The 72,089-nt window shown below is 43.3% G+C and overlaps 1 long non-coding RNA gene and 2 pseudogenes across 1 annotated transcript; all 3 read right to left on the bottom strand.

Annotated features, from left to right (window-relative positions):
- Positions 1-4,957: 4,957 nt before the first annotated feature.
- Positions 4,958-5,684, bottom strand: LOC101610381 (annotated as a pseudogene).
- A 16,153-nt stretch (positions 5,685-21,837) lies between these two features.
- Positions 21,838-46,596, bottom strand: LOC123456647. The gene is made up of 5 exons (XR_006634608.1): positions 46,581-46,596; positions 41,928-42,025; positions 39,004-39,140; positions 25,434-25,625; positions 21,838-22,755 (listed from the first exon to the last, which is right to left on the bottom strand). It is a non-coding gene; the product is annotated as an uncharacterized LOC123456647 (long non-coding RNA).
- Positions 46,597-60,696: 14,100 nt separating this feature from the next.
- On the bottom strand, positions 60,697-60,920 carry LOC101610089 (annotated as a pseudogene).
- Between the last annotated feature and the right edge of the window lie 11,169 nt (positions 60,921-72,089).

Here is a 72,089-nt window from a genome sequence, read left to right as displayed (position 1 = left end):
TAAAGGGGCTTGCTGCCTCCAGCTGTCAGTTTCACAGGAGTGAAGTACCTTCCTTGGGCCGCCTAGCTCCCACCTTCACCCCCAACTTCCATCTCCACCACCAGGGTTGAAGCAGGCATTCGTGCTCCAGATTCTAGACCTGGTGGTGTTCTTTGCAAGGCTTGATTCAGGGAAATTCTCCTTTCACCTTTATCATCTCACTGTCAGACTCAGCATACTGGGAATACAGAAGTCCACCATGAAACTTCTGGGCTCTAGCTTTTGACGTGGGCTCTTGGGATCAAACTCAGGTATAGTGCCTTGAGTGATAAGAACTTTATCTACTGAACCCTCTCCCCAGACACTCTGTATGCCTTTCTGAGACAGAGTTTTGATAGGTAGTCCAGGAAGGCCTTGAACTTGCCTCAGCTTCTCAAGGGCTGGGAATACAGGTTTGCACCACCATGCCAACTCCTCTGGATGTTTTGACACACAGCTCTGTGTGTTCAGGCCTGACTAACCCTGACTCTAGTCCCATGGACTTTGGCGTGTATATTTATGTGGGTCTTTTGTCAATTTAACAATGGGAATAGGTCTGTGTGTTTAACAGTGTTTAAATTCATTTTATTGTGTGTGTACATATGTGCCTGTTCATGTGCATAAATATATGTTCATGTTTTATGTGTATATGTGTGCACACACGCATGTGTTTGTGACACATGCATGTGGAAGTCAGAGGACAACTTTCTGGGTCTGTTCTCACCTTCTACCTCACTTGAGGCATGATCTCTCAGTGTTTATTTTCTGTTCTGTTTGCCAGCCTGGCTGTTCCATGAGCTTCTGGAAAATTGTCCTGTCCCCAGCTCCCTCTGTCCACTGGTGTACTGGGATAACAGAAGCCTGACACAGCTTCTAGCTATTCCTTGGGGTCCGGGGATTCATTTCAGGTATACATGATTGCACAGCAAGCACTTTATCCACTAAGCCATGTCTGCTGCCCCTTGTGTGACGGTTTTCACTGAAATCTTGCTTGTTATTTTCCACTTGTATTCTGTGTCATGGTTGGTTTGAATCTGGGGATATAAAGATATGAGTACACATGTCTAAAGTTGCTTTTCTTTCCACAAAACTCATGTTTGAAATTGGGACCCCTCACATAAGCTAGGCAAGTGCCTTACCACTGAGCTAAGCCTATTGCACTGTCTAGTTATTATAATTACTCCCCACTATATGGTAATAACACTGTTGATTTATTGCAATCTAATTGTGTTTGTGAGGTATAAAGAGAAAAAGCGTATCCAACTGTAATTTAATTCACTGGGTCAAAAAATCGACATTAAAGAAGGGAAAGCATTGTTTGGGGAAAACATGGGGGCTATGGTAATAAGTGGGGAATAAGGAAAGTAGTGTATCTGAATATCATTGAAATATGTTATATAAATATATAAACTTGGAAATATTATATACAAAATTTAAAAATTAAATAATAAGTGAATGCCTAGAGCATAGTAGGCATTCAATATTTTGTGTGAGCCTGGAGTAGTGGCACATGCCTTTAATTCCAGCACTATGCAGGCAGAGGTAGGAACATCAGTATGAATTTGAGGTCACCCTGAGATTACATAGTGAATTCCAGGCCAGCCTTGGCTATAGGGAACCTGGCCAATCACACATACCCCTTGCTTGCCCACTCGCTGGCAAAGCTTTGGTGTAGATGGGTAGTATCTCTGGATGGCAGAAAAAACCTAAAGCCAAAGTGGGTGGCTGAAGAGATGGCTGAGCAGTTAAAGGTGCTGGCTTGCAATGTCTGCTGGTCTGAGTTCAATTCCCACAATCCACACACACATGTGTAAGATGGGATCTAGAAGTACCTTCATACAAAAGACCAGAGAGAATTACGAAATAGTGAAGAACTCGGAGAGCAAAGAAAAATCTCACATACAATCAAAGTGAGAAGGTACACCAAAGCATGACTCAGCTAGAAGGGAAGCTGACAAAGACCCAGGTCAAGATGAGTTCTCTCCCCTTCCCAGCCAGGCTGGACAGAAGAGAGTCAGACTTACATGCCTGCTCAAGACAGGTAAGTGAGGACTAGGCCACATGGATAACTGCCGCGGACTGACTCTCGGGGAGATCAGGACCGAGGGAGAACAAGGGCGAAGGCTCAGGGAGAACTCGGGATTCGGCGAGGAAATGACAGACAGACACACTCAAGTTGAATATGCTGCTGCAATTTACTGAAGGTTTCATGAAGATTTTATACAGATTGAACAGAGAAACTTAGCAAGCCAACAAGTGATCTCAGAAATCATTAATCTAAACAATCTTGAGTATTGTTCTATTGTAAGCATACATGTAATGTTGATCAGGCAGGAACTGTACCCATTTTTTAAGAAGGGCGCCTTGTATCATTGACCATAACATTATACAAACAGAAACTAGGTGTAAGGTGAATAACAGGTTACTTATTTCTTATACCCCAAGGACTGTATAAACACCAAGGCTTACGCTTCCTTGTTAAGCGTTCCCATAAATGGAAGAGAATGCCATAGCCTCCTTTTTTCTTCATAATTCACCCATCTATTACCGAATTCATCATATCCTCCCTCATAGGGGAGTGGAACTAAGTAGATTCCAGCTCTAGGAGTCCACCATCTGCCCTTGATCAAGTACTGAACATATCCCCCAGGAAGTTTCCTGGTGGGAATGCCTAAGTTTTGTAACTCCTTATCTGCAGAACTGTCATGTTTCTTATGAACACTACCGATCAACATTTCTACTTTCATATTCTCAGGCTCAGTATCGTTCTCAAACATCATAAGCTGTTTTTACTTTACACCATCTAAAAACTGTTCTAGAGTTAATTTTTTATTCCTAGTAGAGTTATACATTCTCTCCATTGCCCTAATCATAGGAGGGGCACATTCAATGCTTAGATTGTTTCTTGTACTCTGATTGCGTGCATGATTACTAATAAGTGTTGAATTAGCTGTTCTTAGACAAACAGCTAGAAGAAAGCAGGAAAGAAACAGCATTGGCGCCAGCAATTAGGTCGTCGTGACTTCATGGGCAGCAGGAACCTTTACAGTAACTGACTGCCAAGGGGTCACCGGGGGCATCCCTCCGAGGAGTGCTGGCCCTCTGTCCTCAGCTCTCTTCCAGTGCAGAAGCATTTCTGCTTGCTACACAGGCGAGGTCGCCGTGGACGTAGCAGATAACCTCCTTTATAAGGGTAAGACATCCATTTCTGGTGAAGCTGTGTAAAGAGATACCTGATGGACTCATTGACTAGGGAGGCTGACACAGGGAGACCTAACTGAGGAAGAAGCAGGAAGTTTATGCTGGGTGTGTCACTGTCAGCCAGCTTGGAAAGACAAGATCACAAACAATTTTTAGTTCTGCCAGGACAGACAGAATGGCATTTCCTTGTTACCCATTTAGGATGCTGTCTGTCACTACCTGGAAAAAAAAAATACTATCTTCTTCATGTTTCTCCTTCACAGTGTCTGAGACTCATGATGAAATCATGTGGGCTCCAAAAGTCATACATAGCTCTGCCCCTCAACTGGTGCTGCCTGTAGCCTCTTTTATAGGCCTGATCCACTGAGAGCCTGCAGCTTCTCTTGATAAATGTCCCATGGTCCCAGTATCTCCAAAATCCTGAGGTCTCCATTGTCACTTGGATTTCACTTTCATAGCTTCCTGCAGTGGCCTCACAGGGGCACCTTAAAGACACCTCTACTCTGTTTCCCATTGCTTCCTCTCAGTGGCTCTCTGGAACTTCATGGCCTCCTCCATCTTCCACCTGTCATTCTTTCAAAACCAGTGCCATGCAAATGATGCCACCAAGGTCTGCTGTCAGATTGGGTTGGAACCTGGCACCCATGGACCATAGCTGTTGCAGCTTTTGTATGCTGACCTTGGGGAATAGATAGAGGCCCTTTATCATTCTTCTCTCAGGCCTTTTCCTCTCAAAAGAATTCACGTTAGTGGCTACAGCCTTCAGTGGATTGTGTCTTCCTCTCAGAGCAGTAAATTTTCTATTTTAGGGTGTTAATATAATTTATCCATTATAACAAAATCAGCAGAAGTTCCTTTGAGACTTTAAGCTTGTTCATATTTCATGCTCATCTAAATTTCCATCTTTCTGCTCTATATTGTGCTGCCTTTCTTTGTAAATCTGAATTAGGACTGATAAGAGAAGCTACTCCATAGAGTCAATGCCTTGAAATTTACTCCACGAAACACTGTCCATTATTTTTTAAATTACTTTTTATTTATGAGAGAGAGAGAGAGAGGAGAAGAAAGGGCATGCCAAAGCTTCCAGCCTTTGCAATAAAATCCAGACATATGTGCCACCTTGTGCATCTGGTTTACGTGTGTCCTGAGGAATTGATCCTGGGTTCTTTGGCTTTGTAAGAAAGTACCATAACCACTAAGCCATCTCCCCAGCCTTGTCCATTACACTGACTATGGTTATATTATCTGCAACATATCATACATCCTGCCTATAGCACACTTACTGATAGTCTGTGTTCCCATGTAAAACGTCAATATTAGTAGAGTCTCATTTTTTTCAGCTTCATGCCTCTTCCAATTTTTTTAAATGTTAAGATTTGATTTACAATATGTTTTTATTGTAAAGAAGAAAAAATGTTGTTACAATCCCAGTGTAACTGGTAGCCATGGATGGTTGACTCACCAGCCACAGCTATCCATGCTAGAGCAAGAGTCTTACACAAAAACCTAACCACATTTACAATTTTGTTGGGGTGAAGTCCCCGAGCTTGGTGGTGGATTATCAAAAGGCACTAGTTGGAGGAAGGTGGAATGCCACAGGAAGTATTCTTTGTATCCTTGAGTGGGTGGATGTCCTGGGGTTTGTATCACAACTACTTTTCTTTTTAAAACCAGCTACCAAATCCATTAGCAGTCCAACCAATATCATACATTTATGTTTCTGCAGTACATTTGGGTCTTAATCATCTTCTCTTTCATTTTGTTTCTCTCTTTCTCTTTTTGCCTTTTCCGCTCTTTTCCTCTTCTTCATCCTCATCCTCATCTTCATCAACTTCTCCATCATGTCCAAATGCTTCTTCCTCACCACTGACTCCATCTTTATCACCTTCTCCTTCTACATCTTTGTCTTCATCTTCATCAAACTCTTCCTTCTCAATATTTTCCTCCTCATTATCGTCTTTTTTTTTTTTTCTCCTTCTTCATCATCTTTCTGTTCGTCCACATCATCCACCTCTGCATCTGAATCAGGGGCTTCCTGGTCCTTTCGGTCATAGCCATCTAGGTAAGTCAGCTGGGACAGGAGCTTGAAGACAGTTTCAATAGTCATTTATGTTAGTGACCACACAGATCTAGGCTTTTCAGGCAATCCAACTTTTCAAAGGTTTCATGGTGCTGGTATCTTTCAGTGTATTTCCACTTAGGATGAGATGTATGAGATTTCAAAATTCTTCTGCTGATATGTCCAGACCTCCAATGATTCTGTTGTCACTGAGCTCAACCTTTTTCAGTTTAGTTAGCTTGGGTAGATTTGAAACTGACATCAAACCTATAGCTAAATTCAGAAATTCAGATGCTAACCCCTCAATTTTCCCATCATCTGATTTGCAATTGTCCAAGACATGTTCTCGATCAGATGCCTGGGTTCTGTTTCTCAGCTTCAGGTGGATCCTCTTTTTCATGTCCATGTTCCCCTCATTCCCCCCTCTTCACACTTAACTTTCCACAGCAAGCGGTGAGGAGCATGTGCAGCCCTCGAGCCAAGTTACTCTTGGGAGCAGAGAGTTCTTCCAAATTTCTACTTAACCTGTCTTAGAGTCCCACATATGCAAGGAGTACAATTTTGAGCACCAATGCTTGAATATATACCTTGGTTCAATATTTTTTTTCGGCTTTTTGATGGTAGGCTATCACTTTACCCCCGCATAATCAGAACTCACTATGCAAGCAACAGTGAGACCCTACCTCTCAATAACAAGGAAGGAAAGTTGGGGGGCTGGAAATATGGCTTAGCATTTATGGCGATTGTGTGTGAAGCCTAAGAACCCAGGTTCAATCCCCCAATGCCCATGTAAGCCATATGCTCAAGGTGGCAAATGTGTGTGGAGGTTGTTTGCAATGGCTAGAGACCCTGTCATACCATTCTCTTTTCCTATGTGCCCCTTATCATCCTTTCTCTCAAATGAAAAAATAATTAAAATATATTTTTAAAATTTTTATTTATATATTTGAGAGAGATAGAGAAGCAAAGAAAGAGAGAGAGAGAGAAAGAAAATGGACATGCCAGGGTATCCAGCCACTGCAAACAAACCTCAGACACATGCACAACATTGAGCATCTTGCTTATGTGGGTCCTGGGGAATCAAACCCAGGTTCTTTAGCTTTGACGGTAAGCAGCTTAACTGCTAAGCCATCTCACCAGCCTCTTAAAATGTTAGGGTAAAAGAACAGTGTCTCCAGATTGAGTGCAGTTGCCCTTGTAACACTCCTCTTTCAGGAGACTGGAAGGGGTCTGGACAGTGAAGGCTACTTCAAGACCTAAGCCTCATTGAGTAATCATGACCCTCCAGCCAACTGTCCCAAACCCCTACACTCTGTTACCACAGATCCCCTCTAGGACACCCATTACTCAGTGATAAACCAAAAGGATGCCTTCTTTTGCTACCTGTTGCATCCTGACATTCAGCTCCTGTTTGCCTGTGAGGATGCCACTTGGAGGTTAGGACAGGTCATTATACTATCTTCTCATAAGTATATGGGCTGCTCCTTCTTTATTTGGCCTAGCTCTTTCTCAAGACTTGCTATACAAGACCTATCCAGAGATCATTGTCCTTCAGTATACAGATGATCTGCTATGGTGTAGGACTTCTGAAGATACTATTTCTAGAGCTCCTGTGTATCTTCTCAATTTGTTGGCTAACAAGGATGTAAAATGTCACCTGAAAAGGCTTATCTGTGCCAGATTAATATTACCTGCCTAGGTCTAATTTTACCATATGGTACTAAGGCTCTAGGACCAGAGAGAATTCAGCATATTCTCTTCTTCCCACTTGCTAAGGCCCTAAGCAGTTGAGAACCTTCCTGGAGATCCTTGTATACTGTAGGATCTGTGTACGAGGTATGGGGGTTTAAATGTAAATATATGTCCCACATAGGCTCAGGATTTAAAAAAAAAAAAGACTTGGTAGACTTTATTATATTAAGAAAAGGAAAGACAACAAAGAAGAGAGGGCTCCTGCCATGTGGATGGCAGAAGGGGGCAGAGAACCCCGTGGGAGTAGGAGTCCTCCCCTTTTCTAATCTCCGCAGGGCCAAGATGAGGGTGAGCTTACCAGAGCAGAGACCTGGAAGTTCAGGAGAAATATAAAGCTGAAAAAGAGTAGCCCAGGGATTTGTTTTTAAAGTTTATGTATTTATTTATGAAAGAAAAAGGGAGGGAGGCAGAGAGAGAGAGGGAGAGAACGGGTTTTCTGGTGCCCTCTGCACTTGCAAACAAACTGCAGGCTCAAGCAGCACCTTGGGCATCTGGCTTATGTGGATCCAGAGGAATTGAACCTGGGTCCTTTGGCTTTGCAGGCAAATGCCTTAACCAATAACCATCTCTCCAGGCCTCTCAGGGATTTTTGACTAAGTGTCCTACCTAAGACTCCACCAGCCTCCAGGTGGAGGTTATTACTGTGGGGGGGGATCTTTTAGTACCACTCTAAAGTATGAAGGCATGTAAAGAGTTAGCTTAAGCTCTGGAGACATGGTTTAATGTTTACGGTGTTTGCCTGCATATATAAAAGACCTCGATTCGATTCCTAAGAACCCATTTAAACCACATAGACAAGATAGCACATGTGTCTCGAGTCCATAAGCATTGGATAGAGGCAATGGCATGCCCAGTCTCTCGCTCTCTGTCTCTTTCTCTCTCACTCTTTCCCTCTCTCCTTACTTTCCTCTTTCTCTCTATCAAACAAATGAAAATTTAAAAGTATTAAAGGAAGAGATGGAGAGCTGGCTTAGCTCTTAAGGCACTTACCTGAAAAGCCAAAGGACTTAGATTCAATTCTCCAGGAGACAGGTAAGCCAGATGCACAAAGTGGCCTATGCATCTGGAGTTTACTTGCAGTGGCTGAAGGCCCTGGAACACCCATTCTCTCTATATATATCTGCATCTATATCTCTCTCCAATAAATATGCAAATGAAATAAATAATAATAATGAAAAAAAACATTAGTAGAAGAGATAGTTAGAACTCCAGGTATTTTTTTTTTAGGTTCATTGGCTATTTGGTAATGACTATCTGCTCTGATTTTATGGAAATCAGCCAGCTTCTTCTGCTATTGAAGGTGTTTCCCTTGGATTCTATAAGCCTGAAATAAACCCTTCCATCCCATAAGCCTCTTCTGGTCAGGTGTTTGCCCCAGAAACACATAAGTACCTGCAACACTAGGATATGCAGAACTGGCCAGACCCCTCTACCAGGCCCTTAAAGAGGGACAAGCACAAGGGCTGCCTCAGATTGAGTGTACCAGAGAGACACAACACTCCTTTCAGACACTAAAGGATGCCTTGATTTGTGACCCAGCCAGGGCTTGTCCACTTAGCCTGAATCCCACCTATATGTTACTAAACGGAAGGGGACAGGCCTCAGAGTGATTATACAATATCTAGGCCTTATAAGAGTGGAGATTGAAACACTATATGAAATCAGCAGTTTCTTTGGCTAGGCAGAGAGATGTGTGAATGGGACCTTGATAGGTGACTATATTCTAAACCAAGATGGCACAGAGTGTGACCCCACTTTCTTCTTCCTGGCCTTGGTGATTTTTCCATGAGCAGTCTGGCTTGGCAGGCTTTCTTGGACCTGTGCAGATCAATCAATACCTTTATGTTCATTTTAGCTGAAAAAACATGGACTCTGGATAGGTAAGCATCCCCCATTCAATAAAATATATTTTATTCTTTTTTTTCTTTTGATTTTGATATAGAGTGTCAGGCTAGCCTTGAACTCACATTGATACTCCTACCTCTACCTCTTGATTACTGCGATTAAAGGTGTATACCACCATGCCCAGAATAAAATTTATTCTGTTAAAGATGTTACTGCTTCTTAATTCTTTTTAAAACATATTTTATATATTTATTTGAAAGAGAGAGGGAGTAAAAGATGGATTGAGGGAAATGGGCAAGGCAGGACCATCTGGTACTGCAAAGGAACTCCATACGTATGGTTCACCTTGTGCATCTCTCTTAGTTGTGTCTGGGGGAATCAAATCTGAGTCCTTTGGACTTGCAGGCAAGTGCCTTAACCACTAAGCAATCCATCTATCTCAGATTCTTAATTCTTTAATGAGCAGAAAAATCCAGCACCCCTAGATGGTATCACGATAATTACTGCTCAAGCAGGAGGACCTAAAGTCAATTTCCAAGCATCCACATAAAACCCTATGAGGGAGTGATTTATGCCTGTAACATGAGGTATGCAGTGTGAAGATATAAAATAAAACTCAGCATTCTAGGCGTGTTGGAACATACCCTTAATCACAGCCTCTTGAGGTAGGAGGATCTCCATGAGTCTCAGCCAATCTGGAGCTAAAGAGTGAATTCCAGGACAGCCTGGGCTACAGTGAGACCGTGACTAAAAGAAAAATGATACTAATTATATTAAGTGAGGTAACCCAGGCCCAGAAAGCCAAATGTCACATGTTCTCACTCATATGTGGATCATAGCTACAGATGATTGCACTTCTGTGTGAGTAGGAAGAAAACTCAGTAGCAAAGTACAGTACAGTACAAAAGAGATATAAAGGGAAGAGAAAGGAAGGGAGGGAGGTACTTAATAGGATGATATTTTATATATGCAAGGAGAAGAATAGATTAGTGGAGGTTTAAAGGCCCAAGTGAGGTCAGGGGAAGAGATTTAGTAAAGGAAAGGTAGATGGAGGGCTAATCAAAATCTAAGAGTATAGGAATCATATGGAAACCTACTTTTTGGACAATGGAACACTCAGGAGCCGAAGATTGTTAATAGAAAATGTTCAGTGCCAGGGATGGGATAACTTCCAGTGAGTTGTTGGCCAGGGAGGTCACTGATGTCCCCAAAACATTACAGGCCATTGCTGAGACTACAGAGTGAATTCCAGGCAAGCATGGGCTAAAGAGAGGCCTGAACCCCAAAACAAGAACAGCAACAACAACAATTTAAAAAAAAAAATCCAGGTGTGGTGGCGTATGCTTTTAATCCCAGAACTCTGGGGGGGGCAGATATAGGATGATCACTTAAAGTTTGAGGCCAGCCTGAGACTACATAATGAATTCCAGGTCACCCAGGCCTAGAACGAGAACTTAACTTGAAGAGACAAAAAACAAATAATAAACAAAAAAGAATATGTTAGTTTGTTTCTGGGGCTGTAAAGATGGTTCAGCAGTTAAGATACTTGTCTGCAAAACCTAACAACTCTGGTTTGATTCTGCCATACCCATATTAAGCCAGATAGGGAAAGTGGTCCATGCATCAGTTCATTTGCAGTGACTAGAGGCTCTGGCCCACTCATTCTCTCTCATTCTCTCTCTCTCTTTCTCTCTCTCTGTCTGTCTCTGTCTCTATCTCCCACCTTGCAAATAAACAACTAAGGTAAAATATTTAACAAATGAACTATCCTATGTGCTCAGCCATTTTCATTTAGTTTTCAGGCAAAACTTCATTAACTTGCCCAGTCTAGTGTCAAACCTGTGCTTCTTCTGCCTGAGTATTTCCAAGAGCTAAGAGTTCAGGTGTGCATGGGCCACTGAGCCAGCTCAACAAATTGTTGAGTATTTTTTTTTGGGTATGTATATATGTGGATGTAGTGTGTGTGTGTATGGGCATGCATGTGCCATGGTGAATGTGTGGAAGTCGGGGGAGAGCTTTCTTGTGTCAATCCTCTTGCATCGCATCCTGAGGCAGGTCTCTGATTCACTACTCCATTCACCAGGCCAACTGCTTTCAGAGCTTCAGTCTCTGCCTCCAATCGTGCTCTCACTGGAGGCATGCTTACATTACAGAGGCCTGCCACAGCTTATCACAACAATTTAATCGGATAGTACTAGATTTTAGTTTTAGAAAAGAAAGTCATATTAAAAAAGACATCAATGGCAGTACAGTATTACTATTGATTTCAAGGTAGGGTCTCCCTGTAGCTCAGGCTGACCTGGAACTCACTCTATAGTCACAGCCTGGCCTCAACCTCACAGCAGTGTTCCTACCTCAGCCTCCCAAGTTCTAGGATTAAGGACATGCATCCCCAGACATGGCCCATGATTACTTTTTATTTAACAAGCTCAGGTGTTCTCCCTAATTTTTTTTATTGATAACCATCATAGGTACACACAATGTAGGCCATTGTCTCATATAAGAAATTGATTATTCTTTGTGTGTCTGTGTGCTTTGTATGTATATGGTGTGGTGCCTGTGGTGTGCGTTGTGTGCACATGTCTGTGCAAACACGCATATCACATATGTGTGTGTAGAGGCCATAGGAGAGGGTTGGGTGTCCTCCCGGTTCAAGTATATATTTCTTTCCATGAGACAAAGTCTCTCCATCAGCCTGGAGCTACTGTCCATAGGTGAGCTCTAATGATGGTCGGGGGTAAGAGTCACGCATAGGGTAGAAAGTGGATAGAGCACATCCTGTTATTTGTTTTGGTTTTGTTTTATTTTAAGGTAGGGTCTTACTCTAACCCAAGCTGACCTGAATGTCATTCTGTAGTGCAGGCTGGCCTTGAGTAAAGCAGATTTTAAATTTTTTTTCTTGATAGGGTTTCACTGTAACCAGGCTGGCCTGGAATTCACTAAATAGTCTCAGGGTGGCCTTGAAATCACAGCAATCCTCCTACCTCTGCCTTCCATGTGCTGGGATTAAAGAGTTGTGCCACTGAGGGGTTAATGACACTCCTTGAAAACCAGAGGAAACTAAAGATGTAAGAACTGTCCCTAAGTATAGAAGGGGTTGAGGAAACATCTTGGGCAGTGTGTCCCAGACAAGCCTGAAAACTTCCCTGATTGATGTACTGACCTTAGCTCAGAAGGTCTTGAAGGAGCAGAAGCCTTCTGACACATTCTGTCTTACACAACTTTTGCTGAAAACCCCTATTATGAACAAGGACACAAATAGCTACCAGTTTCTTATCTGCTTACCTCGGATCTGTACCTAGCCCAGTCTGTTTTTCTGAGGATCCTCCTTATGAGCTTGCACCCCAGCCTGGCTCAATGCTTCAGCCTCCGTCCCAAGGGAAGGTTTCAGCCCCCTGCTGTGCTTCAATGGACTGTCTCTGTCTGTTGAGAACAAGTCCAGTATTTTCCTTTGATTTTCTCTTTCACTTTCCTTACGTTGGGTACTGTGACTCTGATTATTGCCCTCAGGGGCTTGTGTGCGCTGACCCTCCCTTTCTCCTTCCCTCCCCTTCTCCTTCCCTCCCCTCCTCTCAACCTCCCTGCCAGTGTTTCACTCCCTGGGATCACAGAAGCTCGCCTTGCTCACTATTCAGGACTAAACAGCCACCAGTTGTGACCTGAGATCTCTGGTCTTTTGGTGTCTTTGTCTACGTGAGCAGTGCAAGTTCTGTCCAGCCTCATGGTCCAGGGAGCTGTATTAGTGTTTTTTGTAAATCCAGCTTAATACCTGGCAGCTTACTCTTGTAAACACTTTCTATTCCTTTGGTTTATTTGGGTGTTGGGAAGGAGAGCAAAGGATCACTAGGGCTTGCTGACAGACTGGAGCTCCATGTTGAGGGAGAGACCTCATCCAAGGAAATACATGGATGAGTCAGAAGAAATGGACACCAGACATTCCCCTCTGGCTTTTACAGGCATGTGCATAGGGTAAACCTATCTGCACACACATGTGCATATATCACACACAATTATCATGCTATCAATGTTATTTATGCATTGTGATAATAGATGAGAAGGAGCTGGGGATGTAAATCAGTGGTAGAGCCCATACTCATCTGCCAAGCTCTATGGTTCATCCCCAGCATAAAAGAAAGACAGGGGTCAAAGAGAGACACAAAGAAAAAGGAGATGTAGGGTCATGAGGGCCAAGACAGATTTGATATTCTCCAACTCTTACGAATATCGACATGCCTGGAGTGACCAAGGCGCTGTCATCCTTTAGATTTGAAACACACTCACCTGGCAATTTTTCAGTGGTGTGACAAAAGTCCTCTCAGGAGATTTATCTGCATGAGAGTGATAAGTCAGAATGGTTTCCTGGGTAATAACTATTTCTCAATTCCAGGCTCCTATAGCTTTAGGAGTGTTGGAGCTGAGGGTTGCTGTCCACTCAAGGAGGAGGAGCAGGTGAAGAACGACATTTATTTGTTGTGTTGACTCAGAAGTCTCCTTTTGGTGGTTTATAAAATGTGGACTCAGTCTATCCCATTACACTTTCTTACCCTCACCCCAAACCATTAGATTGATTGTTGAAAATTTGAAGTGTATGCACTGAAAGAAAAGTGACACTCTAAAAATCATTGCACAATACATGGGTGAATCTCAAGTGTCAAATGAACAAGAAAGATTGATGATTTAGCCCAGTGGTGCTAAAACCTGTCTAATGTAAACACTATTTTTTTAAAAAGCACCAACTTGAAGATAACTCCAGCCCTTTGTTCTCTGATCTGTTACAGTGATTGTGAGAGCTTCTAGATTCTGGACTGTTTAAGTGGAATCTTGTCTAACAGGCCTAAGGGAGACACTGAAGTGTTTTTAGAATACAGGGCAGAAGAGAGTGAGCACATCCATTCATGATGAGTACATGTTGCTGAAATGCAAATGATCTGTCACCACTAAAGCTGGCATTGGCATAGTGGATCTTGCTGCCTCATGCCTGTAATTTCAACACTCAGGATGCTGAGACAAGAGAACTTTAGGTCAGCTTTGGCTACATAGTGAGTTCTAGGCCAGCCTACGCTACATAGTATGAGACCCTATTCCAAGAAATGTAGAGCTGGAAAGATTGCTCAGTGGTTAAGGTGCTTGCTTGCAAAGCTTGATAAGAAGAGTTTGACTCTCTTATACCCACATAAAGCCTGCTGAACAAAGTGGCACATGCATCTGAAGTTTGTTTCCATCAGCTGGAGGCCCTGGAGGCATGCCCATTCTCTCTGTCTCTCTTGTATTTCTCTCTGCTTGTAGATGATAGATAGATAGATAGATAGATAGATAGATAGATAGATAGATAGATAAATTAAAAGTAATATAAAAGTCTGCTTTTGGGTCTGCCAACCTTTTCACCTACATTGTTTTGCTTCCCTGACTAATGGGAAAGTAAGATTTGTAAGTGTATGTGTGTGTGTGCACATGCACATGCATTTGTGTGTTTGGTGGGAAAATACTCTTAAGCACTGGGGACATGTGTTTATAGTCCCAGTCATTTAGGAGAATGAGAATAGGGTGCTCCCTTGAGCATAGGATTTCAATGCTAGCATGGGAAATGACACAGAGTATCTGTTTCTAAATAAGCATATAAACATGTTCTTGAAGGTATAGAACCTAATTTTGTTGGGAGTGGAAATTAATATGGTTTTGATAAAATAAGGAAAAATGTCTATCTATTACATCTTCTTATGCACTCTTATAAAATTGACTCTGAACTTTCAGGAGAACAAGCCATTTAATGAAAACTGTAATTATCCAGTAATTTGCTAATAGTGGTTATCGGGCATATCCTTTAAAAATATCAGGATCCCAGCACTCACACTAAACAAAAGACATATTTCAAGTGTACCAGTGTAGAATGACCTTGAGTTCACTAGGGCATCAACACTGTCCCACTAGGGCTTCACAGCTCTCCAGTTAAACACACCAACCGTAGCAGAAGCTATCTACACAGCCTTCACCAATTGCTACCTTCTTTCCTGCTCCATTCAAGGCTGTATATATTTACAATTTGTTTGGTACCCTTGAAAGTATACATTTTATTCTTCATGTTTTAGAATTGTGTATGATTTGTGTGTACTTAACTTTCTGCATCAACTCTTTCCCCCTCGGCTCTGACCTACAGGATGGAAGAGATTATTTTTGAGTGTTTTCTGGGCAGCTAGACTAAGAAGGAGTGAGTTCAATTATATCCTTCACAGCCCTTTCCTTTCCACTCACCTTGATTCTCACAGCCATTGCCTTTATCAGAAACAATGTTTTTGGATTCTATGGCCTGTTTCTTAGACTGCATGAAAAATGGGAGGTTACTTTTGAGGCCCATCAGGAAGCAAAAACACTTGATCCTCAAAATATAATATGATGAGGCCTGTGGAGATGGCTTAGTTGGTAAAGTGCTTGCCATATAATCATGAAGACCTGAGTTTGGATCCTCAGCACCACATAAAGGCTGGGTTCACCAGATCATGTCTGAGATCCCAATTTTGAGGAGGTAGAGATAGGAAGATTCCTGGGTCTTGATGGCCAACTAATCTAGATTCAGTATCAGTGAGAGACCTAATCTCAGAAAATGAGGTAGACAGTGACTGATGAAACACCTGATGCTGACTTCATTTTTTTATTAAAGATTTTCCCCAATATTTTATTTATTTGAGAGATAGAGGGACAGAGAGAGAATGGGCACACCAGACCCTCCTTCCATTGAAGGCAAATCTCAGACACATGTGCCATTTGTGCATCTGGGTTTACATGGGTATGAGGGAATCAAACCTGGACACTCAGGCTTTGTAAGCAAGTTCCTTTAAGTGCTGAGCCATCTCCAGCCTCTGACGTTGCATCTGATCACACACATGAGCACACATATAAACATGCATGCATACCACCTGAAAAACACAAAAAACAGATGACTTGAAGACGAAGGAAAGAGAAGGGTCTGGGATGGAGACATCGGCCCAAAGGGCTGCAGGAGGGAAATGTGCAGGCTGCAGGTCTGAGCCTGTGCAGAGGGTGTAAAAGAGAAGCTTGATCAGAAGCTGCCTTGGAATTTCTCCTGCATGAAAGGATCAAGGGGTGGGGCAGACACTTGCTGTAGCCTGAGAAGTCCCAGCATGGAAAGGGATTTGGTGGGGGGTTCTCATCTCAGAGACTCCCAGGCTTGTCTGTGCACAAAACTTCCTGTTACCTAGTTTAGTCATGGTGGTGTAGTTTCTTTTCATATAGACGTAGGTAGTTTTCTCCGAATAGCTCAGCTTTGCCTATTCTCTGTTTGAGAAGTGTTGGGAAATACCCTGGAAGGCCTAGAAAAGAAGGAATAGTACAGGGTAGCTGCCACTTGGCCCAACCATTTCCTCTGCTGCTGGATGTGTGTAATGCATTTGGGAATTTGAGAACACTTCTACTTGTGATGGGGAAGCCACATGAGAGGACAAGGACAACAGGCTCCTGCCTCTCCCTGGCCATGCAGTAGGTGCCTAATGTTAATGCTAACTTGTTCTGCTACCTTCCGAAATAGACTGAAAGTAACCAAATGAGTGTAGTGCCATGTGACAGATCTACCGTTTTCAGTGAAGCTGGAGGACGACAATGAGCGAGGTTTGGGTGTACTGTTGAGACCCTGATCTTTGTCCCCAGTGCCTCTGCTAGCTAACTGCAGCCCTGAGCAACCCAGTTCCCCTACAGTGGCTACTCGTCTGCCCCCTACAAGTCACCTCACCTTGCAAGTTTTCTTTCACTCTTGTTTATCTCCCAAGAGGCTACTGAACAGGAGCTATTTCTCTCCTTGGCCCTGAGAATATTGTGATCTTGAAGGGACACAGACTGATTGTCTCCAGCCATGAAAATGAAGGGCATGTAGAAGAACACAGAGAGACTGCAACACTGAGTCACCTGAAATTGGCTTCAACTCCCTTCCACTGTGGACTTATCTGTCCCAGAGAAAGGACATGGGTGGAGTCTAATGGCAATAAAATGATAGGTGTATCAGGGAGAAATAACGGTTAAGAATTACAGTGTTAATCTGGGAATGGTGGCGCATGCCTTCAATCCCAGCACTTGGGAGGCAGAGGTGGGAGGATCACCATGAGTTCAAGGCCACCCTGAGACTACATAGTGAATTCCAGGTGAGCCTGAGCTAGAGTGAGACCCTATTTCGAAAAACAAAACAAAAAAAAAAGAAAAAAAGAAAGAAAACAATTACAGTGTTTAAAAAAAAAAGAATTATAAGGTTGTTACTTCCTAGGTGAGTGTTTTAAACTGAAGAATTAAAAATCAAACATCTTGTTGGATAAGCCATGTAGAAAAGGATAGACCCCACATGTTCTCACCTATATGTGGAAGGCAAAAAAGTTAATTTTGCAGAAGGTAAAAGCCAAACAGTGGTCATTAGTGGATATGGGGATGGAGGACAATAGAAGACACTCAGACAATAGGGGACAGATTCCATTAAAGAGAAGAGTAAGTTCTAATGTTCCACAAGGGTGACCATAGTTTATAACAACTGGTTAATTTATATAGAAGGAGGGTGGACGCAGAAGGCTACAAATATTTGATGAGTACACATTGCATATGTATCTCGAATTTTCACATTGTCGTCCATAAATTTCTTGTGTCTTAAAAAACAAGTGGGGCCAGGCATCGTTGGCCACACCTTTAATCCCAGTACTTGGGAGGTAGAGGTAGGAGTATCGCCATGAGTTCGAAGACACCCTTACACTACATAGTGAATTCCAGGTCAGTCTGGGCTAGAGTGAGACCCTACCTAAAAAATAAAAGGATTAAAAAGGTGGGCTGAAAGCCGGGCGTGGTGGCGCACGCCTTTAATCCCAGCACTCGGGAGGCAGAGGTAGGAGGATCACTGTGAGTTCAAGGTCACCCTGAGACTCCATAGTGAATTCCAGGTCAGCCGGGACTAAGGTGACACCCTACCTCCAACCCCCCCCAAAAAAAAGGTGGGCTGAGGAGATGGATCAGTGGTAAATGCACTAGTTTTCAAAATTTGCCAGCCTGGGTTCAATTTTCCTGTACTCACAAAAGATAGAAGCACAAAGTGGCACATGCATATCGACTTCCCTTGCAGTGATAAGGAGCCCTGCCATGTCCAATCTCTCTGTCTCTCTTCCTCTCTCCCTCCCTCTCTGCTTGCATATAAGTAAATAAATAATTGAAAATTAAAAATATAAAGGGAAGTCAAGTGTTGTGGTGCATGCATTTAATCCTAGAACTTGGGAGGCCGAGGTAGGAGGAGCACCGTGGGTTGGAGGCCACCCTGAGACTACACAGTGAATTCCAGGTCAGCCTGGGCTACAGCGAGAGCCTACGTAGAAAAAAAAAACAAAAAACAATGGACAAAAACTAGGGGAAAAAAATTGTTAGGAAGTCAGGCTTGGTGATGTACATGTATAATCAATACACTCAGAAAGCTAAGGCAGATATGTGGTTGAGTTCAAGGACAGCCTGGACTACTTTAGTGAGACTGATTCAAAACCACTTATAAAGAAGTAAAAACAAAACAAAACAAAAAACTCTCTGTTCATGAAGCTGTAAAATAAGGGTTTAGTGTATTTTTAAAGATTCAACTTGAAAGTGGGGAGGGGGAGGGAATTACCATGGGATATTTTTTTATAATCATGGAAAATGCTAATAAAAATTTATAAAAAGATTAAACTTGATTTTTCTAAAGCAAAGATAAAAGTATGAACAAGGACTGCGGACATGGCTCAAAAATTAAAGGTGCTTACTTGCAATACCTGTCAGTCCCAGTCCTATTCCCCAGTGCCCACATAAAGCCAGATGCACAAATTGGCACATGCATCTGGAGTTTGTTTGCAGCGACAAGAGGCCCTGATGTGCCCAGTCTCTCCCTCCCTACCTCTCTTTCTCTCCATTTTCCCTTACAAATAAATAAATAATTTTTAAAAAAAAAGAATCGATGAAAATAGAATCGATGAATTTTTTACAATTAAAATATTTTAAAATATTTCTTTGTGTATGTATGTGTGGAAGCAGCAAGTGCGGCTTTAGGGGGGTGCTAGGGAATGAAATGTGGGTCAACAGATTTGCAAGCAAGCGCCTTTAATCACCAAGCCAACTACCGAGCTCCAAAAATGTTCTCTTTTTTTGAGGTAGGGTCTTACTCTAACCCAAGCTGGCTTCAAACTCACAACAGTCCTCCTGCCTCTGACTCCTGAGTGCTGGGATTAAAGGTACGTACCACCACACCTGGCCTAAAATGTTTCAACTTAATGATTTCAGTCTTTATCCTTCTGCAAGTTTTTTAACCTTGTATTTATTTCCAAATTAAAATTTTAACTTACACATGCAAAATTGACATGCATCTGTGTATACTGTAACATTTTAAGCCATGTGTGGTCATCAGTACATGTGTAAATGTTTGTTCTGCTTTAACACTGAGTTTGCTTTGTTGTCCTTTCTGGCCCCAACTCCTTGGTTAAAGGGATCCTCCTACTTCAGTATGCTGTTAAGATTATCATTTTATTTTTTCTTTATTTATTTATCTATTTGGAGAGAGAGAATGAGAATGGGCACACCAGAGTCTCTCACCATGGCAAATGAACCCCGGACACATGTGCCACCTTGTGCATGTGGCTTCACGTGGGTACTGGAGAATCCAACCTGGGTCCTTTGATTTTACTGGCAATTGTATTAACCACTAAGCAATCCCTCCACCTCCCATTTTACTTTTTGGATGTACTTTGAAAATATTTTTATCTATTTGAGAGGGTGGAAGAGGGTGGGAAGGAGGGAAAACAGGTGTGCCAAGGCCTCTAGCTTCTGAAAAGGAAATGCAGACACATGCCATCTTGTGCATCGGGCAGTTATTGAGTACTGGGCAACACAACCCCTCCCAGCAGGTTTTGCTCTCTAGCTGCTCCTGACTCCCAACGTGTAGTTTTGAGTGCGCGTGCTCCAGGATAAAGTGGGAGATGATGAATGTCACAGGTGACATGGCCTTTCTGAGGGATGAATTTTTTGTTGCCAAGGAAAGTTCTGTTAATTTGAGTGAATTGGAGGGCAATCGCTTGGTTTTTCTGGAAATTATTTGAGTGAAGCAAGAGAGTGAGAATCTCTGATACTAAAAAAACCAGACCTCACTCACTGTCAGGAATGTGGGGCATTCGAACACACACCAACTTGGGGTCCTAAAAGCTTATGCATCAGAAATATTGTGAGGAGTAGAGTCTGAGAGGTCTGTGGAGCCCGGAAGTTTGCCACTTTATCCTATGGGGGTAGTAAAATGGTCTCTCCACAGAGGCAATATATATGTAACATTGTCTCTAATTGAATAAATTTATGGGCATCTGGCTGATTTTGGGGTTTGGGGTCAAGTAGGAGTTTTGCTTCCACAAAAATTGTGGTGCCCCAATCTCATAGATCCAAGATGATTCCCATTTTGTCTGGGCTCCCGGAACTTCCAGGACAAGGCCTGAGACAGGCAGAGTTGGTGCAGATGCCCCCTCATACACTTCCACATTTAATGTTCTCACCAGGATAAGGTGGGATGCCACACATGGCACCATTTCATTGATAACTAAGTCAACTTTTGCAGATCGACATTATTTTTTTCCCTGCATTCCTTCCACAGTACCCTGATGCATAAGTGTGACCTCCCTCTTGTTCATTTTGACATTTACTGTCTGTGGAACTGTCCAAGAGCTTGTTGTGATGCCCAATATTTTCTAGAATCCCTGCCTTTCACAGATGTGTGCATTCATATCTTGCTTTTCTTCTCCCAAATCTTCATTTTATACAACACTGTCAATTGCAAGGAGACTCTTGCTGCCTCCAAGAATGTCAGTCTGAACAAAGTATGAAGACCAGAGTTTTAGTTCTGGAGACACTGTTCATTTGGTGTATTACTTTTCTTTAGAAGCTTCCAGATTTGTCATCTTTAAGTGCATATTGTGTGATTCCTCAGAGGTGACATTATGGTGATGCATGCAAAGATGTTTATGAACTCTAAAGAACTAGAGAAGTGCAACTGATACCAATTATATGTGCCCGTCATATGCGGAAGACCCCAAAGAAACCAGCACAAGAAGAAATTAATGAAAAGAAAGTGCCGTATGTACATGACTCAGGACCAGTTGAGACAGATGCACCCCCTGGGAAGAGCAAGGGCCTTGGAAATGCCCAGTGAGAATGTATCAGGTGAGTGCAAATGATGAAGGAAGCAATCCCTCTGGTTTCCTTAGCTATGGTCAAGGATATGGTCTGAATGTGTAGCTTGGGCCCTGCTCAAGTCCAGGGCCAGGCTGGGCCAAGGAGATCATTTCTCAACAGCTAAGTTGCTAAAGCAGGAGTTCAAATCACAGAATGACCTCTCCTCCATGTAAATGTCATGTGATATTAGGCATGGGACAAACATTCTAAATTGTTGGGCCTAAGATTACTGGTCCATACTATGGAGTTGCTAGTATTAGAGTAAATCTGCAAGGTCTCATATCATGAAAGCTGTTCTGGTAATTCTGTTCCACACAGTCACATATGAATTACTCCAGTCAATGTCTGACATACAATACAACCTTTACAAAAATACATGCTAAATAACATAGGGTATGAGGAAACGTTCAAGTCTGGGGAAGGTGGGTTTCTTTACCCTTTGCAATGGGAAGGTCTAGAAACTGAAAAGTGAACTGGTCCTTTGCTGTGTTGATGTGGAATTTCTGTCTCAGTTTAATTGAGCCAGAAGAAGTGAAAATAAAATCATGAAACTGGACCATGGGCACATGGGAGGCATAAGCCCTCAACTTTTCTGATAATTCTGATAATTTAATCCTTTGGGTACAGCATTAAAGCCAAATGAAATGCCTCATGCTTTCTCCATTCTCTGTTCTATATAAGGCAGACCCTTCCTAACCAGGATTCTATGGGCTCCCAATCCTCAGGTAAGCTCTCAGTGTGCGGGCTACAGCTCCCTCTGGCATGGAAGTACTGAGGCTCGGTTGAAGTGGTCAGGGTGACCTGAGCAGAGGGTCTGGTTGGAGGAGCAGAAATCCTGAAGTGGGGAAAAGGGGAGCATACAGGCTTTGCAGGGCAGTTGGAAGAGTTGGTGACTGACTGGGCAATGGTAATAAATAGTATCGGGGGGACTCATTTTTTAAGTTTAATGCAAGAACACAACCTTGACTCTTGAGGGTGATCAGGAGTTTTATAGAAACCATAGTTTATGTTATCTCTTTTAGATTGATCTGTGAAATTTTTCCATTGTACCTGCATGACAGCTTGGCAAAACATTTCTTGATTATTTTTACATCATCAAATAGGGCAATTATGGTGCTAGGACATGAAAAGGTACAATTTGGCATTAAGGGGGATCCTGCGGTGGCAGGTCCAATTGGGGACAAAGAGGGGACACATGTGTCAGGTAGCGTACACTTGACTTTTCATCTTTGGGAAGAGTTGGACGTGGATAGAGTGTGGTAGAAAGAGTAGGGGGAGTAGAAACAGGGGTGACCCTTCTTGATTATGATGATGATGAACTGTGACCATAATAGGAGAGTGAGCGCTGTCTTTTCAGTGTGAGAACAGCTAGGTAGGGGGTAAGGCTGTGACTAGTCCATTGCTAAGGAATGCAGCTGTGATGAGGGCAAGGATGAGCAGGAGGATGGGGCAGAGCATGAGCTCTCCCCGAGAAGGACAAAATGAAGGGCGAGGGTGAAGAACTCTATCTGATGGGGTTGAAAAGACATAAAAGTGCCCTGTAACCAAAGGATCTCAGTGGCCTCGAGCAGCTGGTCAAAAGTGCAGATCAGCCGTGGCATTCACCATATGTCCTCTAGCAGGTCAGTCAGGAAAAGGCGAAATTGATGAAGGCTCAGGGTCCTTTCCTGGATCTGGAAAAGGAAGTATAAGGTTAATTGTGGTCTCAGTTGTCTCTTCAGGAATTGATGGGAACTGAGAGATTTTGAGTTTGCTGGAATTTAGGAGGGTAGAAGAGTAGGATGGAGGTGCATTTTTGAGGCAAGATAAAACGAAGGAGCAAGATTTTGGAGTTTGGCGGCTGTGGGTGTGAGCAATATGACCTTATGAATTCCTTGCCATTTAGTTTGCAAGGAAAAGTGGGTCTTGGGAGAAATATAAATTTATTCCCCAATGTGGAGAGAGGGCATAGAGGGATTAGGAACAGGTATGGGGCGATTTGAATCAGCAGTCTTCCATAGCTCTACTCTAAGAAAAGACAGAAAACCTTGGGAAAGAATAGGGATCTGATTAGAATCAGTGGGATAAAGCCCAGGGTTGGGTGACAGATCAGCCATACTCTCGTTCAACTGGGCTGATGTTAGTTCATTTACAGGGGAGGCCACAGAGAGGGGCAAGAGCTAAGGTTAGGAGCTTGATCCAATCTAAGTTTAGTTCTAGAGTTAGTTTAGTCAGAATCCCTTTGAGAGAATGATTGGCCCCTTCAACTTTCCCAGAGGACTGGGTATAGTAGGGAGTATGAAAGCTCCAGGGTATATGAAGGGCTGTGGCTATATGTTGGGTGACAGCAGAAATAAAATCTGTCCCATTACCAGATTGTAGAGAGGAGGGTAAAGCCAATCGGGGAATCAGTTCAGTAAGGAGAAGTCTAGCGACTGTTTAGACCCTCTTGTGAGTCATAGGAAAGCTTTTATCCACGCTGAAAAGCTATCAATAGAGACCAAAAGTTATCAGAGACATTTGACAGAGGGCACATGAGTACAGTCTGTTTGCCAATCTATGTCAGGAGAGGCTCCCCACTCCCTCATTTGATGGGTTGGGATTGGGGTGGATGTATGTTAGAGTGAGTATTAGTCTTCTGACAAGTACAGCAAGTGGTTAGTACTTGGAGGAAATGTTTGTCATCAGCAGTGAGGTTGTATGAGCTCTGAAGAAAAGAAGGTAAAGTGTCGTCAGCTGGGTGGAACAGGGAGATTCCTTAGCGGGTGAGTTAGAAGTTCTGTGAGTTGTATTATGGGCTAAGAATACAGGTATGATTCCAGGAGAATGGAGGAGAGTGTTAGCCTGTTTCAAAGAGTGCTCTGGTTGGCATTGGGAAGGGGGAGTCATGAATATATGTGGAAGTGTTCAGAGAGAAGTTTAGAATATCTGTGTAGATATGAATGGGACTATCAAATGGCGTAGAGGAGCTTGTGGCAGGTAGGAGACTAGCAGAATTTAGAAGGGTTGATGGTTCAAAGAGTAGATTGGGATCAAGACTTTGAGCATGGAGAGTCTGGGTGAGGGAAGGGGGGAGAGAGAGAAATGCTGGATGACTCAGGAGTCCTTTAAAGAGTGAGATATGGAGAGGGCTGCATGGGGATATTTCGTTAGCTTCAGGGACAAGGAGGCCACTTCTGCAAGTTTCTGGAGACAAGAGGGCCATCCCCGTGCTACCATATCTAATTGTTTGGAGAGGCAAACTAGGGGGTGAAAAGTGTCACCTCCTTTCTGGAAGAGAATGACTACAGCTTGTTCCTAGTTGACATGTAAGAGAAGAAAAAATGGGGGCTGGGCATGGTGGTGCATGCCTGTAAACCCAGCACTCAAGAGGCTGAGGTAGGAGGATCACCATGAGTTCAAGGCCACCCAGAGACTGCATAGTTTATTCCAGGTCAGCCTGAGCTACCCTACCTTCAAAAAAAGAAAAAAAAAGAAAAAGAAAAAAAAGGATTGTTAGTGTCAGGTAGGGAGATGTTGGTGACTGTGGATAAAGATCGTTTGGGAGGTCTATGGGGGCCTGGAGAGACATGGCGGATGGGAGTGGCTCATCAAGGCACCCCTTTGTGCCCTCATATATGGGGTGGGTTGTGAGAGAGAAATTTGAAATCCAGATGCAGAAAAATTAATTCAAATCAAGCAATGCAAGCAGTTCACATTTAGTGTGGGGTAAGGAATAATTAATGAGATCTTTGATTCTGGTGGGAGGAATAGTGTTTCCTTCCTGGAAAGTGAAAGACTGAGGTAGATAACAGAGGTTTTACAGATTTGGGTCTTATTGTTGGAACCTCTATGTCCCCAAGAGGCCCAGAAATTGAGAGGTGTGGTGGCGTGTACTAAGTTGAAATCCCCAGAGGGGCTTCATAGTAGGAGATCATCTACATATTGCAGCAGAAAACTAGGTCTGAGGTGTAAAGTTGCCAGGTCCCATTGTAAGGTCTGGCCAAAAATGCGAGGGCTATCTCTAAGACTTTGGGGCAGGACTGTCCAGGTCAGTCATTGGGCCTGTAAGTAACACCTTACATCTTTCCAGGAGAAGGCGAGGAGTGGTCTTGATGTAGTGTGTAGGGGGATAGTAAACAAGGTATCTTTGATATCAAATACAGAGAAACATTATTAAAAAAAGGACGATTGGATGGAGGAAAGGAGCGTGGAGGGCTTGGCAATAGCAAGAAAGTTTGGGATGATAGAACAGTTTATTTTTCGGGGGCTCTGTACTAAATGATAGGATAAATTAAGGAGACCTCCCTGGATTAGGGAATGCAAAAACCCCAAGGATGAGGAAAGAGAATCATTGCAATAGTAATGCTTGGAATGACTGGTGGAGCATTACCTGGGAGGCTCTGCAAGCCTCTGATTGTCCACACACTGAAAAGTCAGAACTTCCCAGCGTTTCTAAGGTTGAGACAGGGTGCCTCCACCACAGACTGACAGTGAGGATGTTGTCCTGAGGGCTGTAATGTGATGAGGGTGTGGATATAGATGCTCACACAGCGGTGAGTGGCCTCCATCTGATTTCAAAAGTCTGTGGGAAGAGGCAAGGAAAAGGGAGAATACAATCAGACCTGGTGGATTACACAGAGGAATGTTAGCGATTCATCTCAGCTCAGAGAGGAATTTTGGACATCCACCAGAGTGTAGCCTTGGCTGGAAGGCCTCAGTCTTCACAAATGAGCTGCTCAGCTCACACAATCCAGAGGAAATAGGGAGAGTTAAAAGAGAAGGAGGAAGCTGCCAGGTATTAGGCTGGATGTACACACAACACTGATGCAGCTCCCTGCACCATGAGGCTGAACAGAACTTTCACTGCTCATGTAGACAAAGGCAAGAAAAGAAAAAAAACATCTCAGGTCACAAGTGATGGCTGTTTAGTACAGAATAGTGGGCAAGGTGAGCTTCTGTGATTCCCAAGGAGTGAAACACTAACACTAGTTTATTTCAGACTTACAGAATTCAAGGGAAACACAATCGATAGCAGAAGAAGCTGGCTCCTTTCCATAGATCATAGCAGAGAGACCCGACCAAACAACCAACAAACTGAAAAGAAAAAAAATTAAAAAAACAGAGTTCTAACTAACTCTTATTTTAATACTTTTTTAAATATTTATTTGAGAGAGAGAAAGAAGGAGAAATGGAGAGAGAGAGAGAGAGAGAGAGACTGAGCAGGCCAGGGCCTCCAGCCACTGCAAACAAACTCCACACACATGTGACACCTTGTGTATCCGGTTTATGTGTGTCCCTGGGGGAATTGAACCAAGGCAATTTGGCTTTCCAGGCAAACACCATAACCACTAAGCCATATCTCCAGCCCTGAATCTAACTCTTTACATGCCTTCATGCCTTAGGGTGGTACTGAAATATTCCCTTTCCCCACAGTGATACCTCTACCTTCAGGCTATTGGAATCTTAAGTAGGACAATCCTTGAGAGTGCTAGAGAGTATCTAAATGGTTAAGGCATTTGCCTGAAAAGCCAAAGGATCCAGGTTTGATTCCTCACAACCCACATAAGCAAGATACACAAGGTGGCGCATGAACCTGGACTTTATTTGCAGGGGCTAAAGGCCCTGGAACACCCATTCTCTCCCTTCTTCCCCCCTCCTTCTTTCTCTCTCTCATAAATAAATAAATAAATAAATAAATAAATAAAGTATAAAGATGAATCCCTGAGGCACTCCAGGGCAATCCTCTTACCTCTGCCTCCCATGTGCTGGGATTAAAGGTTTGAGCCACCACACGTGGCTTTTTCAACTTTTCATGTCTCCTCAACCTCCAGGTCCTTGCTCGGGTACCACCCCCCATCTTGGCCCTGCTGAGCTGATGCAGGGGGACTCCTAGTCCCATGGGGGCTCTCTACCCCCTTCTGCCTTCCACGTGGCAGGAGATCTCTATACTTTGTCTTCTTTCCTTTCCTTAATCCAATAAATCTATCTAAATATTTTTTTAAATCCCTGAGCCTACAGGGGATGTCTATTTACATTCACACCAACATATCTGGTATACAGATCCTACAGTCTACAATGACCTCCAGGAAGGTTCTCAAATGTTTCAGGGTCTTAGGAAGTGAGAAGAAGAGAATCAGGTGAATTCTCTCTGTCCCTAAAGCTTCAGTCCCATGAGGTAAAATCAGGCCTAGACAGGAAATCTTAGCCTGGCACAGACAAGCCTTCTCACATGACATTTTATATACTCTGTGTTGTAGTGAGGTTTCTGTTGCTGGCAGAAATCATCTGACCAAGAACAGCTTGTGGGAAAAATATATTTACTTTTTCTTACAGACTCAAGGGGAAGCTCCACAATTATAGGGAGAAACAATGGCATGAGCACAGTGGGGACATCACTCCCTGGCTAACGTGGGACCTGGGGAACCGAGCCTCGAACCGGGGTCCTTAGGCTTCACAGGCAAGCGCTTAACCGCTAAGCCATCTCTCCAGCCCAAGGGTCCTGTTCTTAAAAGTCTGCTTTATTCCTCCCTGGATCAATAAATTGTCACCCTACTTGGTATTGTGGAGTATAACAAATGCAGTGAACAGAAGATCATTGAGTTTGCAACACGGTCTTGTGTTTTGGGAATGGCCATGAGCAGTTTAAAGCAGGTTTGCTGGATGCCTGCATGGAGACCCCATGGGGTCATGAGGATGAAGGAGGGGCAAGTGGGGGCAAGTGGGAATGAGGTGGGAAAAGAGAAAGTAGTGGGGTTGAATATAATTAAAATACATTATATAAATATATAAACTTGGAAAAATTATAAACAAAATTAAAAAAGAAATAATAAGCAAATGCCTAGAACATAGTAGGCACTCAATATTCTGAGAGAGCCTGGAGTGGTGGCACATGCCTTTAATTCAGCACTCTGGAGGCACAGGTAGGAGCATCAGTATGAATTCGAGGTCAACCTGAGATTACATAGTGAATTCCAGGCCTGCTCACACACACCCCTTTCTTGCCCACTCACTGGCACAGCTCTGTGTAGATGGGTAATTTCTCTGGGTGGCAGACAAAACCTAAAGCCAAAGTAGATGGCAGGAGAGATGGCTGAGTACTTAAAGTGCTGGCTTGCAATGTCTGCTGGTCTGGGTTCAATTCTCACAAAACACACACACACACACACACACACACACACGTGTAAGATGGGAGCTAGAAGCCCCTTCAAGCAAAGACCAGAGAGGATCAAGAAATAGTGAAGAACTCAGAGATCAAAGAAAAACCTCATATGCAATCAACGTGAGAAGGTACCCCAAAGCATGACTCAGCTTGAAGTCATGCTGACAAAGACCTAGGTTAAGAGGACCTTTAACTTCACATATTCAGATGTTAACCCCTCAATTTTTCCATCATTTGATTTACAGTTGTCCAAGACATGTTCTTGAACAGATCCCGGGAGTTGGTTCCTCAGCTCCAGGTGGATCCTCTTTTTCATGTCCATGTTCCCCTCATCCCCCCTCTTCACACTTAACTTTCCGCAGTGAGTGGTGAGAAACACGTGGAGCCCCGGACCCAAGTAACTTTTGGGAGCAAAGAGTTTTTCCAAATTTCTACTTAACCTTTCTTAGAATCCCATGTATGCAAGGAATACAGTTTTTTGCAGCCATGATTGAATATATATCTTGGTTCAGTAGGTTTTTTTTTTTTTTGGCTTTTTGATGATAGGCTATCACCACAGCTGGCCTGATCAGAACTCAGTATACAAGCAACAATGAGAACCCACATCTCAATAACAAGTAAAGAACGTTGCGGGCTGGAGGGATGGCTAAGCATTTAAGCCTGTGAAGCTTATGGACCCAGGTTTGATTCCTCAATACCCATGTAGGGCAGATACTTAAGGTTGTGAATGTGTCTGGAGGTCATTTACAGAAGCTAGAGTCCCTGTCATGCCCATTCTCTTTTCCTATGTGCCCCATGTCTTTCTTTCTCCAGTGAAAAAAATAATTAATTTTTTAAATGTTTTATTTATATATTTGAGAGAGAGAGATTGAGAGAAAGAGAGACAGAGAATGGACATGCCAGGGCCTTCAGCCATTGCAAACAAACTGCAGACACATGTGCCACCTTGTGCATCTTGCTTTTGTGGGTCCTAGGGAATCAAACGGAGTTCCTTTTTTTGAGGTAGGGTCTCATTCTAGCTCAAGCTGACCTGGAATCTCCTGCCACGTGGATGGCAGAAGGGGGTAGAGAGCCCCCATGGGAGTAGGACTCCTCCCCCTATCTCATCTCAGCAGGGCCAAGATAGGAGTGGGCTCACCAGAGCAGGGACCTAAAAGTTCAGGAGGAAAAAAAAAAAAGCCAAAAAAGAGTGTCTCAAGGATTTATTTTAAAATTTTATTTATTTATGAGAGAAAAAGGGAGGGAGGGAGAGAGAGAGAGAGGGAAAGAATGGGTGTTCCAGAGCGTTCAGGCCCTGCAAACGAACTCCAGACACAAGCGGCACCTTGTGCATCTGGCTTATATGGGTCCAGGGGAATCAAACTTGGGTCCTTTGGTTTTGCAGGCAAACTCTTTAACCACCAAGCCATCTCTCCAGGTCTCTCAGGGATTTTTGACTATGTGTCCTACTAAAGACTCCACCAGCCTCCAGGTGGAGGTATCGCTGGGCAGGGAACATTTAGTACCACCTTAAGGCATGAAGGCATGTAAAGAGCTAGTTTCAGGGCTGAAGAGATGGCTTAGTGGTTAAGGTGTTTGTGTGCAAAGCTAAAAGACCTAAGAACCTGGGTAAACCAGATGTACAAGGTGGCACATGTGTCTAGATTCCATTGGCATTGGATAGAGGCCCTAGCAAGCACAGTCTCTCTCTCTCTCATTGTTTCTCTCTCTCTCATTCCCTCCTTTCCTCTTTCTCACTCTCAAATAAATTAAAATTAAAAACTATTAAAAGAAGAGTTAGTTAGAACTGTGGTTTGTTCGGTTCATCGGCAGCTTTTTACTGCTTCTTAAATCTTTTTTTTAAAATATTTAATTCATTTATTTGAGAGACAGAGGGTATAAAAGAGGGAGGGAGGGAAAAATGGGCACACCAGGGCTATCAGGTACTGCAAGTGAATTCCATACACACGGTTCATCTTGTGCATCTCACTTTCGATGGGTCCTGGAGAATTGAAATTGGATTCTTTGAATTTGTGAGCCAGCACCTTAACCGCTAAGCCATCTCTCCTGCTCTGCTTCTTACTTCAATTGGCATAAAAAAATGAATCCAACACCCCTAGATGGTATCACAATACTTGCTACACAAGCTGGAGGACCTATGTTCAACTCCCAAGCACCCACATAAAACCCTCTAAGGAGGTTATTTATGCTTGTAACATGAGGTATGTGGTGTGAAGATATAAAATAAAACCCAGCATGCTGGGCTTGTTGGCACACACCTTTAGTCCCATCCTCTCGAAGAAGGAGGATCTCCATGAGTTTGAGCCAGTCAGGAGCTACAGAGTGAATTCCAGGCAGCCTAGGCTCCAGTGAGACCCTGACTGAAATTTAAAAAAAAAATAAGATTCTAATTTTTTAAAAAAAGATGGCTGTGATGGTGTATGCCTTTAATCCCAGCACTGGTGAGGTTTAGAAAGGAGTATCACAGTGAGTTAGGGGCCAGGCTGGAGCTACAGAGTAAGTTTCAGGTCAACCTGAGGTAGAATGAGACCCTACCTATCACCAAAACAAAACAGCATGAACTCTCGGTTTCACTCTGTCTCGACCAAATAAGGCAGAAATCTGTAAGTGTAGAACTGCACATATACATGGAAACACAATCATCAAATGAGAAGGGTTGGAGATGGGGAGCTGCAGCACATACGTTATATATTTAGATGAATTGCTGCACAGCAGTTGGTCCAATGATGGAGTCTGACTATAAAACCCTCAGCTTGCCCCTCAACAGGTCAGCGGATCCTGGAGTACACAAATACAGGGAGCAAAGATGCAACTTTGGGTGGGACTACTCAGGGCCCGCGCCTGCTTTGTGATGTACTTTCCTTTGGAACCTACAGGGCATTATTATCTCACTGGCTCCACCCACTTTCCTGACTTGTTCACCGGCGCTGCCCGACTTCACTCACTTGGAGACGTCCTAGCGGAGTTGAACAGGATCTTCCTAGTGATATATTTCTCAGGTAGGTTCTCTCTAAATTACTTCCTGGAAAGCTTAAATTGGGGCAGCTAGAAAAGCTGGGAGCCTCTCAGGATCATCCAAGTACCTGTGTCTTCTGAGGTCCTCGATACCCTTAGGACTGAGAGTTGATAGAAAGGTTTGTGGGATGATCTCCTTAGAGCCCAGACAAAGCTACAAATATACTAAGTCTCAGAGACAGCTACACCATTATTTCTGAGGGAAACAATACTCCTCTTAGCGTACTAAAACTCCAAGTAATCCAGATGCTTGAGAGGGTCTCTAAGCTAGGGATAATGCCAAATAGTCTCTGCCTAAGGGATTACTTTTCTATTTCTTCTGGTGTAAAGGAGCATACTACTTAGCCATAGAGACCATTTATTGCCTACTCACTGAAGTATTCCTTTTAGCCTTCATATTGGGGAGCAACAATTTGGTATACATTGAAACACCCCACATTCCTTCAACATGAGTGATAGCTTGTCCTACAGTCTCGGTGACTCTAGTTCCCTTCACACAAAAAATTCCCAAGTTAGTATTTTAGCTCCTCCCAAATTCATGCAACTTAGCAGACCCCACCACTCTGCAGCCCAGCACAGTCACGTATCCTCAGTCACCCAAACCCATCAGCCATCGTTCACACAAACAGACAAACGTCAAGATCATAATCCCCTCTCACCACCCTCCCTTCTCCCTTCCCAAATCCCCCTTCCACTGAATCCCTTATGCTAAGAAGAAGCTGTTGTGGCTTTTTCCCAGGTTTTAAATTCAGTAGACATATAATATCCATGTGTGTTCGTTCATAGGATATAGTGTGAAAGGTAAAGCTGTGTATGTAATGTGTCCGCATCAAATCAGAGTAATTGGTCCTTCTCTGTCCTTGCACATCATGTTTCAGTGTTTGAAGCCTTCAACCTCCTGTCTTCAACTTTTTCTTTTCCCAGTTCTGGGGATGGAACCATTGTCTTCCAGAATACTAGGCAAATGATCTATCACAAATTTACTGCCCAAGCCATTTTATTTCCAATTTTATTTTGAAATAGGCTCTACATTTCCTTGACCTCAGTCTGTATCTCAAGTTAGCCTTGAACATGTTATCCTTCTGTGTCAGCCTCTCAATTTTCTGATTACAGGCCTGGAAAAGTAGGCCAATCATCCTTACTTCTTCTGATTTTTTTCTCCTTCTTCTCCATCAACTTCTCCTACTCCTGCTCCTTCTCCTTCTCTTCCTCCTCCCTTTCCCTCCCGTCCTTCCACTTATTTCTCCCCTTTCCCTTCTCCTCCCCTCCTTCCTCCTCACCCTCCCATTCCCCTCTTCCTCTACTTCCTTCTCCTCCTCCTCCCCTCTCCCCTTCCAGACTCCCCCCTGACACTCCTCCGCCTCTTTTTTTTTCAAGGTAGGGTCTCACTCTAGTCCAGGACCAATTAGAATATATTCTGTAGTCCCAGACTGGCCTTGACAGAACAGCAGTCCTTCCACCTCTGCCTCCCCAGTGCTGGGATTAAATATTAAATATCAGTTCATTGAGACCAAATATCAATGAATGTGCTATAAGTATTAAATTATTGTAAATGAAAATAAGGTCATTGTATGCAAGCATGTTAATTATGGGCCAAGGGAGCAGTTTCAATGATTGTCTAGTGTACAGATCAGATCAGTTCAATTCCTTCATGTCTTCACTGGTCCCTGAAGTCCAGCTCATGAGCCCTGAAACATTCCCCACTGAGCCTGCTGATACCTCCAGTGTGACTCCAAGTCTCCAAACAGGAAGCACCAGCTGGCTTTTGTTCTGGGAATCCATCAATCTCAGGGTAGAAAGGACATGGTTTCCACTGTGGACCCCTCGCATTTTGATGTCCTTTAGGGCTTTGTCTACACCTGAAACCCAGTCCCAGCCCAGAGGCATTTGGCTGTTTATTCAAGGAGTGCTTCCATGGCTGCACACTTCCACACTAGTTTAGAGAGCAAAGGAATCTGGGAGTTCCTTTCTGAATTAGTGGAGAGAATATGGGTGAGGATCAACTTCAAAGAAAGAGCATCAGAGAAGGTACTCATTTTTATTATAAGCCCAGTGCAATGGGTGTGTTGGAGAATGCCTCTCATGTCAGGCCCTCTGTAAAATCATGAGAGCTTCCTGGGGTACACTGGGAAACTTGCCTCCTAAACTAGATATACACAAAACAAGTGAACTTAGAGCATTTACAACCTCAAGCAGTACTTGCTTTTAGCTAGTTGTCGACAAATTCTCTAGTCCATGAATGGGAAAGCTGAATGAACAGCAATGTAAGATAAGTGGTAAATGACTCCCCTGATACAAGCAGACTTGTTACAGGTACCATCGTGTCCAATTCCACACTCATGTTCTCACCAGACATGTGGTGGGATGCTACATCTCATACTGCTTTCCTGATACCCAGAGCAATTTCTGGGGCTCATTATAATCTTCTTTCCCTACGTTCACCTCCCCACATCGCCCTGGTCCAGCAATGGTTTTCCTCTCTATTCACTGTGATGAATACTTTTCATATAACTATCCATGAGCTTATGTGTGATGCCAATATTTTATAGAAGCCCTGCCTTTCAGACTTTGTGCATTCCTTGATTGTTTGTCTTCCTCAAATCTTCGTCATATCACACTTCCAATTGAATATATATTTTTCTTCTTGCACACATGCTGGTGTGGACAGAAAATAAGACAAACATTCTCGTCTTAGAAACGTTTAAGGCAATTCTTTGCCCACTAAGGTACCAGATTCCTCTTCATTTAAATGCAGAAGATAAAATGATCACTCAACACTGATGAGAAAAAGTAAAAATTGTATGGGTCAATGCCTGCTAATTTGTACAACACTACAAAATGGCTCTTGAGAGCATTTACTTATGCTATTAATAGTTAAAATTTGCAGATGGAGGAAACTAGTGCAAAAAGGAACCCAAGGAGCATTCCAGATAATCAGGATGCAGAACAACGTGGACAGCATCCTGTAAGACTCATAAAATTCCATTTCCCTAAGAAGCTCAAAAAGGAGGCACCAGGTGAGAGGAAATGATGGGGAAGCAGCCCTTCAAGGCAAGGGAGGGCCAAGTGCTTGAGATTTCACACAGGAAAAATGCTCCATGCTGAGCAGTCAGAGTAGTCACACCTTTATTATGACTCTCCTATGACATGTTGTGTGTGGTGCCCCATCACACTCACCCTAGCAAAGATGGCTAGCAGCCAAGGTCAGTTACATAATGTGATCATGCCAAGGTCACCAGAAATTATAGCCAGAAATACAATCTTGGGCCTGCCCAGGCCTGACATGACAGGGCTGAGGAGCTCACCCCGCAATAGCTGAGAGGTAAGAACAGCACCTCACAAACACAACTGGACTCAGCCTATGTCTGAAAGATAGCAGGACATTTTAAATACTATGAGGTTCACATCCTTACTCCACAAATGTCATCAAGACAATCACTATTCCTAATTGTTTCTATACTCTACAAAAAATATTCATGGCCTTACCACCTGAAATTTGTTCACATAACTCTATGCCCAGGATAACCTGGAATTTATCTTATTCTTCTCAATGTCTTCCAAACCATATGCCATTCACAAATGCATGCTGAATGAAATACAAGCAGGGAAGTGTTCTAGTAGGGCAGAGGGGAAAAGCTACACTGGGACGGTGGGTGGGAGAAACCAGAAGGTAAACATTGAGCAGGCGTTCAGGCAATCGTGCTGTTGGTCTAATATTTCAGTCTCTCTTTAGCCAGAAAAGGTCAAACTAATGCATGGAGAAGATCCATGGATATGTGGGAAGAAGGGCCCTCTGATTTTCTGGACAAAACAGGGCTAATCCCACACTGCCTACCTAGTTCTCATTGGCTATCCTTTCCCACATCAGGATCCACCAAGAGCCATGATAGTGTTTGGAGCAACAGGCTTCGTGAAAGGAAGCAGCGGGTGTCATATGAAGAGATCAGCGACCCGGAAGAAGAGGAAGATTAGAGCTGTATGTAGTCCTTTGACACTTCTCCTGAACATATGACTGCCTGATAGGGTATTGAGATCTCATGTTGCCACTTGTACCTCCAAATGCATTTTTAATTTTGGGGGGACAACTTTCAACTCTGAAATACCTTCCCTACCTGAGATGCTGTGAGCTCCCAAACCCCAGGTCAGCACTGAATATTAGGGTACACCAATCTCTGGCCTGAGAGTTCAGAGGCCAGGTGATGTGATGCATGTGGCCTGAGGGATGGGTTTGCTTGGAGGACCAGAGGTCCTGAGGTCGGGCAGAAGGGGAGTGGCCAGGCTTTGCAAGGGCTCCTGGATGAGCTGGCGACTGAGTGAACAGGCATGGGAACTCATTGTACTTCTTTTTCTTCTCTCATTTTCTCAGCCCCAGACAGGAAAAATGCAGTGATGTTAAAGAGAAGAACTTGGCGGATATTAACCATGGGGGGAAAAATGCTAAAATCAAGTGTATTTTAAATAAAAAGAAAAGTTCACCACAAGCACCAGGGACCTTACTACATGCCAAGTACACTATGAAATCTTATCTTGTTATGTGTGAACCACATTGTTACCATCATTCTTACTCTGTCACTCTTGTTATTATTGTATGTCACTTTGCAAGCATTGTTCTTACAAGGTGCCTTGCACTCCAGAAGCATTGCTATTGAGTGCCATGCACTCTGGTTTTCACTAGTCTTTCTGTGTGTCAAGCACTCCACCAACATTGTTCTTAGAGTGTCCTAAGCCTTCTGTTACATACATAGTGAATTCCAGGTCAGCCTCAGCTAGAGTGAAACCCTACCTCAAAAAAAAAAAAAAAAAAAGAAAGAAAAAAAAAGACAGTTTTCCATAGTCTTTACCAGTTCAAACTCTGTTCAATAGTTCAAAGTCTCATTGAAGACTCAAGGCAGTCTCTTCAATTATGTACTTCCAACATGTAGTGGCACTGGTTTGAATTACGTGTTTCCCATAAACCCATGAGTTCAGAAGGTTAGGTTTCCAGATGATGGCAGGTTGGAAGTAGGACCCGTGCTGAAGGAGGAGTGTGGTTGGGTCCTCCTACCTCTGCCTCCCTAGTTTTTGGATTAAAGGCATGTGCCACCACACCCGGCTACATCTATATATTTGCAAGCAGAGAGAGATAGAAGAGAGAAAGGCAAAGGAAAAGGTCACACCAGCCACTGCAAAGAAATTCCACGTGTGTGTACCAGTTTGTGCATCTAGCTTTCTCTGAGTACTGGGGAATTGAACTCAGGTTATTAGGCTTTGCAGGCAAGGGCCTTAACTGGTGATGTTGTCTTATCTTTAACGGTGGGAAAATGTCTTCAACAATTACATCTGCAGAGGCTTCAGTTTTTGTGCCTGGTACTTTAAATTTATTCACATTTCTTTTGTGTCAAACTTTATATTTTTTATACCTTTTTCTTCTATATTTCCCTGCAGTGTAAATCTAAATCAGGGTAGCAAGTAGAAACCAATGCCACAAATTCAATGGTTGTCTGTCTTGAAATTTTTCTCCCCCAAACACATTAGCTTATTACATTTATTATTATGATCATCATTATTTTACTTACTTGTTTTCCAACAAAGTCAAGTAGAGAGAAAGAGAGAGAGAGAGACAGTATGATCACTAGGGCCTCTTGCCAGTATGAATGAACTGCAGTTGCATGCACTATTCTGTGGATCTGCCTTTACATGAGTATTAGGGAATTGAACCAAGGCACTCAGGATTTACAAGCATCTGGCATTAACAACTGAGTAATCCCTCCAGCCCCCAAATTAGGAGAGTTATAGTACTGTGGTGGTTTGATTCAGCTGTCCCCCATAAATTTGAGTGTTCTGAATGCTAGGTTCCCAGCTGATGGAGATTTGGGAATTAACACCTCTTGAAGGCAGTATATTGTTGGGGTGGTCTTATAGGTATTATAGGCAGTTTCCCCTTGCTAGTGTTTGGAACACCTCCTGTTGCTCTTGTCCACCCGATGTTGGCCAGGAGGTGATATCCACACACTGCTCATGCTATCGTTTTCTCCTGCCTTCATGGAGCTTCCCGAGTCTTTAAGCCAAAATAAACCTTTTTTTTTTCCCTACACACTGCTCTTGGTCAGGAGAATTCTGCGAGCAATGCAAACTTGACTGCAAAAAGTACTATACCAGGGCTGGAGAGATGGCTTAGTGGTTAAGCTCTTGCCTGTGAAGCCTTAGGACCCCGGTTCGAGGCTCGGTTCCCCAGGTCCCACGTTAGCCAGATGCACAAGGGGACGCACGCGTCTGGAGTTCGTTTGCAGAGGCTGGAAGCCCTGGCGCACCCATTCTCTCTCTCACCCTCTACCTGTCTTTCTCTCTGTGCCTGTCGCTCTCTAAATAAATAAATAAATAAATAAATAAAAAAGTACCACACCATAGGATGGGCATGGCATGTATGAGTCCCATAGTAAGAGAGTGGGTAAGGAGAGAAAGAGAGAGAGAGAGAGAGAGAAGAAGAGGAAGTGGAGGCGGAGGGGGGGGAGGGGGGAGGGGAGAGGAGAGAAGAAAAGAAAGTGAGACTGACTCTGGAAATCCAAAGACCATAGGATGCTTTTTACTTTTAGAAAGGTTCAGGGAAGGGGTTAGGTTCTATTCCAAGTGACTCAGCCTAAGTGCTGCAGTCATGGAGGCAGTGGAGAGTGGGAAAACAAAGAAAGCCTTCAAGGTCTCTAACAAGGAGAGTTACTGATCTTAGGTAGGACCCCAAAGCCACTCAGGTAACAAGGCCTGGTCTTTGTGTCTGGCTTTATGTGGGTACTGGGGAATCAAACCCAGACTAGTAGGCTTTATAAGTAAGCACCTTCAAAAACAGAGCCAGCTACACAGCCCAAGTCTGTTACTTTTAAATTCAACTTCATTCACATTCTCAGAATGCAGGTAGTGTCTTCCTTGCCTTCTTTCTATCTGTATTTTCTTCTTCCTTTGCAGCCAGTTTATTGACTTAATATTATGTGAATGGTTCCTAGCCTAGTTACTGATAAAGCCCGTTTTCTCCTTTGAAAGCTCCTGATCCACACTTCCACAGGCCACATTCTCTCAGCCCTTTGGTCTTTCAAGCTCCAGCCAGAATGGTCCACTAAGCTCTGCTTAAAGTACTGTAAGGCATCTCTAGTCCAAATTTCCAAAACCTTCCACGTCTCCATCAAACCAGTTCCAAACCCTTTATCATCACATGTTCAGGTTTATAACAGCAATGCTCTTAGGAAAGGGTTTGTTTGGCATATAGTTACAAAGGGGACTGTATGACATGCATGGGAAAGCATGCCACAAACAAGAAGGCAGTGTTCACATGATCACACTGTCACATCATCAGGGAGGAAGTAGAGATAGTGGAAAGCAAGCAGGGCCAGGCTGTAAAACCTTAAGGCCATACTTCTTGCAGCAAGGTTCTACCAGCAAAATGTTCTATAACTTTCCCAAGTAGTGCCACTGGCTGGTCACCAAGTGTTCAAACAAGCCCATGGAGGTCATTTACATTCATGATATGAGACTTTGGAGACTTACTCTAATGCTAGCAATTCCTTAGTATGGTACAGGTATATTAAGCTCAATGATTTAGAAAGGTTTGTCCAATACTCAATGTGACATGGCATTTAGATGGAGGAGAGGTCATTCTGTGATTTTGAACTCCTGTCTAGCATTATAGCTGTTGAGGCATGACCCCCTTGGCCCAGTCAGGCCCTGGACTTGAGCAGGATCCATGTAACGCTTTCAGATGGTATCCTTGACCATAGCTAAGGAAACCAGAGGGATTGCTCCGTTGATCATGTGCACTCACCTGATACATTCTCACTGGGCTTTTCCAAGGCACTTGCTCCTCCCAGGGGGTGCATCTGTCTCAACTGGTCCTGAATCATGTACATATGCCACTTTATCTTCATTATTTTCTTCCTGTGCTGGTTTCTTCAGGGGCTTCTGTATGTGACGGGCACATATAAATGGCATCAGTCACACTTCTCTAGTTCTTTAGAGTTCATAAAGTATCTTTGCATGTATCACTGTAATGTCACCTCTGAGAAATCATTATACTATGTGCACTTAAAGATGACAAATCTTGGGCTGGAGAGTTGGCTTAGCGGTTAAGCACTTGCCTGTGAAGCCTAAGGACGCTGGTTCGAGGCTCAATTCCCCAGGACCAAGTTAGCCAGATGCATAAAGGGGGTGTTTGCAGTGGCTGGAAGCCCTGGCATGCCCATTCTCTCTCTTGCTCTCAGCCCCCCTCTCTCTCTCTCTCTCTCTCTCTCATAAATAAATAAAAATAAACAACAAAAAAATAAAGGCGTGTGCCACCAGGCCTGGCCAATTTAAAAAATGAATAAATAAATAAATAAAGATGAACAATCTAGAAGCTTCCAAAGGAAAGTAATACACTAAATGAACAGTGTCTCCAGAACTAAAACTCTTACCTTCATGCTGTATCCAGACTGACATTCTTGGAAGCAACAAGAGTCTCCATGCAATTGACAGTGTTTTATAAAATAAGGATCTGAAGCCAGGCATGGTGGCACACACCTTTAATCCTGGCACTAGGGAGGCTGAGGTAGGAGGATTGCCAAGAGTTCGAGGTCACCCTCAATTACATGCTGATTACATGGTGAATTCTGGTCAGCCTGAACTGCAGTGAGACCCTACCTCAGAAAAAAAATACGAAGATTTGGGAAAGAAAAGCATTAGAAGAATGCACAGCATGTGAAAGGCAGGGCTTCTAGAAAATATTGGGCATCACGACAAGTTTGTGGACTTTTCCACGGATAGTAAATGTCAAAGTGAACAGCAGAAAAGAAGCAGAAAGACAGGGAGAAAAGAGAAAGATAAAGAAAGAAAATAGAAGAGAAGTGGGGAGATGAGTGCCAAGACAGCTTTTATAGTCTACAACTCTTATTGTCAATATTGACATTCCTGGAGTGACCAAGGCGCTGTCATCCTTTATATTTGAAGCACATAACCTGGCAATTTTTCAGTAGCGTGACAAAAGTCCTCTCCAGAGACTCATCTACATGAGAGTGATAAGTCAGAGTGGTTTCCTGGCTAATAACTATTTCTCAATTCCAGGCTCCTGTAGCGTTAAGAATGTTGGAGCTGAGGGATGGTGTCCACTCAAGGAGGAGGAGCAGGTGAAGAACGACATTTATTTGTTGTGTTGACTTATAAGTCTCCTTTTGGTGGTTTATAAAATGTGGACTAAACCTCATCAGTACCTAAGCCTATCCCATAACACTTTCTTACCCTCCCCCCCATTATTAAATTGATTGGTAGAAAATATGAACTGTGCACACTGACAGATAAGTGACACTTAAAAATCATTGCACAGGGCTGGAGAGATGGCTTAGTGGTTAAGCTCTTGCCTGTGAAGCCTAAGGACCCCGGTTCGAGGCTCGGTTCCCCAGGTCCCACGTTAGCCAGATACACAAGGGGGCGCACGCGTCTGGAGTTCGTTTGCAGTGGCTGGAAGCCCTGGCGCGCCCATTCTCTCTCTCTCCCTCTATCTGTCTTTCTCTCTGTGTCTGTCGCTCTCAAATAAATAAATAAATAAATAAATAAATAAATAAATAAATAAATAAATAAATAAAATCATTGCACAAATACAACAGGTGAATCTCAAGTGGTAAGTGTTAAGTGCCTTCATGGAGCTTCCCGAGTCTTTAAGCCAAAATAAACCTTTTTTTTCCCTACACACTGCTCTTGGTCAGGAGAATTCTGCAAGCAATGCAAACATGACTGCAAAAAGTACCACACCATAGGATGGGCATGGCATGTATGAGTCCCATAGCAAGAGAGTGGGGAAGGAGAGAAAGAGAGAGAGAGAGAGAGAGAGAAGAAGAGGAGGTGGAGGCGGAGGGGGCGAGGGGGGAGGTGGGGGAGAGGAGAGAAGAGAGTGAGACTGACTCTGGAAATCCAAAGACCATCGGACGCTTTTTAACTTTTAGAAAGGTTCAGGGAAGGGGTTAGGTTCTATTCCAAATGACTCAGCCTAAGTGCTGGAGTCATGGAGGCAGTGGAGAGTGGGGGATGATACAGAGAAACCATCTCTAAATAAACATATAATCAACTCCGTGAACATATCAAACCTATTTTTTTTGTTGGGATTGCAAATTAATCTTTTTTGATAAAAAGATGGGAAAATCTATCTATTACATTTACTTATGCACTCTTATAAAATTGAATCTGTACTTTTAGGAGAACTTGCAATTCAGTTAAAATTGTCATTATCCTGTTGTTTGTTAATTATTTTTATCAGGAAGTACATACCCATTAAAAATAGACCTCTTTCAAGGTTAGGGAGAGAGCTCAGCAGGCAGGGATCCCATCATCCACGCTAATCAAGAATCATATTTCAAGTGTATCAGTGGAGAATGACATTGAGTCCACTAGGGTCTCAACATTGCCCAACTAGTGATTCAAAGCACACCAACCATAGCAGAAGCTGTCTGCACAGCCTTCACCAGTTCTCACCTTCCTTCTTGATCAATTCAAGGGTTTAAATATCTACAATTTATTTGTAATCCATGAGAGTACTCATTCTATTCTTCATGTTTTAGAATTGTGTATGATTTGTGTGTATTTAACTTTCTGAATCAACTCTTTCCCACTCAGCTCTGACCTATAGCAGGGAAGAGACATTTGTGCATGTTCTCCGGGCATATAGACTAGAAAGCGGTTGAGTTCAATTATATCCTTCACAGCCCTTTCCTTTCCACTCACCTGATTGTCACAGCCATCGCCTTTATCAGAATCATTGTCCTTCGGCTCTATGGCCTGTTTCTTGGACTGAATGAATACTGGAAGGTTATCTTTGAGGCCTAGAAAGAAGCAAAAACACTTGTTCCTTAAAATATAACTTAAGGAGGCCTGTGAAGATGGCTTAGTTGGTAAAGTGCTTGTCATACAAGCCTTAGGACCTGAGTTCAGATCCTCAGCACCACATAAAGGCTGGTTCAGCAGAGCATGTCTATAATCCATATGTTGGGGAGGTGGAGATAGAAGGTTTCCTGGGGTTTGATGGCCAGCTAATCTAGATTTAACTTCAGTGAGAGGCCTAGACTCAGAAAATGAGGTAGAGAGTGACTGAAGAAGAAACCTGATGTTAATTTCTTTTTTCTATTAAAGATTTTCACAAAGTTTCTCAAATACTTTACTTATGTGAGAGATAGAGCGAGAGAGAGAATGGACACACCAGTGCCTTCTTCCACTGCAGACCAACTTCAGACAAACACACCTCTTTGTTCATCTGGCTTTATATGAGTACTAGGGAATGAAACCAGGACCATCATGCTTTGCAAGCAAGTGACTTTAACTGCCGAGCCATCTGCAGAGCCTGGTGTTGACTTCTGATCACACACGAGCACACATTTACACATGCATGCACACCACCTGATAAACACAAAAACAGATGACCTGAGGAGGAAGGAAGGAGAAATGGCGGGGATGGAGACATCAGTCCAAAGGGCTGCAGGAGGGAAATGTGCAGGCTGCAGGTATGAGCCTGTGCAGAAGGCGTAAAAGAGCAGCTTGCTCAGAAGCTGCCTTGGAATTTCCCCTGCATGAAAGGAACAGGGGGTGGGGTAGACACTTGCTATAAACTGAGAAGTCACAGCATGGAAAGGGATTGGGTGGGGGGTTCTCATTGCATAGATTCCCAGGCTTGTCTGCATCCAGAACTTCCTATTACCTAATTGAGTCATGATGGTATAGTTTCTTTTTATATAGACACAGTAGTTTTCTCTGAATAGCTCGCTTTGCCCATTTTCTCTGAGAAGTATTGGGAAATATCCCAGAAGGCCCAGAGAAGAAGTAACAGTACAGGGTAGCTGCCACTCAATCTGAGGACTTCCTCTGCTGCTGGATGTGTGTAATGCATTTGGGAATTTGAGAACATCTCTACTTGTGATGGGGAAGCCACATGAGAGGATAAGGACAACAGGCTCCTGCCTCTCCCTGGGTATGCAGTAGGTGCCTAATGTTGCTAACTTGTTCTGCTACTTTCTGAAATGGACTGAAAGTGACCAAATGAGTGTAGTGCCATGTCACAGATCTACAGTTTTCAGTGAAGCTAGAGGAAGACACCATGAGTGAGGCTTTGGGTGTACTGCTGAGATGCTAATCTTTGTCCCCTGTGCAAACAAAAGTGAGGTCAGGGGAGGAGATTGAGTAAAGGAAAGGTGGAGGGAGAGCTAATCAAAATCTAAGAGGATACAAATCAATCATATGGAATCCTCCGGTTTCGGACAATGGAACACTCAGGAGCCATAGATCGTTGTTAGAAAATTTTCAGTGCCAGGGATAGGATACCTCTAGTGAGTTGTTGGCCAGGGAGGTCTCTGATGCCCCCAAAACATTATAGGCCATTGCCGAGGCCCTTGGTTTCCCACCAGGAACAGATGGTAAGACCCTATTGCTGAAGACTCCACATACTTGGACTGCAAGTCCACTGAAAAATCCTGCTGGAACTGAGCTGATAACCAAAAAAAGGACAAATACTAGAAAAAAATATATATCTTGATAGGAAGTCAGGCTGGGTGATTCACTTAGATGCATCTTGGTGATGGATCTATAATCCAAACATTCAGAAAACTACAGCAGGTACGTGGTTGAGTTGAAGCACAGCCTGGGCTACTTTTGTGAGACTGTTTCAAAACACTTATAAAGAAGTAAAAAAAAATCTTTGTACATGAAGTAGTGAAGTAAGTGTATAGTGCATTTTTAAAGATTAAACTTTTCTTAAGCAAAAATTAAGTCTGAACAAGGACTGGGGACATGGCTCAACAATTAAAGGTGCTTACTTGCAATGCCTGTCAGTCCTGGTCGTATTCCCCAGTGCCCACACAAAGCCAGATGTGCAAACTGGCACATGCATCTGGAGTTGGTTTGCATTGACAAGAGGCCCTGATGTGCCCATTCTCTCCCTCCCTATCTCCCTTCCTTCCTCTCCCCCGCCCCACAAATAATTAATGCAATGTTTATAAAAAGAATCAATGAGGGTTGGGGAAATGGCTTCGTGGTTAAGGAATTTCTCTGAGAAGCCTAAGTACTCTGGTTCGATTTCCCGGGACCCACATAAGCCAGATGCACAAGGGGGGACGCATACATCTGGAGTTCGTTTGCTGTGCCTGGAATCCCTGGCATACCCATTCTCTCTATTTGCCCCCCCCCCCTCTCTCAAATAATTAAATAAAACATTTTAAAAATACATATTTAAAAAAAGAATCAATGAATCAAAGGTGTGGTGGTGCACGCCTTTAATCCCAGCACTTGGAAGGCAGAAGTAGGAGGATTGCCATGAGTTCAAGGCCACCCTGAGATGACAGAGTTAATTCCAGGTCAGCCTGGACCAGAGTGAGACCCTACCTCGAAAAACCAAAAAAAAAAAAAAAAAAAAGAATCAATGAACTTTACAATTAAAATATTTTTAAATATTTCTTTGTGTGTATGTATGTGTGGAGGTGGCGAGCGTGTGTAACCTTGCTGCTGCAAACAAATGCTTGTGGCCCTTTTTGCATGTGGCTTTACGTGGGTGTTAGGGAATGGAACATGGAACGTGGGTCAACAGCTTTGCAAGGAGGCAACATTAATCACTAAGCCAACTCCCCAGCTCCTAAAATGTTTTTTTTTTTTTAAGGTAGGGTCTCACTGTAGCACAGGCTTGCCTCGAACTCACAGCAATTCTACTACCTCTGACACCTGAGTGCTAGGATTAAAGGCATGTTCCACCACGCCTGGCCTAAAATATGTTTCAAATTAACGTTTTCAGGTTTTCTTCTTCTGCAGCTATTTTAACCTTTTATTTATTTCAAAAATAAAATTTTAACTTACACACGAAAGTTTTATATATATATATCTTTGTATAATGTGAAATTTTAATCCATGTATGGTCATCAGTACATGTGTAAATGTTTGATTTTCCTTGAAGACTGAGTCTTGCTTTGTTACCTTTCTAGCCCCATCTGCTTAGTTCAAGGGATCCTCCTACCTCAGTCTACTGTTAAGATTATCATTTTAGGGCTGGAGAGATGGCTTAGTGGTTAAGTGCTTGCCTGTGAAGCCTAAGGACACCGGTTCAAAACTCGATTCCCCAGGACCTACGTTAGCCAGATGCACAAGTGTGTGCATCTGGAGTTCATTTGCAGTGGCTGGAAGCCCTGGCAGGCCCATTCTTTCCCTCTCTCTGCCTCTTTCTCTCTCTGTCTGCCACTCTGAAATAAATAAAAATAAACCAAAAAAGATTATCATTTTATATTTCCTTATCTATTTATCTAAATGGAAAGAAAGAATGAGAAAGGACACACCAGGACCTCCCACTGCTCCAAATGAACTCCGGAAGCACGTGCCACCAATGGCATCTGGCTTTATGTGGGTACTGGTAAATCCAACCTGGGTTGTTTGATTTTGCTGGCAAGGGCATTGACTGCTAAGCCATCTCTGCAGCCCCCATTTTACTTTTTGGATGTACTTTCACAAATATTCATTTAGTAGAGAGGGGGGAAGAGGGAGGGACGGACAACACCTGTGCAGAGGCCTCTAGCTTCTGCCAAGGAAATGCAGACAATGCCACCTTCTGCATCAGGCTGTTTGTGGGTACTGGGCAATACAACTCCTAACAGCAGGTTTTGCTCCCGAGCCGCTCCTAACTCCCAATGTGTAGTTTTGAGTGCACGTGTTCCAGGGTGAAGGGGGAGGTGGTGAAGGCCACAGGGAGCATGGCGTCTCGGAAGGATCAAGTTTAGTTGCCAAGAAAAGTTCTCTTTTGTTGAAGTGGGTATCGGTTAATTCGAGTGAATTGGAGGGCAATTGCTGGGTTGATCTGGAAATTATTTGAGTGGAGGAAGAGAGCCGGAATCTGGGAGACTACAAAACCAGACCTCACTCACTGTCAGGAATATGGGGCATTCGAAGACCCATCAACTTGGGGGTCCTAAAAGCGCAGGCACTGGAAATATTTTGAGGAGTAGAGACTGAGAAGTCTGTGGAGCCCGGAAGATTGTCACGTTATCCTACAGGGGTAGTAAAGCAGTCTCTCAGCAGAGGCAATATATAAGTGACACTGTCTCTAATTGAACAAATATAGGGGCATCTGGCTGATTTGGGGGTTTGGGTCGTGGAGGAGTTTTGCTTCCACAGAAATTGTATGGTCTCTGTCTCGTAGACCCAAGACGATTCCCATTTTGTCTGGGCTTCCGGATCTTCCCAGACAAGGCTTTCGTCAACTCACCGACCGAAGGGCATTCAGGGGTCTCAGAAGGCACAGAAAAGACACACGTGTTTGGATAGGGGTGGGTGGTCTACAGAAACTCCCAGAATTTCCAGCTGTCCCCCCTTTCACTCTTCTCTGAATGTCCCTCACAGAGAAAGGAAGCCTACCTCAGACAGGACGCCATCTTGAAGGGTCTCTCCACAAAGGAACCTAGAATTTTAATTCCAACACAGAGTGATGATCAACCAATAAGGGCACTTACTAAGTGTGGACTAACCAATCAGAGGTCAGGAAACTGGGTGGGGCGTTGGAAGTACGAAAGATGGGGAATAAGACCCAGGTTAGAGGGGCATTGAGTGACAGGTGAGGGTAGGCCCTATGGAGCCAATGGAAGACAGAAGGGGCAGTGAGTGACAGATGGGGATAGGCCCTAAGGAGCCAATAGAGGATAGAAAGGGCAGTGAGTGACAGATGAGGGCGGGTCCTCAGGAGCCAATGGAATACAGAAGAGTCAGTGAGTGACAGATGGAATCAGACCAAATGGAACCCATGGAAGACAAAAGGGACAGTGAGTGACATATGAGGGCGGGCTTAAGGAGCCAATGGAAGACAGAACAGGGAGTGAGTAACCGATGGAAGCAGGCGCTAAAGAGCCAATGGAAGATAGAAGAGGCAGTGAGTGACAGATGAGGGAAGACCCTACAGAGCCAATGGAAGGCAGATCACTCAGTGAGTGACAGGTGAGGGCGGGCCCCACGAGTCCAATATAAGACTGAAGGGGCAGTGAGTGACAGATGAGGTCGGACCCTAAGGAGCCAATGGAAGACAGAAGGGGCAGTCTGGATCAAAGAACCGCGGGACTGCTGGAAAGTGGTCATGGCCAGACTGCAGGAAGGAGCTCAGATTGGATGGTGAATGACAGGCTCTGTATGTATGAGTGCCCTAAGTAAATTCGTTTTGTTAAAGATCAGCTTCTCCAGAAGTCTTAAAAATGAGGCTTCTACAAAGGAATCTCTCAGGTTGGCTCTTCCACTTCCTCCTGGCTCCCACACCTAATGGGTTGCAGAAGGCAGAAATGCTAACTTGCCCACCAGGGATATTTGTGGCACTTATGAGCCTCACACTGCTGCCACGGGACTCATTCCAAATAATGTGTCTCAGTGACGTTAGGAAAACCCCCTGGTTTTCCTCTGACTGGAATTGATGCCTCAAGTAGTGTAAGGATCTTGAGGGCAAGGATATGATGGCATTTTGTTGATCAAGGCTGTTTCTGAACCACTGTGTCATCCTGCTTCTCCGCCCCCACCAAGGGAAAAGGTCTTCCAGAGTACTGGGCATGTTCTTGGGCAAGGCAAGGGCCTACACCACCTTGAGGAGCTTTTGAATCCTGAGTGTATCCAAAGTGAGGCCTCTGGCTGAGTGATGTAGGCCTGTGGTCAGCCATGGGTGGGACATGTGAGAGGAGTAAAGGGGGTCCTTTCAACTAAGTGTTCTAGAGAAAAGAAATTGGGAGTTTATGAGACCAGGAGTTTACGGGTGCATGGTGGTGCTCCTGAGGTATGAGTGATGGGAGTCTGGGGTTACTACGGTTGACATGTGATGTTAGAATACAAAGCCAGGAACTAGGGAAAAATGAAAGGAAAGGTCAGCTCAACATTAGAAACAGACATTATTAGGGAAAGACTGCAATGGGCTCAGGCCACACAGATCAAGAGCAACTACTCTTAAAGACTATGTGATTTGGGATTGGAGTCCTCAGAAGGGTTACATCTCCAGAAAGATGCGGGATACCACCCCTAGCCCAACCCCAGCCCATGAACCACATTAGGCGCTTGTCCTAAGTATGAAAAAATTGAAATCGTGGACTCAGATAAGAGTAAGTTATGAGATTTACTTTAGGGGGAGTTAAGAGTGGAAACAAAGCAGGAAAGCACCCTACTCAAAAGAAGATTTCTGCTTCTGAGTCAGGATGGGAAAGGGGAAAGGTGACTTGGACAATCCTAAATGCTTCTGCAGCAAGAGAAGAAAGGACGAGGAGAAGCAGATAAGGGCAGCAGGGGCTTACACACATGTCTCAGGCCCATTTATATGAGCCTCATCATCAGGCTCCGGGGTGGGTAGGGAGAAAACTGATTGTTTGGTGTGCCCAAGAGGAACACTGGCTAAAGAAGGTGCCACCCATGGGGGCTAAGCTAGTGAAACAGGAATAACCAGGATGCAGTTGCTTTGCTGAGGAGGGAATAGAAGGTAGTCGCTTCCAGCCTTCTTGTATGAGACTGGATTTGACACAGTTTTTGTCCTGCCAAGGCAGACAAGGTGACAATCATGTTTCTATGGGTCAGGGCCTGGCTATCTCCCTGCCAAGAACAGAAGCTACCTTGCTCTTTCTTAATACATATAATTTCTCAGTCCTGAGTGGAAACTCTTTTAACTGCTGTTTCAGAAATGGGGTGATGACTGCACTAACATATTCAGGGTGAATAGGGTAGGAGAGCATGACAATCAGAGCTCCCCAGGAGAGAGTGTACATAAAGGCACATGATGGAAGTTATTTTTCATTTCTTGTGAGCCAGTCTAATCCACCATCTGTATTTACATCCTTTCTTTTCGATTTTTTTCGTTTGACACTCCAGTAATATTTATAAGACACATGGATAAGAATATTATGCTTATCACTAAAACTGTAAAACAAGATCCTCTCCTACTGTAGAGAGGTATGACTCAATATATTAGTATTAATATTGATCCTTGTATGTGACCAAGAGAATTGTATATCTGTATTTAGCATCAAACAGAGAAACTCATAAACCTAAAGTTTTGTTTATAAGTCTTTAAAAATATTTTTGTATTTCTTTATTTAAGAGAAAAAAAAAGGGCAGATTTGTACAGATAGAATGGGCATGCCCGGGTCTGTAGCTACTGCAGGCTAGCTCCAGGTACATGTGCAACCTTGTGCATGTGGCTTTCCTGGGTACTGGGGTATTGATCCTGGGTCCTTTGGCTTTGAAGGCAAGGACATTAACCGCTAATCAAGCACTCCAAGCCTACACTAGTCTTTGGTTCTATTTTCTTGCTGGCTGTTTAAGACCATGTAGAGCACCAACATTTAATTAGATGTGTATTTCTGAAGGTCTGTTGTGACTTTCTAGGAGTGACTCTTAAGTACCTGGGAGGAGATCGATGGCTCTCTCACCATTGTGTCAACTGTTCATATGAGTGAGGACCATGCTGACCCTGGGTTTCCCCTTGAAAGCATTCATCTGTGGTAACTCTACTCTTGCACGATTATACTGATTTAGATTTGAAACTCTGGGTCTATGTATCTTTCCTGACCAAGAGGAGAGGTGTCTTACCAGAGGTGTAGACATGCTGAAGTGCCTTCTTCTCTTCTCTTCTCTTCTGTTTTTTTTTTTTTTTTTTTTTTTTTTTTTTTTTTTTTTTATAAGGGGGCAGAAAGCAACATATCAGCTGTCCCTTTAACTCTTTTTTTTAATTTTTATTTATTTATTTATTTGAGAGTGACAGACACAGAGAGAAAGACAGATAGAGGGAGAGAGAGAGAATGGGCGCGCCAGGGCTTCCAGCCTCTGCAAACGAACTCCAGACGCGTGCGCCCCCTTGTGCATCTGGCTAACGTGGGACCTGGGGAACCGAGCCTCGAACCGGGGTCCTTAGGCTTCACAGGCATGCGCTTAACCACTAAGCCATCTCTCCAGCCCCCCTTTAACTCTTGTGGCTCTGATTGGCTTTGCCTTCTACATATAGTTAATAAGCACTCCAAAGGACAGTTACACCTTTTTTAATGAAAAGTGTGGATATAAAGCACATTAGTCTTTTTTATTTGTTTATTTGGGAGAGAAAGAGGCTGGTTGAAAGAGGGGAGGGAGGACACAGAGAGAGAATGGGCACGTTAAGGTCTTCTAGCCAATGAAAATGAACTCAGGACACATGTGCCACCTTGAGCTTCTGGCTTATGTGGGTACTAGGGAATCACATCTGGGTCCTTAGACTTCCAAGGCAAGTGTGTTAACCACTAAGCCATCCCTCCAGCTCATGTTTTTATTTTTTGAAGCAGGGTCTTGCTTTAGCCTAAGCAGACATGGAATTCACTACTTCATCTAAGGCTGTCCTCAAACCCACAGCAGTCCTTTTCCTCTGCTTTCATACTATCTGGATTAAAAGCATTTGCCACTCCAGTGGGTTTCTTTTTCTTCTTAAAAAAATATTTCATTGATATTTGAAAGACACAGAGAGAAAAAGAAGCAGATAGAAAGAGATGAGGGAGAGAGAGAGGAAGAGTGCATCACGGCTTCTATCCACTGCAAATCTTGATGCTTGCAACACCTGGTGCAACTGGCATACATGGGTACTGGGGAACCAAACTGAGATGATCAGGATTTTGCAATCAAGCACAGTGAACCACTGATTTATGTCTTCAGCCCCCTGCCACTGTAGATTTTAAATATCTAACAACTGTAAGTACAGGCAACCAATTTTAATAGCCCTGGAAACAATATTTTTTTTACTAACAAATATGTTGATTTATTTGATAAATATAAATCAAACATCTAGATAGTATCTCTGTCAGAATAAAAAAGGCATTGTAAAGACTTGGCATATGTGCTTGAAAACATAGTTTTGGTTAACCTGTATACTTTTAGGTGAGCATATCAATTACCCAGGCAAGGTTGCAAGTAGAGACAGTTTAATCCTTGAACTTCAGGAACAATAGAGGTCAACATAGTTGTTCTCAGATGAAGACCATTGTCTAAGCTTGAGGCTATGCCCTGATTCTGAAACAGGGGATATAAAAACTGAGACAATCACTTGATTTTTTTTTTTTTATTTTGTTGTTTTAGTTTTGTACTTTCAAGGTTAGGGTCTCACTCTAGCTCAGGCAGACTGGATTTCATTATGTAGTCTTAGGTTGATCTCAAACTCATGATGATCCACCTACCTCTGCCTCTCAAGTTCTTAGATTAAAGGTATATGCCACCATGCCGCCCCCCCCACATTTGTTTTAAAAGAGAAAATACAGCTAGACAAATGCTTTTATTTGCTTAATCCTAAATTTAAAATCTATAGCAATTAATATGATGTACATTACAAACTCTTTTATTAACAGAAAGCAATTTTATGTTTTCCCCATGACTAAAACTAAATGAAGTGCAGGCAAGATATCTGACAGTTTATGATTAAATGGTGCCAACATTATTTGTACATAATGGGTTTTAGGGTTACAACTGGGGTCAACTCATTTTGTTTCATGAATTGATGATGGGAGTATGTTAGCTCATTTATAAATCAAACTTGAGCTGGAGAGATGGCTTAGCAGTTAAGGTGCTTGCCTACAAAGCCAAAGGACCCAGGTTGAATTCGCCAGGACCCATGTAAGCCAGATTCACAAAGTATCTGGCCACATGCACAAGGTGGCACATGCATCTGGAGTTTGCAATGCCTGAAGGCCCTGCCAAATCCATTCTCGCTCTATTTCCCTCTCTCCATCCTCTCTCTTTTACTGTCTGAAATAAATAAAATAAATAAAATTTTAAAAGAATTAAACTTAAATGATCAACCCAGGGATGAACTTTTTGAATAATTTGCATGGACAAGACAGGAAGTTACCTGCCTCTAAAGCAATAATGTTCTCAGATGATACTTGATATAATCTTATAATAGAGAAATTATAAACGTTAATCTTGAGACTCAGTGTCCCCAGTAGTTATAACTCTTCACAGATTGATTAAAGCCACTTTTTATAAATGATATCATGAGCAACCTTACCTCAGTGAACTGAAGTTTAACAATTTATAACTTGGATGACATGGCATCCTGAAACAAACTGGAATGAACTGTTTAGCCTGTTATCATGCTGGTCTCACTCTAGTCTAGGCTGACCTGGAATTTACTATGTAGTGTCATGTGGGCCTCAAACACATGGTGATCTCCTACCTCTGACTCCTGAGGGCTGGGATTAAACATATGCATCACCACGCCTGACAATTCTTTGTACTTTAAGAGGCTTATACACTTTTTATTTTATTTTTATTCATTTCTTTGACATAGACAGAGATTGAGAAAGAATGAGTATGGACATGCTAGAGCCTCCCATCACTGCACATGAACTCCAGAATCATGTGCCACTTTGTGAATCTGGCATTATGTGTTTACTGGGGAGTTGATCCTGGCCATCAAGGCTTTACAAGTAAGCCCTTTTAGCAGCTGAGCCTTCTCTTCAGCCCCTCATTCTTTATTTCCTTCCTTTCATTTTTTAAAATTTAATTTATTAGTTGTCTTTTCAGCAAATACAGGCAGTTTGGTACCATTGTTTAGGCTCATCCATGATCTACCCCCTCCCAATGGACCCTCCTTATTGATGTAAATGGGTAAATGGGTCGTGCATTGTGGAGTTAGTCCATAGTTATTACCTCAAAAGGGGCCCAGCTGAAACTAAAGAAAATTGGAGAAACAAGCAAGGGTGATGTTTTCCTGATGAACGGGATACCAGCACAAAGGGGAAGGACACCAACAGAGAGCCAGAGCCTCAGAGGCCCCCAACACCTCAGCACTGAAGCAGACCAAAAATGAACCCAACATGGCTCAGGGAAATTTTGCGGAAGAGGGGGTGGAAAGAATGTCAGAGTCACATGTTGGGTCATGGTATGCAGAGTCACTTCATTTTTTTATCTAACAAAAATCTAGGCATTATTTTACAGCAAGTTATAATGGAAAATCAGTGATTCATTTTACCCTTGAGCTGCTTGTTCTCCCTTTTCCTGTTATTGAACCACAGGGCCAGTCTGTTTCACGAGAAGGGAATCTTGGAGAACATACGGATTAATTTAATTTTGATTGGATCTGAGACAGAGGTGCTCTAGACTGTGATCTCACAGCCAGCTAGTAACATCTTTTAATAGCATACAATAGTCTTTTAATATGATTTACATTACCAAGAAGAAGGAGTGATATAACAGGGAATCAAGTATCTTAGTATGATAACCTCGGAATTCAGTCTTGAATAAAAAGGCATTTGACTAGGAGAGATAGCAAATGGTTAGTGTCATAATTTGTAGGTCAGTTAAGCAGTGCAGGAGAGATACATCAGGAGCTTTGCTTAGGTTTTAAGGATCAAAAGAATCTCTGTTATAGAGGTTTTGCCCCACAATGTGAGCCTGGCATAGCCTTGCACCTATGTTGATCGGAGGTGATAAGAAAAGTCTCTGACATCCCTGCCTTCCAGTCAGCTAGTATGTTTCTAGCAGCTATCAGAAACCAAGGGGGGGGAGCAATAATCAGACTAGTTAGGCTCACTGATGTCCTGGCACTTTTCTACCTTGCCTTGAGATCTCCTTTGTCCTGCTCTTGCCTAGAGAAAAGGAACACTGAATGAGAATTACACGTGTGCTTGCAACCTTGTGAAACATCAAAGTGACAGGGTCTTCCCTATACCTATCTTGAAACCATTTGTATTTAGCTTCCTATAGAGAGAAGTTAAATCTAGACTACTTTGACCTTTATATTTTGGGATTTATTTACTTTTTGTTTCATTTATTTATTTTTGAGAGAGAAAGAAAAAGAAGGAAGGAGAGAGAGATTGAGAATGGGCATGCCAGGGCCTCTAGCCCTGAAAACAAACTTGGCATGTATGCTCCACCTTGTGCAACTGGCTTACATGGGTCGTGGGGAATCAAACCTGTGTCCTTTGGCTTTACACGCCAGCACTTTAACCTCTATGCTATCTCTCCAGTCCTTATTTACGTTTTAAACCCCTTTCTTGGTTTGAATATTTGTTTAGCATATTTATAAACCTATGTGCACCTTATATACATACTTTTGCCTTGCAATCGATGTGCCATTAAAAGAAAAACATCCCAACTTAGCAACTAGCTTTTAAAATTCTTTTCTATGTGGAGTTACAAAGGGACTATGTCATTTGTGATGTGTGTCATAGCATTTGCAAAATCTCAGCTGTACAAGGTGTTGATCTAGAGACGCTGTTGTTCTCCTCATCTGTGGGAGACTGCTGTGACCAGGATGCGTTGAAAAGCATGTGGAGGGGCTTGATCAGGAGCTCTTGAACTGTTCACCTCAGAGTCATAGACTTAATTGTCCTGATTCCAAGGCCCTGAGTACAGCTTCAAGTCATCTTGTTCCACTTGAATTCACTGTGGAGAGTCTTAAGCTTCCCATTTAATTAGCATCAGATGGGCCAGTAGGAATGGACTGGGACTTTGTCTCACACTGATGATACTTCAGATTTTGGCCGCCCTTGTGAACTGCCTATTTCATATTGCCAGAGCTGTCTTGATTTCTTACTAAATGCAAATAAGTAGTAACCTACCTCATCTCAGAATATAAAAATAATGCTTTTTGACATTGCTTATAGAATTTCAAAGTAAGAAATGATGATACTATAAAAATTTCTCATTTCAATTAGCTGAGAATTATCAACAAAAATTTTAATATATTAGTAGAACCACTTTAAAAACCATTCCTTTTTTTTTTTTTTTTTGAGATAGGGACTCACTCTAGCTAGGCTGACCTCAAAATAACTATATAGTCTCAGGGTGGCCTTGAACTCACTGCAATCCACCTACCTCTGCCTCACAAGTGCTTGGATTAAAGCTACATGCCACCACGCACGGCAACATACTTTATTAAATACCCTGTTGATTTAATCTAGCATTCAGCAATCAAAATTTATTTTTTTAATTTTATTTTCATTCATTTTGAATGAGAGAAGGAAGAGGCAGAGAGAGATAGAGAGGGATAGAGAGAGAGACAGACTTGGGGCATCAGGCCCTCCAGCCACAGCAAACAAACTCCAGATGTATGTACCACCATGTGCAACTGGTTTACATTGGTCCTGGGGAATCAAGTCTGAGTCCTTAGGCTTTTCAGACAATTGCCTTAAACACTAAGCAATCTCTGCAGCCCAGCAGTCATATTTTCTTAGAATAAGTACTTAAAGTTCTCTTTCGTTATTACCTTTATGTAACCATGAAGTATTTATTTGAAAATGTCTTTAAAATAGTAACCTAGGGAAATTACAACCAGACTTGGCATGAGATACTTACCCAGTGTACACATAGACTTTATCATCTGCTGATTTTTTTGAGATAGTCTTTTCTATAAACAGAGTTTTACATTTTAATGAGGTTAGAACTTCATTAAATTTTACAGCACAGTGAGTTTCAGACATTTCAGTTCACAATCCAAGACTTGTACTTAGGACAGCATAGAAATTTGACATCTTGGGCTGGAGAGATGGCTTAGCGGTTAAGCGCTTGCCTCTGAAACTTAAGGACCACGGTTCGAGGCTCGGTTCCCCAGGTCCCACGTTAGCCAGATGCACAAGGGGGCGCACGCGTCTGGAGTTCGTTTGCAGAGGCTGGAAGCCCTGGTGTGCCCATTCTCTCTCTCTCCCTCTATCTGTCTTTCTCTCTGTGTCTGTTGCTCTCAAATAAATAAATAAATAAATTTTAAAAAAAAGGAAATTTGACATCTTAAAGATAAACATGTATTAACAGTGTCAGGCCATCTCTTTAGACTGTGCTGTACTAGTTGCCTGTTTGAGTGTCCAGGATGAGTGCATGTGAGGTAGGCAGGGTCTGATGTCTCTCTCCTGGGTGGTCCCATCCTTTTTTTGTCAGACTGGGGCAAAAATCAGGCCCCACCCAAGTGTGGGCAGAAGCCACATGCTTGTCACAATTTTAGTGAGGGCTTGTGGTTGTGCCTTTGAGCTAAGGAGGAAAGCAAACTTTAAAATAGAGCTAGGTAAAACACAGAAACTGGGGTGGAGAGATGGCTTAGCAGTTAAGCACTTGCCTATGAAGCCTACGGACCCAGGTTCAAGGCTCAATTCCCCAGGTCCCACGTTAGCCAGAAGCACAAGGGGGCGCACGTGTCTGGAGTTCATTTGCAGTGGCTAGAGGCCCTGGCGTGCCCATTCTCTCTCTTTCTATCTGCCTCTTTCTCTGTCTGTCATTTTCAAATAAATTTAAAAAAAATCAAATTTTTTTTTAAAAACCCACAAAACACACAAGCTTTAATACAGCTGATGTCTTAGAGGCAAAAGCTACCAAGTGAAAAGGGTTGGAATCCTGCACATTAACACTCTTACATGCAGGTTAGCAAAGGGGGGGCAAAAGCAGTTTCAGGGCTAAGGAAGGAAAGAAAATGAAAATAATTTTCAACCTGTCTATCTGTAATTACTATTTATTGTAAGAAGTTTTCCCCCTATGGAGTAAAATCAACTTAGAATCAGGCCATTGTCTTAAGCACTGGCCCATGATCAAGGTTGCACAGGCCTATGATCAAGTTCTCTGGTACGGGTGTGCAGCAGTGTGATTTCCCCTTTGTGCCTCCAGGGCAGCTAAGCCTAAACTCCCTTGAACAATTGCAGCTATCTGTCCTTCACTTCACAATACCCACAGCTTAAAAGAATACACAGTTTTGAGGGCTGGAGAGATGGCTCAGCAGTTAAGCGCTTGCCTGTGAAGCCTGAGGACCCCGGTTCGAGGCTCGATTCCCCAGGACCCACTTTAGCCAGATGCACAAGGGGGCGTATGCATCTGGAGTTCGTTTGCAGTGGCTGGAGGCCCTGGCACGCCCATTCTCTCTCTCTATGTATCTATCTGCCTCTTTCTCTCTCTGTCACTCTCAAATAAATAAATAAAAGTGAACAAAAAAATTTTAAAAAAAAAGAATACACAGTTTTGAGCAATATTATCATAGACAAAAAAAAATCATAACTTACCAGTTCTCATAATGACCCCATTCAGACCACCAAATGATACAGAATTGGATTCCTGGGAGGGATTAGATCTATGTAAAGATGCGGGAGACCCCCAAGGACTGTGAAGCCCAACTTTGGGTCCTTGTCCAAATTATCAAAGAATAGAAATAGGGACTCAGAGGGGGGTAAATTATGAGACTTACTTTAGGGAGAGTTAAGATAATAGGAAAAGCAAAGTAGGAAAGAACCCCAGTCAAAAGAAGTTCTCACCCTTCCCAGCCTGGCTGGAATCTCTCTCACCTGCATGTGGCATTTAGGGAAGAGGAGCAGAAGGGCTGAGGGCAGAAGGGGAGAAGAGGGAGAGAAAGCCGCAAGGACAGATGGGGCTTACACACGTGTCTCAGGCTCATTTCTATGATCCCCATGTCTAATTAGAATGAGCCCCATCAGGCTCGGGGGCTGTGTAGGGAGAAACCGAATTGGTTGGTGGTCCCAAGAGGAACACTGACTTAGGAAGGGCCCTCCCATCAGGACTAAGCCCCTGAAACTAAGGGAGAAAGAGGAAGCTGGTACTGTTACTATTGCTGATTATTATGAGGCACTTGTTTTCAGCCATCTTGTATGAGATTGGATTTGATACAAGTTTTAATTCTGCCTAGGCAGGGAAGGTGGGTTCCATGTTTATTTGGGCCTGACTACCTACCTATCAGGAAAAAAAAGCTACCTTGCTCTTAATTCATATCATAGCCTTATTGGGAAAGTGCGGTCATTGGACTTCTGTCGCAGAGGGTCTGGGCCACTTCAGAGAAATAGTAATTAAACAGGTGGACTCGACCATTTTAGGAAAATAGCAATTCATGTGTTGTTTTGCCATTGAGACAGGTGCCCCGGGTCTCTTTTAGGAAATAGTCATGCATTGTATAATGAGCTCCAGCGTTCAAAATGGAGAGTTTTTTTTTTTTTGTTGTTTTTTTGTCTTTTCCCTAACACATGTGGAGAATGACAGAGGCATCCCTGCCATGAGGGCCAAGGGGTTCTATGGAGCCGAGTATGGGCTCCATGCAGGCAGGAAAAAACATGTGCACAGTTGTCCGTGTGGGATCCATTTTGAGATCGATTTCACATCTGTGAAAATAGAAATTTCATGCCCTTGAGATGTGATATTGTTAGACATTGTAGGGTTTTATTTATTTATTTTATTTTTTTGAGGCAGGGTTTCACTGTAGCTCAGGCTGACCTTGAATTCAGTATGCAGTCTTAGGGTGGCCTTGAACTCAAGGTGATCCTCCTACTTTTGACTCCCTACTGCACGGATTAAAAGCGTGTGCCAACACACCCAGCTGTAGTTTTGATTTTTTCAGATATATGCTATTTTCCCAGGTGGTTGATGATATTCAGCACCTTGATGTGAAGTACCTGTGGGGCACTCTGCCCTTTCCTTATAGATTTGCAGTCTCATGCATCAAATGCTATGTATGATCTCCCGCCACTGCATACAAGAACAGACGCATATGACAGTTTGTGCATCTGGAATTCCATGGATACTGGAAAATAAATTCTGGGTTCTCAGGCTTTCCAAACAAATGCTTTTAATGAATGAGTCAGCTTGTTACACCTATAGGGTTTTTTTTTTTTTTCTTTTTAAGGTAGAATCTACTTGTATTCCAGGCTGACCTGAAATTCACTATGCAGACTCAGGGTGGCCTTGAACTCATGGTGATCCAACAACCACTGCCTCCTAAGTGCTGGGATTAAAGGTGTGTGCCACCACACCTGGCTTTGTTTTTATATATTCTGAGATCACTTTTTTCAAAAAAAATTTTGATTTAATTATGTATTTGAGAGAAAAAGAGATAATGGGCATGCCAGGGCCTCTAAGCACTGCAAATAAACTGCATATACATGTGCCACCTTGTGCCTCAGGCTTATGAGGGCACTGAGGAATTGAAGCTCGGGCCTTAGGCTTCTTAGGCAAGCTCCTTAACTGCTGAGCCATCTCTTCAGTCCAGAAACAATATTTTTAAATTCATTTCCATCTCTAAGGAAATATTAGGCATTTGTATTCCCTAGTTTTGCTTTATTTCCTTATTCTCTAGATGACATCCTCAGTAATTTTGGAGGAAAATTAATTTTTTAGGACATACAGAAGAAGTACAAGTTGTATCTCTAAAATTCTGACTTCCACATCAGCTGGGGGCAGTGCTCTTGTTTTCCTAATTCAGTCACCTCACCCTCTAGTCAGTGGCTACTTCATCTTGGGCAAGGCAGGAACTTTCTAGTTTTCAGTTTACTCACTGTGAAATGAAGATATAAGCAAGGGCCTGCCCAATGGGGCTTGAGATGGCAAGTGAGTGGGTTAATCCCTGATATTTATTTGCTGTAGTTCTGAAGCACTGATCTTGTATATTTCCTATATCTTTCATGAACTTATGATCACCACTGCTACTGAAATACTCAAGAAAGTCCAGGAAACAAACAAACAACAACAAAAAAAAAAAAACAGGAAAATACAGTGAAAAAACTAAATACTAAGTGAAAGCCTAAGATTTTGTGAGTGAAGGCTGAGCTCCAGAAAGTCACAATGCACTGTATGATTTCTTCTTGCTTCCAGAAACAATTTTTGTTACCTTATGGGCATAATATCACTCCCATTGAGAATACGTGGTGTGTGCATGTACATGGTACAAGCCTGTAATCTCAAAAACAGGGAGGATACAGTAGGAAAGGGTCAATTTCAGGGCTATCCTGCTCTATCCTATGAGACCCTATCTCAAAAACAGCGAAGGTTGCATGATCTACATAGATGCTATTGAACAACTGAGAACATGTTCTTGTGACTGTTGCTTCATTTTGTAGCTATATGGCTATATTCCCATGCCATTCTTTATTTCCATAGCACTAATGTGTGTGTGTAGTAAAAACCGCCTTATAAAGACCAGTATAGTGGCACACACCTTTAATCCCAGAACCTGGGATGTAGAGGTAGGAGAATCACTGTGAGTTCAAGGCCACACTGAGACTACATAGTGAATTCCATGTCAGCCTGGGCTAGAGAGAAAACCTACCTCAAAAAAACCCTGCCTTATAAAAATTTTGAAGTATTTTAAACATAGAGGGACTTTTATAATGATATCCCCTACCTACTCTTTCCACTAATTAACTCATGGCCAATTTTATTTCATCTAGATGAGGTTGGGAAATTATGGACCGTGGACCAAGTCTGGCCTGTTAGTTCTAAATATGAGCTAAAGTAATTTTCTCATTCTTTATTAGTTGGAAAATGTTTTAAGTACATAATAATAATATTGTGAGACACATGAAAATAAAATTTTGGTGTTCATAACATGTTCTGGAACACAGCCAATGAGCACCATTCATTTATGCACCATATATAACTCCTTTCAACTTGCAACGTTAAAACCAAATCAAAGTGGTGGGTCTGGCTGGCCTGGATATGGGCGCACTGAAGGGGCTGCTAGGCCTGGGCTTAGGCTGTGGGAGGGTTCAGTAGGTCTCTCTTTCAGCCTCTGGGGCCAACTTCAGAATCATGAGGAGGTGGTTGCATCCCTGCTCTCAGGCTGGTTGCTGGTCTTGTCTGGGGTGCTTCCTTCAAACCTGTGCTTTTGCCCCCTGAGTGCTACCTCGCCCATGTCTCCTGCCACTTTCCCCAGGCTCACAGACTCCGAGTCTCCCAGGTGTCAGGGACTGCATTCTGACAGCCTGTCTGGTCACAGGAGATGAAGCCCAAGTAGGAGGACTCAAACTCCATTAGGCCCTTTGCATTGCTCCTTAGGCCTGCTTACATCTCTTCAGAGTCCCCACTCTCCATCAGTTGTGTGGAAATTTGGCCATCTTACCTCCTTCAGTTTCCCAGGCCACAGGGGTCAGCACCTCCCTGGGGTCACCTGGCGCCCATCTCCATCTCCCCCTCCACTTCCACCTCAGCCTGTGTGACAGGGTTTTCTGCTCTGCATTCTAGACCCGCTGTTCACTCCCGCTAGGAGTGATTTTGGGAAACCCTCTTCTCAACCTTAACATCTCACTGTCTGAGTCGGCACACTGGGATTACAGAAGTCTACCATGGAACTTCTGGGCTCTAGCTTTTGACGTGGGCTCTGGGGATCAAACTCAGGTACGGTGGCTTGAGTGACAAGAGCTTTATGAACTGGGCCATCTCTTCAGACACTCTGTGTACTATTTAGACAGAGTTTTGATAGGTAGCACAGGAAGGCATTGAACTTGCCTAGGCTTCTCAAGGGCTGGGAATATAGCTATGCACCCCCATGTCATGCTCCACTGGATGTTTTGACACACAGCCCTGTGTCTTTAGGGGCTGATTGACCCTGATTCTAGTCCCATGGAGTTTGGTGTGTGTATTTACATGTCACTATGTGGCTCAATCAGTTTAACTGCGGGAATAGGTTTTTGTGTTTAACAGTGTTTAAAATCCATTTTATTGTGTGTCTTCATGTGTATAAGTGAGTATGTGTTTCTGTGTGTGTGTGTGTGTGTCCCACGCATGTGTGTAAGTCAGAGGACAACTTTCAGGAGGTCTGTTCTCACCTTCTACCTCATTTGAACCTGGGTCAGAGGTAGGGGGAGTGCTGTGAGATTTGAGGCCAACCTGGGACTCCAGATTGAATTCAAGGTCAGCCTGGGCTAGAATGAGATTCTGCCTTAAAAAAATGTTTTTTTTTTTTTTTGTTTTGCTTTCTTTGAGGTGGTGTCTCATTCTAGCCCAGGGCTACTCATTGTTTGTGTTTACTGCTCCACTTGCCAGGCTGGCTGCTCCATGAGCTTCTGGGACATTCTCCGGTCTCCACCCCCCCCCTGTCTGTCCACTGGTGTGCCAGGAGTGCAGAAGGCTGCCCCAGCTTCCAGCTTTTCCATGGGGTCTCCAGATTCAAACTCAGGTACACATGCCTTCATACTAATCACTTTACAGACTGAGCCATCTCTGCAGCCCCCTGACTAAGTTTTAACTGAGAGCATGCTTTTTATTTTCTGCTTCTATCCTGTGAAGTTGTTGGTTTGATTCTGAGCACATCCTGATGTGAGTACATATGTCTAAATTTTCTTTCTTTCTTTTTTTTTTTTTAACAAAGCTCATGTTTGAACTTGTGACCCCTGGCATATGCTAGTGAAGTACCTTACCATCAAGCTTTATCTGTTGCCCTGTCTAATGATTATAACTAATACTCAGTGTTGATTAATTACAATACAATTGTGTATGTGAGACAGAAGGAGAACATGTGTAGTCAACCCTAATTTAACTCAATGTGTGAAAAAATAGATATCAATGCAGGAAGGGGATAGGTTGCAGAGAAAAGAGGCTTAGTGTTAATGGGCGTGAGTAACAGGGAAAGGTAGTGGGAGTGAATACCTAGGACATAGTAGTCATTCAACTTCTTGAATGAGCCAGCATGGTTGTGCACACCTTCATTCTCATCACTAGGGAGGCAGAGGTAGGGGGAGTGCTATGAGATTTGAGGCCAGCCTGGGACTCCAGATTGAATTCAAGGTCAGCCTGGGCTAGAGTGAGACTCTACCTCAAAAAAATGTTTTGTTTTTGTTTTGCTTTCTTTGAGGTGGTGTCTCACTCTAGCCCAGGCTGGCCTTAACTCATTATGTAGTCATAGGCTGGCCTTGAAATCACAGTTGTCCTCTACCTCAGCTTCCCAAATCCTGGGATTAAAGGTGAATGCCAGGCGTGGTGGCGCACGCCTTTAATCCCAGCACTCTGGAGGCAGAGTTAGGAGGATCACCTTGAGTTTGAGACCACCCTGAGATTATGTATTGAATTCCACATGAGCCTGGACTAGAGAGAAACCTTATCTCAAAAAACTAAAACAAAGGGGAAAAGGGGGGGGGGGAGATTAAACGTGAGTGCCACCAAGCCTGGCTAAAAATATGGTTATGTTTTTATGGGGCGGGGAGAGAGAATAGGCATGTCATGGCCTCTTGCTACTGCAAATGAACTGCAAATGCATGCATTACTTTGTGTGTTTGTCTTTATATGGATACTAGGGAATTGAACCCAGACTAGTAGGATTTGCAAGCAAGCACCTTTATCTACTGAGTCATCTCCCCAACCCACCTTTATTGCTTTTGTTGGCCACACCAAGTTACTAGCCATCTACACATAGCTGTACCAGTGAGTGGACAAGCCAAGGGGTACGTGTGATGGGCCATCTATAGCGGTGGGAGAAATAATATCTAACATTCCCATATCAGCTCTTAAATGATATCGTGAGGGTGGCCTTGTTATGACAAGGGAGAGGTTTGAGGTGGCCACATAACCTCAGGGGCTCAGGGCAGTAACTGTTAACTCACTGGGTATGAGTTGTCTATTCTTTGACTGTCTAGCATAAGCGTGAGTGGGCAGTGTTGGGAGGCAGAAACCAGAAGGAGAGGGGACTAGTGTTCTGCATGGATGGGGATAGGGAAGCAGTGGTGGTCAGATAGCTAGAGAGGGATAAGTGAATAGAATGGAGGCAGGAGAACACGAGTGAGGGATTTATGGGTGATCAGAGAGGAACAGCATGGATGGCTGGATGGAGAGAAGAGGCAGAGATGGTTGTATGAACTGAGAAATAGATGGACAGAAAGGGGTGGCTTGGCTAGTCACACAGTGGAGACAAAGATGTGCGCTAGCTGAACACCTGCCTAGGTGGAGGGGGCCTCTGGAGAGTAAAAAGCAGTTTTGAGTGGTCTGGGGCAAATTCACATTTCTGGGCATAATAGTCCCATGATCATTTTACCTCAGACGCTCCTAGCACAGGCTGCAGGCCATGTCCTTGTACCCACTGGGACCATATTCATCATGTATGGGCTCACAGCAACCTTTGGATACCTCATGTGTGCATGTTTTATCATCAGGTTTGCAGGTCTGTATTTCTGAGGTAGTGGGCCTGATATTCCTGTCCCATGCTACATCTATTGTCACTTGTCCCAAGTCCTAGGCAGCATGGAAGCAGAGATGCTGCACATGTACAGCCGGAAGGATCTGCTCATTTCTGTGTAAACCTGGCTTTGTTTCTCACCATGACCCTATGCTAGTCATGCTGCTCCCCAGGGGGACACGGATTGATGAACAGAGGCATGGAGGTTTGGATAATTGCTGGAGATAGGAGGGAGGCAGCAGGAATGGACACATAAGGAAAGACCTGTTAAGCAAAGAAGGCAAAACAGATGCTCAGACAGAAGTGTGGACCTAGAGCTTGGGACATAGTTGCTCAGTAGGCAATGCCTATATATATATATATATATATATATATATATATATATATATATATATATATATATATATATATATATTCAAGAGAGTGGTACAGAAAAAGAAATGGGTGCACCAAAGCCTCCAGCCACTGCAGAAGAACTCCTGCACCCCCTTATGCATCTGGCTTATGTGGGTACTGAGGAATTGGACCTGGATTCTTAGACTTCACAGGCACGTGCCTTAATTACTGAGTAATCTCTCCAGTCCAGTCATACTTTCTTAACATACTATTAGACTCAAGGATGTCTCTTAACTCTGAGTCCTATGAAAGTAAAACATTAACTACAAACTTCCAACACATAATGGCACTTGGTAAACATTCCCATTCCACGAAGGAGGAATGATGGCATAGTAAGGAAAGATTGGACCAAAGTAAGATCAAAATCAGCAAGGGAAACAACAAATGTTGCAGTTCCACATCCAGTTTATGCGAGATTTAGGGGTTTGGAAGGGTCTTCCGGATTTATGAACTCCAATCTTTCGGTCCAAACATTGACCAAACACTCTCGGGAAGGGTAAATTATGAATTATTGAGGATATTTAGGGAGAAATCATGAACATAGTAAGCTTTCAACATTTTGAATGAGCTTGGAATGGTGGCACATGCCTTTAATTCCAACACAACGGAGGCAGAGTTAGGAGGATTGGTATGAGTTTGAAGCCAGCCTGAGACTAAATAGTGAATTCCAGGTCAGCCTGGGCTACGAGGAGACATGACAAATCACACCTACCCCTGCTTGCCCGCTCACTGGCGCAGCTCTGTATAGACTGGTGGTATATCTGGGTGGCAGACAAAACCAAAAGCCAAAATGAGTGGCAGGGGCGGGGATAGAGAGATGGCTGAGTAGTTAATATTGCTTGCTTCCAAAGCCTGCTAGTCAGGGTTCAATTCCCTAGTTCCACACACACACATGAGGAAGACAGGAGCTAGAAGCCCCAAAGAAAAGAACATAGAGGATTAGGAAATAGTGAAAGACTCAGAGATGAAGGAACAATCATACATGTAATCATATTGAGAAGATCCTCCATAGCATGACACAGCTAGAAGACAAGCAGAAAAATATGCAGATGAATATGTGTACTCTCCCCTTCCCAGCCTGGCTGTGCATGAGAAGAACAGTCCAACTGGCATGTTCAAGACAGGTTATGGGACAGAAAGAGAGTGCTGGGCCATGTGGAAACTCCTCCATGAGGATCAGACCTCCACTGAAGGTGAACCTGTGTAAAGAGAGACCTGATTGGCTCATGGACTCAATACACAAGGTTGCCAAGATCTGATTGGTTCGTGGACACGAGAGGCTGACCCAGAGAGGGCTGAGGAAAAAGCAGGAAGTTTCTTGGCAGATGTCCCATGGTCCCAGCATCTCTAACATCCTGAGGTTTCCATTGTCACTTAGGGTTCACTTTCATAGCTTCATGCACTGGCCTCTCAGGGTCTCCTTAAAGAGATCTCCACCTTGCCTCACATTGCTTAATCTCAGTGCTCTCTCAAACTGTGGGGAAATACTTCATGGGCCCCTCCATCTTACACCTGTCATTCTTTCAAATCCAGTGCCATACAGGCCATGCTGCCAAGTTCTGCTGTCAGATGGGGATGAAAGCTGACACCCATGGAACAGCTCTTGCAGCCTTTGTATGCTGACTTTGGGGAACAGGGAAGTTCTTCATCATTATTGTCTCAGGCCTTCAGCTTTCCAAAGAATTCACATTACTAGCTAGTGCCCGCAGTAGATTGCGGCTTCCCCTCAGGGTATCCTGTCTATTTTCCCTTGGCAAAGCAATAAATTTCTACTTAAGGATGACAAGCTCTTGAACAATTACTACCAAAGTAGCCACACTCTCTCTGAGACTTTAAACTTGCTCACATTTCTTTCTTCTCTAAAGTTGATATTTTCATCTTCTGCTCTGAATTTTGCTGTCTTTCATTGTAGATCTGAATCAGGGCACATACAAGAAGCCACTCCACAGAGTCAATGTGACCCTGCCTTGAAATTTCCTCTGCCAAATGCTGTCCTTACATGTAAATTTAACTTCCCTCAATTTCTTAGAACACAGCAGACTGTAGCCAGATTCTTTGTAATATTGTCACGCAGAAGCTCTACAGATGGCTTACACATTATGGTACTTGCCTGCAAAGCCTAAGGCCCCATGTTCCCTTCCCCAGAACCTGCATAAAGCCAGATGCACATGTCACCTTTGCATGCTAGGCAAACACTCTACTACTGAGTGATCCCAGTGACTCCACTATGAATATTCTCCATTGTCAAGGGCTAATGGAACATTGTCTGTGGGTCATGGCTTGTTTAACTTGGATTTTTGAAAAAAAATATGTTTAGTTAGTTTTTTAATGTAGGATTTTCCTCTAGCCCAGGCTGACCTGGAATTAACACAATATATATACTATTGTGAATTCTAGATCAGACTGGGCTAAAGTGAGACCGTATCTAGAGAAACCAAAATAAAAATAAAATATAAAATAATGAAACAAAATATATTTAGCCAGGCTTGGTGGAGCACACATTCAATCCCAGCACTCAGGAGACAGAGGTAGGAGGATCACTGCGAGTTTGAGGCCACCCTGAGAGTACACAGAAAATTTCAGGTCAGCCTAGGTTAGTGTGGGACCCTGCCTAGAAAAACAAAACAAAATAAAATTTCAGAAAAGCATTTATTTACATATTATATGTGTGTGTGTGTGTGTGTGTGTGTGTGTGTGTTTATTTTTATTTTTTTTGAGTGATAGCCAGACAATGAACCAGAGAGACAAAGGCAGAATGGGCACACCAGGGCCTCCAGCCACCGTAAACAAACTCTAGATGCATGTACCACCTTGTACATCTACCTTACGTGAGAACTGGGGAATTGAGCTTTGAACCTGGGTCCATAGGCTTCACAAGCAAGCTCATAACAGCTAAGCCATCTCTCCAGCCCTAAAACATATTTTTTATATATTTATGTGTGAGAGCAAAAGAGGCAGAGAGAGAGTGAGTGAGAGAATGGCATGTCATGGCCTCTAGCATTGCAAATGAACTCCAGATGCCTGCATCCCCCTGTGTATCTGGCTTACATGGGTCCTGGAGAATTGAACTGGGATCCTCTGGACTTGCCGGCAAATGCCTTAACCGCTAACCCATCTCTCCAGTCCTACTTATACTTTTTTTTTTTTTCGAGGTAGGGTCTCACTCTAGCCCAGGCTGACCTGAAATTAACTATGGAGTCACAGAGTGGCCTTGAACTCACAGCAATCCTCCCACTTCTGCTTCCCAAGGGCTGAGATTAAAGACGTACGCCACCACACCTGGCTATTTATATATTCTTTAAAATAATATTTTATTCATTTATTTTCAAGCACAGAGAGATAGAGAAGGGAGACAGACAGACAGAGTGGATGTTCAGGCCCTACAACCATTGCAGATGAACTCCAGATGCATGTGACAAGTGCATCTGGCTTTACATGTGTACTATGAAATTAGACCCAAGTCATTAGGCTTTGTTGGCAAGTGCCATAACTGTTGTGTCATCTCTCCAGCCCTATTTATGTCTTTTTGTGTTTTTTTTTTTTTCTAGACAGGGTCTCACTGTAGCCCAGGCTGAACTGGTACTCATAGTGATGCTCCTACCTCAGCCTCCTGAGTGTTGGGATCACAGGCATGTTGCAAGTTTGGATTTTGTTTTGATCACTCTACAGACAATTCATTAATATATGATTGTCATAGTTCTGAAACCAAGACATCAAAAATCGTCATCTATTTCTCCTTCAGATAGAAAAATACTATCCAGGCAAGGTGGAACATCTTTGTAATCACAGTACTTAGCAAACAGAGGCAGGAGGATCAGGAGTTTGAGGACAACCTCAGCTATACAATGAGTTAGAAGCTAGCCTGTGCTAGCGCTTGATTTGAATTTTTGCAGATATGGAGGAACTTGCTATGGAGGGGAGACTGGCTCAGGTGGAAGTAAAAGTTTATACCAAAGGTAACTGAAATACAGGATTCATGGAGGTCAGACTAGGTGTTTGGGGGTTGCAGTAGGGGGGGACTGTGATCTTTTTTTTTAACTTATTTATTTATTTATTTATTTGAGAGCGACAGACACAGAGAGAAAGACAGATAGAGGGAGAGAGAGAGAATGGGCGCGCCAGGGCTTCCAGCCTCTGCAAACGAACTCCAGACGCGTGCGCCCCCTTGTGCATCTGGCTAACGTGGGACCTGGGGAACCGAGCCTCGAACCGGGGTCCTTAGGCTTCACAGGCAAGCGCTTAACCACTAAGCCATCTCTTCAGCCCTTTTTTGTTCTTTTATAACTTTTTCAAGGCAAGGTCTCGCTCTAGCCCAGGCTGACCTGGAATTCATGGTATACTATCAGGCTGACAAAGAACTCACAGCCATCCTCCTATCTCGGCCTTCCAAATGCTGGGAATAAAGACATGTACCACCACGCCCAGCGGGACTGTGATTTCTGACGTTCCGTGTATCACTCCATGTAGGCTCCTTGTTGTACCAGCCACCCCTCTCAGGCATACATGGTGCTTTTTCTAATTTCTGGGAGTCAGAGAGGACATGAAGAGATGGGGAGGATATAGGACATTAGGACATAATCTTATGGGTGACCTTGCTTCTTCACTCCCCACCCCCAAGTTATCTATAAGAAGTTCCAGCTTGGGCCAGGGATGGTGGTGCACACCTTTTATCCCAGTATTCCAGAGGGAGACATAGGTGGATCACCATGAGTTCATGGCCAACCTGAGACTCCATAGAATATTCCAGGTCAGTCTGGGCTAAAGTGGGACACTACCACAAAAAAAATACAAGAAGATACAGCTTGGATGTGCTATGAGCCACAATGAGATAGTAGTGGAGAGTGGAGACCCTCGGAACCTTCCCATTTAGGAGTTTAACAGCAGCTGTGTTCACAGGGGACTCACGAGGTATGTAGGTGGGTGAGAACTCATAGTGCTCTGAGACCCTCAAGTCCTGTCCCCCACTGAGTTTTGCTCAAGGTAGAACCATGTATTAGGACTTGGGGGCTATGCCATATGCCCCATGTAGAGGGGAGTGGGGGAAGGTAAGCCCCTCATCCCCTATTGACTTTAGTCTCTATAACTCAGATCATTAATCAAAGCACTGACACTAAGCCTCTCTTTTTTAAAACTTTCTCATAATGTTTTTGGTCTGGTTAGATGAGTCAGTGGTTAAAGCTATTTGCTGACAAAGATTCACAGCCTTGGTTCAATTCCCTAGTACGCATGTAACACCAGATGCACAGAGCAATACATGCATTTGGAGGTCATTTGAGTGTCAAGAGGCCCTGGCCTGCACATTCATATTCTAAGTTTCTATCTTTCTTTTTTCCCTTTAGGTCTGTCCTTGCAAATAAATAAATTTTTGGAAGAGATTTGTATTATTCATTTGAGAGAGAAAGAGGCGCAAAGAGAATAGGCATACCAGGGGCTCTAGCTGCTGCAAAGGAACTCCAGATGCATATGCCACCTTGTGTATCTGGCTTATGTGGATCCTGGGAAGTCAAACCTTACTACTTTGGCTTTGTAGGCAAGCACCTTAAATGCTAAGCAATCTTTTCAGCCCATATATACATATATATATATACATACATATATATATATATATATATACATATACATATACATATACATATACATATACATATACATATACATATATATATATATATATATATATATATATTGTTTGTTTGTTTGTTTGAAGTAGGGTCTCACTCTGGTCCAGGCTGTCCTGGAATTAACTCTGTAGTCTCAGGGTGGCCTTGAACTCATGGCGATCCTCCTACCTCTGCCTCCCAAGTGCTGGGATCAAAGGCATGAGCCACCACTCCCAGCTCAGCCCTCATATATATATATTTAAATATTTTTTGTTCATTATTTATTTATTTATTTGAGAGTGACAGACACAGAGAGAAAGACAGAGAGAGAGAGAATGGGCGCGCCAGGGCTTCCAGCCTCTGCAAACGAACTCCAGGCACTTGCGCCCCCTTGTGCATCTGGCTAACATGGGACCTGGGGAACCGAGCCTCGAACCAGGGTCCTTAGGCTTCACAGGCAAGCACTTAACCACTAAGCCATCTCTCCAGCCCCAGCCCTTATATATATATATTTTTTTTTTTTTGGGTTTTCGAGGTAAGGTTTCACTCTAGCCCAGGCTGACCTGGAATTCACTATGGAGTCTCAGGGTGGCCTCGAACTCATGGCGATCCTCCCACCTCTGCCTCCCGAGTGCTGGGATTAAAGGCGTGCGCCACCACGCCCGGCTTCCCAGCCCTTATATTTTTAATAAGATTTCCTTTTTTGTGTTTTGAGGTAGGGTCTTACTCAAGCTCAGGATGACTTGGATTGATTATGTAATCTCAGGATGGCCTCAAACTCACTGATCTTCTACCTCAGTCTTCCCAGAGCTGGGATTAGAAGTATTGTGTCACTACTTCTGGCTAAAAAAAATATTCATTTTTTTTATGATAGATATGGAGGGAGAAAATGGGCAGGCCTAGGCCTCTTACTACTTTGTGTGTTTGGCTTTACATGGGTCTTAGGGAACTGAAGCCAGACCATCAGGTTTTCCAAGCAAGCACATTTAACTACTGAGCCATCACTCCAGCACTCCGGCCCACATTTGTGGATTTTTTTTATTGCTACATCAAGATACTCTCTATCTACACATAGCTGTACTAGTGAAGGGACGAGCCAAGGTGGACGTGATGGGGCAGCTATAGTAGTGGGAGTAACACTATCTGAGATTCCCATAGCAGCCCTCAGATGACAACTAGGGGGTGGCCTTGTTATGACAAGGAAGAGGTTTGGGGTGGCCGCAAAACCTCAGGAGCTCAGGGCAGCAACTGTTAACTGACTGGGCATGAGTTGTCCATTCTTTGACTGTCTAGCATAAGTGTGAGTGGGCAGTGTTGGGAGGCAGAAACCAGAAGGAGAGGGGACTAGTGTTCTGCATGGATGGGGATAGGGAGGCAGCGGTGGTCAGATAGCTAGAGAGGAATAAGTGATAGAATGGAGGCAGGAGAACACGAGTGAGGGATTTATGGGTGATCAGAGAAGAACAGCATGAATGTTTGGATGGAGAGAAGAGGCAGAGAAGGTTGTATGAACTGAGAAATAGAGGGACAGAAAGGGGTAGCTTGGCTAGTCACACAGTACAGACAAACATGGCTCCTCAGTGTGCACTAGCTGAACACCTGTCTAGGTGGAGGGGGATACTGGGGGAGGTAGGAAGAAGTTTGAGTGGTCGAGGTCAAATTCACATTTCTGGGCATGACAGTTCCATGATCATGTTACCTAAGGCTGTCTGAGAACAGGCTGCAGGATGTGTCCATTGTTTCCACGAGGGACCATACTCATCATGTATGGGCTCACAGAATCCTTTGAAAACCTCACTTTCTACAGTGAGTGCAGCTGGGGCCAGGGCTGCGTGGAGCTGTTTCAGAAAGTGGATGGTGGGCCCCTATAGGCCCTCTGGGCTATCGTCCTCTGGTCTCTAGGACTCATCAGTTTCCATAGGATGGGGAATGGTATCATGTGTGCAGATTTTATCATCATGTTTGTAGGTCTGTGTTTCTGATGTAGTAGGCCTGGTATTCCTGTCACATGCTAAATCTTGTGTCTCTTGTGCCGAGTCC

This window comes from Jaculus jaculus, chromosome X, assembly GCF_020740685.1.
Source record: "Jaculus jaculus isolate mJacJac1 chromosome X, mJacJac1.mat.Y.cur, whole genome shotgun sequence".
Classification (NCBI taxonomy): Eukaryota; Metazoa; Chordata; class Mammalia; order Rodentia; family Dipodidae; genus Jaculus; species Jaculus jaculus.
This window is presented reverse-complemented; position numbering and strand designations above follow the sequence as displayed.